Raw genomic sequence first — 71,728 nt, forward strand, 5'->3', positions numbered from 1 at the left:
GGCCCGCTCCTCTGGTCCACGTGCGACGACGACCACCTGCCGGCCAACATCTCCTGCCGCGACCGGCTCTGCAAGCTCGCCAACGCCTACCGCGCGCCGAGCTGCGGCGGCGGCGTCGCGGGCCACCCGTGCTCAAAGCGGTGCAAGGCGTACCCGTACAACCCCGTCACGGGGCGGTGCGCGGCGGCGGACCTCGTCCACACCAGGCTCGTGGCCAACACCACCGACGGGCGGAACCCGCTGAGCCAGGTCCCGGTCCGCGCGGTGGCCGCGTGCGCGCCGCGGACGCTCCTGGACCACCGGCTGCCCAGGGATGCCACGGGCGTCGCGGGGCTGTCGGCCGCCGGCCTCGCGCTGCCCGCGCAGGTCGCGACGTCGCAGCGCGTCGCCAACGCCAACGCGTTCCTGCTCTGCCTCCCCAGGTCCGGCTCCGGCGACGGTGTGGCGGTGTTCGGCGGCCGGGGCCCCTTCTTCCTCAAGCTCTTCGTCACCGGGGAGCCGTCGAGCGGGGACCTCACGCGGACGCTGCAGTTCGCCCCGCTCCGCAGCAGGCCGGGCAACCCTCTGTACTACGTCCCCGTGAGCGGCGTCGCCGTCGGCCGGGCGCCGGTGCCGCTCCCGCCGCGCGCGCTGGCCGCCGGCGGCGTCGTTCTGTGCACCAGGGTGCCGTACACCGCCCTCCGCCCCGACGTGTACCGCCCCGTCGTGGAGGCTTTCGACAGGGGACTGGTACGGAGCGACATGAGGGTGGCCGCCGTGCCGCCCTTCGAGTTCTGCTACAACCGGACCCTGCTGCCGCCCACGCGGCTCGGCTACGGCGTGCCGGAGATAGCCCTGCTGCTGGAGGGCGGCAAGCAGGAGTGGACGTTCGTCGGCAGCAGCTCCATGGTGGACGTGGACGCGCGCACCGCCTGCCTCGCGCTCCTCGAGATGAAGGGGGTCAAGGCCGGGGACCCCAGCGCGGCGGCGGTGGTGGTCGGGGGTTTCCAGATGGAGGACCACCTGCTGCAGTTCGACCTGGATAAGAAGCAGCTAGGGTTTGCCAGGGTGCCCATTCCTTCTGCGTGCAGCAACTTCAATTTCACCAGGGGGCGACAGTAGCAGAATAAAGAAGAGTAGGCAGTGTCGGCGCGCGCGCGCAGGTTCTATATCATAGTCAACTGGACATTGCATGCTAGCGACCTCCCATGGATGTCATCGCCGGTTGCTCGGCCTGTTCAAGTCGTAGCTTGGTTTATAGTAATGATCACGTGCATCTTGATTCTTGACAGATTGCCACTACGACGGTACGACCACATTACGTGCTGGAAACTGTCACGTATTTAGGTGGTGTTTCATTCGCAAAAATTAACGTAAATGAATTACATGGGGTAATGGATATGCTGATATGCATACTTTAGTTTATTTGAGCTCGAAATTATAACTATTAACTATTACCACCAGTAATAGATCCTATTATCATTTCCTTAACAAAGTCTCGACCAAACATATTGTGAGTCCTTTCTCTTATCTTAATAATAGAGATGGGTCGTGCATTTCTTTTTCTTTGGTAAAAAGAATATTTAACTTTGACTAAATGTAAAAAAATGTATTACTTCGTGGAATAAACAAACATATATGGGATGCTCCATCTTCCTTCTTCTTTCTCCAGCCCTCTCTCTTCTATTTGGCTCTCCATCTTTTTTTCTCTTTTTTTTCCATATCCCCTCTCTGCACTCCATGTAATCCAGCGTTCAGGGTGTCTTCGCGCGTGGGCCTATCATAGCCATATGCATATGGTCGAGTTAAACCCTATCTTGTTCCTCGTGACTAATTGTTTGCTAGTGGCTAAGAACCTATTTGATCCTTGTGACAAACAGTTTGCCGACTAATTTTAGCACCTTAACCTTCAAACAGACCGATGAACAAATTGACTAATTGTTAGCTGGAGAGCTGGTAAATTGTTTGACCATAAGCCATTTAGGTCCTGTTTGGATTCTCCTAACTTATTATTTGAGAGTGGCTAATAATTAGCCGGCAAATAATTAGCTAGCAAAAATTAGCCGGGGTATGTTTGGAGACTTGACTAATAGATGTCTTTTTCTCTTTATACGATCAATTAGCACCTATTAGCAAGGTCAAATAGCTAGTGGATAAACAGTTTGCCAGTCCTCCGGCTAACAATAGCCAACTTGTCAGCCGGCTTGTTTGGAGGTTGAGGTGCTAAAATTAGCCAGCAAATTGTTTGCCACAAGGATTCGAACAGATCCTTTACCTTGCCAATAGGTGCTAATAAATCGTATAAAGAGACAAAGACATCTATTAGCTAAGTCTCCAAACATATCTTGACAAATTTTTGCTAGCTAATTATATATTAGTCAATGGCAAACAATAAGCTACGAGGATTCAAACAAGACCTAACAATTAGCTAGCTAATAAGTAGCTACCAATAATTAGCCAGTGTATGTTTATAGCCTTAGCTCATAGATGTCTTTTCTTTTTACACGATCTATTAACATTTATTAGCAAGGTCAAATGGTTAATGGACAAACACTTTGCCAATTTTTTGGCTAACAATTAACCAATTTATTAACCAATCTGTTTTAGAGGCTAAGGTGCTAAAATTAGTCGGCAAAATGTTTGCCACACGGATCCAAACATGGCCTTACTCCTTAGGTTGGTTCAAGCCTAGAGTCCATCAGGGCGGGCCGACTAGACTCATAGAAGCAAAAAAGGGTCTTTTGGTGCGCTCTTGTACATCTATGTTCTTATTGATTTTATCATACATAATAAGGTGATATGGGTGAGCAGGGTCTTATGGTGCGCTCTTGCACATCTATATTCTTATTGATTTTATCATACATAATAAGGTGATATGGGTAAGCGACAAAATATGTCACATCAGATATATATATGATGATATGGAAGAAAGGAAAACAAAGAGACAATAGAAGAAGTGTGCCGGATGCTTTGTAAGAGAAATATGTGAATCAAGTATTAGATGTAAGGGACCCTAAATGTAATGTACTGTTTAAGTCATGAGAAAGATATTATATAATTATTTTTAGTTACTGAAGATTACATGGTCATTTATTATAGAGACGACAACTGGCTGATAGATTATTATTGATGTTGTTTGACTAGAGACCTAGAACGAGGCAGATCAGATCCGATGTGTAGGCTGCTCGAACCCCGTCGTCGTAGTCGTCGTGGTCAGCAGCAGTGCTAGCTCAGACCTCGTTCAGAGTTGTGCGTGCAGAGATTCAGGCCACGTTCGAGAGAAGGAGGAAGTGTCTGCATGCAGCTTCTGTGTTGGGCATGCCAGCTGTGACCTGGGAATGGATGCAATGCAAACACCCCTGGACGGCTGGACCTGGAGTACACATGCATGAGAGTGAGGGTACCAACGAATGCACATGCGATTAAGCGAGATATACAACTGATGCTTTCAATCCTGCTCTCCAAATAACAAACTCTGCGCGAGTTGACGAAGTGCAGAATCGAGGCCGCCTCCATCAAGTCCCCTCCTGCTCTCCTACTTGACGTAAAAATTGATGGCGATGAAGTAGATAACAATCTTCATCATATGGCTAGCTTCACATTTAGAGCTAGTTTTAAAACTTCAATCTCCTTCTGTATACCGGGTAATTGGGGGGAAAATTAAACTAATTTTCTTCTTAATCACCGTAAATAATTTAAGTTTTCAAACTAGCTCTTATAGTAGGTATAAAAATCTTGATGTAGATCTACACCAGCAATATGTGGATATGGGTATATGTAGATAGACTTACAGACTCTTTAGATTGTCTACAACAACTATTTTCAAACTTCATTCTTAAAATAATATAATCTACGGTGCAAGATCTGCTGCGGACCGTGGCAGCGATTTGCGAGCCTCGTCGCAGCAGGAGAGACCGAGAGGCCCAACGACCAGAAAATGCGCAGCAGGCCCACGCAAGCAAAGATGGCAAGCCAGAAAAGCCTTTCACTACACATCCCATTTCCCTCCTCCTGGAGCAAATGGTACATTATTCCAGCAGCAAATACTAGGATTGGGAGATGATTATTTATGTGGCTATCAGAAACACCGTGCACGCTGAGAACGAAAATGGCACCATGTAGCACATCACTACTACTGGATGAAAATGACTACTCAAAATCAGTTTTAAGGAATATCTAAATAATTAGTGGGATAGATTTTAATCCTTTCTCCAACAAATCCCGTAAAGCGGCATATTGTTTCTGGGGAGCTCAAAAAACCTCTTATTTGTAGCTACAGATGAGTGAGTTTTAAGAGCTATGAAAAATTTAGGAGCACTTTAGGTAAACTGTTGAAGACACATTTTGTGTTTTTTTTTAGAAAAAACTGGATTTAGAGAAGATTTCTGGAGAGTTTTTGGAGATGCTCTAACTCTAGAGGTTCCAAACATGGCCTTAGCTCATATTAACTGATTTATTAGCTGACGATCTTAATAGGATCTCACAGCAGGTAATTTTTATTAGCTAATTGTTAGTAGCATATGAGATCTAGACATATCTTGAGTGGTTGCACATCTGGCGTTTTCCTTTTCTAATTTCTTTATTAGCTGAACTGAAAGTGTCGGAGCTGTATGTACTCTTTTTTAAATATATACTCCTCTTATACATACCGTAAAGTCCGAAAGCATTTGTGGAGCTTTTTTTTTTAAAAAAAATGTGGAATATAGTATGGGCAGTTGAGAACACATGCGAGTTCCAAAAAAAGGGTCCTACTACCCCGGCCCTCCCCTACACTGCATATAACAACTGTTTACATGCAAAGGCGATCGAAGCAACAATCATATCTACTACTGGCTTTTGGAAAAAGAAACGCTTTACTGCAACTTAAACAACTTCTGATCATGAGTACATGGCATTACGTGGTTGTTTGGTTCTATATCTAAGGTGCAAAAAATTGCCACATAATTTTATGTTACACTTGTCTATGCTGGCTAAGGAAACAAGGGAGCTTTGCCACATTTTTACAAGTCAATTGACGGCTGGACCTATGTATACCTGGAGAAAAATCTTACTACAATTATAGCTTCAAACCAAACATATGCCTAACTTAATCAAACTTAATTACCTAACCTTTGGCGTGACAAACTGTGTCAAATAAGACAACAAACCAAACAACCTCTATGACATTGAATTAGCGAGATAGAAAAGTTATGTTGATTATGCTCGAGGCTAAATACAATATACTTCCTCTGTCTCAAAATAGTATTCGTTTTAGCGCTTGTTTTTTTATATGTATACTCAAATGGATGTCGGCATCGAGTGTTGTATAAATCTATTAATTATTTAGAACAAATTTTATTTTAAAACAGAGGGAGTATATGTTTCTTATGTCTACTACAACTTGCTCCTTGTCTAGAAAGACGATGGTCATGGTTACAACACTCTGTTTCTTACGAGCACCTGTTAGAATAATCTTATGTAGCTAGACCACGAACGAGTCTAAGCCACTTATGCGTCCTCCTCGAGGGCGCCCAACCAACTATGATTGTGGACCAGTATAACACGTCACAAAATAAAAAGGGAAAGTCTTCCGACCATAAAAAACATTTTTTTTTTCACGAAGCAGGGAGCGTTGTAAGCAATGATAAGGCCGACATAGGTCTACAATAGCGTCTAAAATGAGGAGGAATGCACTAGCCAACATGCTAACACTCAACGTGGTCTACATCAACACACAAGTCACAAGGGTTATTGGGTTCGTCTTCAAATGAAGGTACGGAGAGAGAAAAAAAATCCAAATCATAAGAACTAGGTGTTGGCTAATCTAGGGGTTAAAGAGCCCAACACGTCTCCATAATTTGTAACATATGTGCTAACTCAAACGTGTCCCAAACATTAAAGTATACTAGTCGGTTGCTCGTGCGTTGCGACGGCTTACAATAATACCTATGTAAATTATCCAAAAAAAATTTAAGATTTTTTATTGATTGTCTCCGCTCTTTTTATAATATTTTTTTGATTTGACTAACTGATGTTATTATTTACTCCATCCAACATATCTTGGTACAACACAGCCAATGAAGTGGGCGATTAGAAGCACAATGGATAAAAATGACATAATTCCACCATAAAGAGACCAAATAAGAGAGTTTATGAGCTCAAGTTTCTAAAATAAGTCACATGAACTCAAACTTATAAAAAAAATAGATCAAAATATGTGGTGATTGCTAAAGCCAGGCATAAATAAAAACTGGATGTGCTCTATATAAATTATACTACTTCGTAGCAATTCCTAACGTTTAAAACCAACAAATAATCTTTCATTTTACTGTTAGTGTGACAAATCATTGTTACCCATCCAATTCAGCAACCTCAGACACCATGGAGTCCATTGCGCCAATGTGGTCTCAGAAACGACCTAATGCTTGCAAGAGCCAAGAACGCCGTGTCATGCTTGGACTGTAACCTCGGCCTGTAGTGCTGGTCCGGCCCGACACGATTATATTTTTTTATTTTACAAAAAAAGTATATACATATATATAATTTATATTCAGTATTAAAAACATATGAGCATGATGTTCTATTGGTTAGATAGCTTTACTTAGTGCCTCTCGTCCTTCTTCTATCAGGGCATGGATTTGAACCCCACCTCCTGCACTTTTTATAACATTTTACGCTGATTTAATCAAATGGGCTGACGGGCTAACAGGGTTGGCTCGACACAGTCAGCAGACCTTCATGACGTGTCTGGGCTAGAGTTGTGGTCCGCGGGCGTCTGACCCGTGTCGGGCCGCCGTTTGGCCATTTATAAGCATGATTTAATCAAATGGGCCGACGGGCTAACGGGCTGGCTCGACACAGTCAGCAGTCCTGCATGACGTGCCTCGGCCAGAGTTGTGGTCCGCGGGCGTCTGGCCCATGATGGGCCGCCGTTTGGCCATTTATAGGCGTGCAGCGGATTAATTTGAGATAGCTGTAATGGGTTATTTGTAAAAAGATGACGCAGGATGACCGTTGAAACTGGTGCTTTAAGTATAGTATAGATAAGTTAGCCTTTGTCAATCCTGTTTAAGGTGAAACTTCACAGCTTCACCGGGTCTAATACGTATTACCAAAATAGATATCTACGTACTTCTTTGATTTTGTATGATCGATGGCACTTAATGGCACGCAAATAACCATAGATATCTATTTTGGTCAAAATAGATACCAAAACTTTTGATTTTCCATCTTTATACTATAGATACTTATCTTGAATTCGATCACACATTTCCATTACGTCTTAATTTGCAAAATAAAATGATTCAACTTATATCTTTAACTTGAATCCTTGCCTTTTACATTTTACTCGTGCCTTGACGCTTTATCTTTTGCATTTTACATTTTACTTTCTTTTTTTTCTCTTTTTGATGGACAGACGGTGATGGTATGCGCCCTGCAGGCACGTTGGCCACTGTCATGCTGTCTCCGCTCTCGACAGGCCAGCCCTGATTGGCACAGTACGTATGGCCCGAGTCCTGACGTGCAGGTGCGCCCACAGCATCCGGGGGGCTGACGGTGACCCGGCGCGCGCATCCAGCCCCAGGTGGCGCCGCCCCACTGGACCCACCGTACCGTTTGCGTTTGATGCTTCCTGCATCCTGCTCCGCGCTGATGATGCTCCAGCCGACACGGCACGGCAGGGAAGGCGGCGGGCCGGCGGGGCCCGCCTGGCAGCTTCCGCCTCTGGAAACCACGACCCTGCGTCGCGTTCGCGTCTCACGCTATCGCTGGTTTTTGGGCAAGGCCCCCTATATCGACGATTTACGAAAGAGGGACACTTTCGTCGTGAACCAGGAGGTGTTGTTCGTACTGGTAGGGACCAATCTGCAAAAAAAAGGTCTGCCGGCTGGACCCCGCAACCGCGGAAAGGCGACCCCACACGCGCCCCGCCTCGGAGACTTCGCCGCCCGCTCCGCGTCCCCCGACCCCGAGGCTGCCTCCGCTACCGCTACTCTGCTGGCTGCTGCACCTGCACCACCCCAAAATCAGCGGTGGGGCCGAGAGCGACCGCCTTCCCTCTTTATCCTCCCCGTCTCCCGCCGTCGTCTTCACTGATTCACTCCGACGCCTCCCCTGCCGCTGCCGCAACTGGGAGGCGGTCCCTGTCGCGCGCGACGACGAGCCTTCATGACGGGGACACGCTGCTGATTCATAGCGCACCACCCGCCGGTTCGCCCTCGGGCTCTCTCGCGCCCCTCCAACGGATTACTGGTGCCCAACGCTTGTGCTTGCTGTGTAGCCTGGCGCGTCTGCTCGCGGCCGATACCTCCGCGGCCGGCGGCGATGGGCCAGGACCTCGTCGAGATCCATCCGAGCGAGCTCCAGTTCACCTGTAAGTCCCCCGCGCCGCGCTTGTTTGTCGGGGCGTGCTTGTCTGCTTCGATCCCGTCTTCTGTTGCCGTAGCTCACGTTTTCTCCCCCACATTGCGGATCGTGTGTCTGTCGTGCCAACTGCCATGGTTTATGCATGACGCTGTATGATTGATTCGAGTTAATCTTTTTTTTGCCGATTTCCTGCGCGTGGAACTGATCATAGGCGCACCCGTGAACTGCTTCCGAACCTGCGATGTACTCGATGGAGTAGGAGCCAAGCTAAACCCCTCCCACCTTGCTTTCTCCACCTCGCAGAATCTCCTCCTCGGTAGATTAGAGAGAGGACCCATTTCCAATCGAGGCAATAAGCCTAGCCTTTTTCGACCTCTACTTTGTCAGTAATGTGTGGTAGCGTAGACTGTAGAGCCTCTAACTTTTCTTCCAGCCTACTACTACTTTATTAGTTGGTTGCTTCCATTCTGTTCGTTTGGTCACAGACAGGTAGATTTCGTGGTGCGAGTGGTTGTAAAGTCCGGCGGCTGGTCGTCTAGCGTGTGTGTCAGCGTGTTAAGGGAGCAGGGAGAGGGACGGAGGGAAGTAGGAAGTATCTGCTTGGCTGTTGCCTGTTGGCTCTTGTTAACATGAATAAACGTGCACTAATGGCTCACACCCCGCACCTGATATTAATTGTATTGAGAGAGGAGGACATTGATGAGAGGGAAAGGAGTTAAAGTTAAGCTTTATGAACATGATATATATTTTTGGCATCCATAACCTGCAAATGTGTTGCGGAGCGCTTGGGCCGGACCTGGATCGAGTACAATCAGAGCCATAACTGATTTTGGTCCTATGGGTCATGAGTGTTCTCGGGAAGAAAAGAAAAGACACAATGAGAAAGGTAATAGTTGGGGCTTTCTGTAAGAAAGTGCACTTGAGTTTTTCCCATCACTATTTTTGCCCTGGTCTCTGCGTGAATGCAGGTAACACACTAGTCAAATATCTGTGTTATCATAGAGACTTTGTAATTTTCACTGGAAAAATCTAGCTGCCTCACAGATACCTAATCTGCTATGTTGAAACCTTAAATTGTTCGGCTGGTCAGCTTGCATTGTACTGAACTCAGCAGTTTTTTTTTCCGGTTTTTTAAGGTGGTGCCCTTAGTTTTGCTGGTGTCCAACACTTCTACATTGCTACATCTTTGTTCTGGACTTCTAATCATGCTTTAAAATGCATTATTTTGTTTTCACTAGTTTTATCATTTCATTTCATACCCTGGCCTCTCTTATCTGTTCTTCTTTATTTTTAAATGTAAATTTGATCCCCTTTTCTGTTTCTCTGTTGTTTTCAGTTGAGGTGAAGAAACAAAGTTCATGTGTCGTCCACCTAATCAACAAGTCCAACGACTATGTTGCTTTCAAGGTTTGTCAACAACTTTGAGTTAGCATCTTAAACAAGTCCTATGTTCTACTCAAATCTTTCTCCAATCATGCTAATGGCTGATATGTGATGTCTACACACTGAACTATCGAGTATCCAATTATCCATTACTTGATATAATGTTGAGGAGATAACTACAAGCTATTATCTCTAGTCATCTAATTAAATAATTAGTTTCTGATGATGCTCTAGCTAGAACAAGATGTTTTGCTAAATTGTTTATTGTGTATTTTGCTCTTGTTTTTATGGGAAATTTGATGGTAACTTCGAATGAGTATTTTGAACATCCAGAAAACCGCAGATTCTGATCTTGTCTTCCTTTTTCCTCAAATTGGCTAGGTTAAAACAACATCTCCTAAAAGATACTGTGTTCGACCAAATACTGGGGTTATCCTTCCAAGGAAAACATGTGAATTCACAGGTATGCGTCTATGCTCACTGTTATTGATAATGGTTATGTTTGTTGAAGTAGAACAATGTTGATAGTACTCTGACATCATATGAACCTACTTCTAAAAATTGTGCTTACTTGGGGGGTTAGAAGTTAAAGGAGATATATGTCATAGCCATCTTGTCGTACAATGGCCATTTTAACGAGTCAATTTGGGTTTTCAAGGCAACATTTCCACCAAATTTCACTATATAATATTGTCAAGTAACTGTAAGCACCAAATAACAACAAAAGCATCCTGTCGCCCCCCACGTGGGCGACTCGGGCGGTGGAAACCCTAGCCGCGACCGCCCCACTCCCCCCTTATGTCACACCCGGTTTTAGAAGGCAAACCGAATGCGAACCATGTACGTGCCAGGATCAGTTATTCACGTACACAGCAGTTACATAATATGGACATCATCACACAGTGCTCAAAATAGTATTAATAAGGGAAATAGTCGATTACATCATACGTCTGAGACGTCCATATAGTTCTTACAATAAATCAAAGTGCGGAAAAGAAACGTAGATAACACGGCCTTCACAGGCAGCCGACTGGGGGTTGCCGCTAACCCACACCTAGAACTCGTCGTAATCTTGGAACTCCTGGAAATCTCCTTCCACAGCTTCATCTTCGCCTGAGCAGTGGTTGCAATGCTGACAACCTGGGGGGGGTTTGGTGTGTAGAGCAAGGGTGAGTACACATCAACATACTCAGCAAGTATCCTGTTTGGCTGTAGTGGACTAGCTTTATGTGGGGATAAGTCAAGCAGTTGCTTTTAGTTGGTCAGATTATTATTTACTAGTAGAAAGCCAAGTTTTAGCATTACCCAAGTTATTAACCCGATGTACCCTTTCCAAACGGAAAGAATACCACTTACCAGCACCATAGTCATAACCAAAACCATCAATCTCATAACCACCTGTACCACAATGTCTCTGATCAAGTACCACTAATCACTGGAGCTCCCTTGGCCGCTCATAACCGCGAGCACGGCTGATATATCAGTTTCATAACACTCTGCAGAGGTTGTGCACTTTACCCACAAGCCGTGATTCCCTCTTGCCTCGGGCCGATCAAACCCTTAAACACTACCAAGGTGAATAGGCAGGGTTTCACTACGTAGCCTTTACAAAGATTCCCCGGGGCTGTAGCCACCCGTTAGGTTTCCTAAATGCACCGCACTCCTCCCCAAGGGGCGAACCCAAACTTGGCAGAGCGAGCCGCATACACCGAGCCCCATTGACGGCACGACGGCTAAGTGAACTACATCCCGGATCCTCTAATTATTCAGCTAAGGGCACCCCATTCCACCCTCATGGTTGCACTGTTTTCCCGGGCGGTCATCCATAGAACAGGTCCTTACGGAGAGGCACTCGAGAAACCGCTCGAGCCCCCTTGAAGACCACAAGTATAATCATAAATAAGAACGGGAAAACAGCGTATCATAGATAATCACATCATGTTCATTGATTAGAGTTGTGCAATAGCATCAGACTAAGTAGTAATAATCCGGCCCAAATAGGTAAACAAGGACATGGATAACAAAAGCTAGTCAATCCTTAGGTATAAATGTGTAATGCGGGAGGTGAATTAAAGAATGAATAGGACATAGTTAGGTCAAAGGACACTTGCCTCCACCAACCGACTGCTGCTCAGGGGCTTCTCCTGCGAATTCCTCGGGCTCTTCGACCGGATCGTTCTCTATGCGAGCGCAAACATACATACATCCATCCACATATTTAATACAAAAGAACAGTACACCATACAAGATAACAAATAAAGTGAATATGCATCAAGTATGACATTCGGTAACGCATTTGTTATGGTTAGAAAGAAACGGGAAAGGTCTCGCAGGGGGTTAAATCTTATGCACTAATGACACAATTGGTTTTTAACAAAATAATTCTGTTATATATATTTATATATACTGATGGAAACCTAATCACTTTTAGTTGATCAACATTGCACAGGGTAAACAATTAACTACGTGAATCAATAACATAACGGAATTTTAAATTAAACTTCCTATTTTCCCATAGCATGAACAGTGATTAGCCTACTTAAAATACAGTAATTACGATCACAGAAAGTAAATAAAATAAAATAAAAAAAATAAAAAAAAACAGAGGGGGGGGGGGGCGGTTGAACCGGCCCTAGGGCGGTTGAACCGGCCCTAGGCGGGGCGCGGGCGCGGGCGCGGGCGGGGCTGGCCGGGCGGCTGAGCCGCTGAGCCGGCCGGTTGAACCGGCGGCCAGGCGGGCGCGGGGGGGGGGGGGTCGGGCTGGGCGGCCGAGCGGGCGGCCACAGGCTGGCCGGGGGCCAGGCGCGCGGGCTGGGGGGCGGCTGGGGGCCGGCTGGGCGCGGCCGAGGGCCGGCCAGCGGCCACGGCGGGGCGGGGGACGGCCGGCGCGGACAGGGGGCGGCCGGGCCTTGGCCGGGCAGGGAGGGGGAGGGGAGGGGAGAGAGGGAGGAGGGAGAGAGGGAGGAGGGGGGGGCTCACCGGTGTCGGGGATCGACGGCGAGGGGCGGCCGGCGGCAGGGGGCGGCGCGGCGACCTAGGGCAGGGGGCGGGTAGGGGGTAGGGGCGGCGGCTTAGGTGGGGAGGGAGAAAATGAGGGGGAGAGGGAGAGGGTTAGGGAATAAGGGAAAGAGGGGGGGGGCGGCTGGGCCTTCCAGGCCCAAGAGGGGGGCGCGCAGGGGCCTGGGTCGGCCGGGGTCGGCCCACGGCGCGGGAGAGAGAAAAAGAGAAGAGAAGAGAGAAAAAGAGAGAAAGAAAAAAGAAAAGATTACTTCCCTGTTTTCGAAATCCGATCTTCTAGATGAATGCGATTGCACTTTCAAAAAAATGCAAGGGCGGCATGGTGCATCAAACAACATAAAGTATTTAGGGTTTTTATACGTACGGGAATTCCAAACCGAATCCCGCTAGAACTTTGGAAAAGGTCAAGGTTTAGCGAGGGGAAAAAGAAGAGGAAAAGGTAACGCCCGAATTTTGGCGAGTAAAGAAAAGAAAAAAATTCACTGCAAAATTCGGGGCGTTACAAACCTATCCCCCTTAAAAGAATCTCGCCCTCGAGATTCAGGGCTGGCTAGCAAAGAGCTCCGGGTACTTGGCCATCAGATCATCTTCACGCTCCCAGGTTGCTTCTTCCTCAGAGTGGTGACTCCATCTGACTTTGCACATTCTGACGGTCTTCCTTCGGGTGACTCTATCTGCAACCTCAAGGATCTGAGCTGGCTTCTCAATATAGGTCAAGTCCTCCTGGACTTCCAGACCTTCCACTGGCAACTGCTCTTCCGGCACACGCAAGCACTTCTTCAACTGAGACACATGAAAGACATTATGCACAGCAGACAAATTCTCTGGCAAACTGAGCTGATAAGCCACTTCTCCTCGTCTTGCAAGAATCTGATACGGACCAATGTAGCGGGGTGCTAGCTTGCCTTTCACTCCGAACCTTCTGACTCCTCTGATCGGTGACACTTTCAGATAAACAAAGTCTCCGACTTCGAAACTCAGCTCTCTTCTTCTTGTGTCTGCATAGCTTCGCTGCCTTGATTGCGCTATCTTCAGATTCTCTCGGACCATCTTGATGTTCTCTTCGGCTTCAAGCAAAATATCTGGCCCAAACACCTGCTTCTCTCCAGGCTGATCCCATTGCAACGGAGTTCTGCAACTCCTTCCATACAGCGCTTGAAACGGTGACATCTTCAAACTGGCCTGATAACTGTTGTTATAGGAAAACTCTGCATAAGGCAATCGCTTGTCCCATCCGGACTGATCTTGCAACGCACAGGCTCTCAACATATCTTCAAGGATTTGATTGGTTCTTTCAGTCTGACCATCTGTCTGCGGGTGATAAGCTGAACTGAAATTCAGATGCGTGCCCAAGGCTTCATGCAACTGCTGCCAGAAATGAGAGGTGAACTGCGTTCCTCTGTCTGACACTATCTTCTTTGGCACACCATGAAGACAAACGATCCGAGACATGTACAACTCTGCCAATACTGCACTGTTGTAGTTGGTCTTGACAGGTATGAAGTGGGCTGACTTGGTCAAGCGGTCCACTACTACCCAAATGGAATCGTAGCCGGCTCGAGTGCGAGGCAATCCGACTATGAAATCCATACCAATTTCATCCCATTTCCACTGAGGGATCTGCAACGGTTGCAACAATCCAGCTGGTCTCTGGTGTTCTGCCTTAATTCTTCGACAACTATCGCACATAGCCACATGCTCTGCGATTTCTCTTTTCATTCCGTACCACCAGAATTTCTTCTTCAGATCCTGATACATCTTCTCACTGCCAGGGTGAATCGAATAAGCTGTCTCATGAGCTTCCTTAAGAATCAACTCCCGAATAGACTGGACATTGGGAACACATAAGCGGTCTTTGAACCATACCACACCTTCTGCATCTTCTCGAAAGTCTTTGCCTCTGCCATCTAGAATCAATCGCCGAATCTCACTGATCTTCTCATCATTTTTCTGCGCTTCTTTGATTTCGCGCTCCAAGGTAGGTTCCAATTCAACTGTGACTCCTCGCGAATTGTTCAGAAACCCGAGACTCAACCTGTCAAACTCTTTGGCCAACTCATACGGCATCGGACGAGCGACCATCAGATTGACTTGACTCTTTCTGCTCAAAGCATCTGCCACTACGTTTGCTTTGCCTGGATGGTAATGAATCTCCAACTCATAGTCTTTGATCAATTCTAACCATCTTTGTTGCCTCATGTTCAATTCTGACTGAGTGAATATGTACTTCAGACTCTTGTGGTCTGTGTAAACATCGCATTTCTGTCCATACAGATAGTGCCTCCATGTCTTCAGTGCGTGAACCACTGCTGCCAACTCTAGATCATGGATTGGGTAATTCTTCTCATGAACCTTCAGCTGTCGGGACGAGTAAGCCACAACTCTTCCCTCTTGCATCAACACACATCCCAAACCTGTGTAACAAGCATCGCAATACACCGAGAAGGGCTTGTGCACATCAGGCAAGACTAGGACAGGCGCTGTTGTCAACTTCTCTTTCAGCGCTTCAAAGGCCTCTTGGCATTTCTGGGTCCACTTGAACTCAACCTTGTTGCCTAGCAACGCTGTCATTGGCTTCGCAATCTTCGAAAACCCTTCAATGAATCGCCGATAATATCCGGCCATTCCAATGAAACTCTTGATTCCTCTAGCATCTGTTGGCGCTTTCCAGTTCAAGATGTCTGCCACTTTCTTCGGATCCACAGCCAATCCTTCCTTGTTGATTATGTGACCCAAGAACAGGACTTCACTGATCCAGAACTCACACTTGCTCAACTTTGCATACAACTGGTGCTCTCGCAATCTCTGCAATACCATCTTCAAATGATCTGCATGCTCTTCTTCGCTATGAGAGTAAACTAGAATATCATCAATGAATACCACCACAAACTTATCAAGATAATCCATGAATACACTGTTCATCAAGTTCATGAAGAATGCTGGCGCATTGGTCAAACCAAAAGACATCACTGTGAACTCATATAAACCATACTTGGTAATGAATGCCGTCTTCGGAATGTCCGAAGGTCGGATCCTGAGCTGATGATAACCTGACCTCAGATCGATCTTGGAGAACACACTGGCTCCTCTCAACTGGTCGAACAGATCTTCTATTCTGGGCAAAGGATACTTGTTCTTGATCGTGACCTCATTCAAAGCTCGGTAATCGATACACATCCTTTTAGTGCCATCTTTCTTCTCCACAAACAAGACAGGGGCGGCCCAAGGCGAGGTGCTTGGCCGGATGTAACCTTTCTCTGACAGCTCATCAATCTGCTTCTTAAGCTCAACCAACTCTGGTCCAGATATTCTGTAAGCTCTCTTAGAGATGGGGGCGGTTCCAGGAAGAAGCTCTATAGCAAATTCAACTTTCCGCTCTGGTGGCATACCCGGTAAATCCTTTGGAAACACATCTGGGAATTCAGACACAACCTTGATACTCTCAATTGGGTCTGCTTCACTGCTATCGACAGCCATCTGATAACAACTTCCTTTCTTTGGCTCAGGCGGGACTAACTCGGTCACCACTTCCTCTCCTAGTGGGGACACCAACTTGATTGTCCTTTTATCACAACTGATAACTGCCTGATACTTATCTAGCCAATTCATCCCTAGGATGACATCTATTCCCTGAGTACCCATTACTATAAGGTTGGCGGGAAACGCTATCCCCCTTATTTCCACACTTACATTTAAACAAATGCTATCAGCTCGAATTCTACCACCGGCTGAGTCAATTTGAATGGGGGTTAACATGGTAGTAGTTGGAAGATTATGTGCTTCTACCCATGATGCAGTAATGAAAGAATGTGTTGCTCCAGTATCAAATAACACTTCTGCAATATGGGAATCGACTGGGAACATACCTACTGTCATGTCGGGGGTCTCCTGAACTGCTTCAGCCTCCAAGTGATTCAATCTTCCATGATTATAGCGCTGCTGAGAGCGATTGCCTGCTCCAGGCTGAGGCACATTCTGCTTTGCTGGGGCATTGGGGCCTGACTGCTGCTGGGCTGCCTTCTTCGGACATTGCATCACCCAATGGCCTTGCTCTCCACAGTGGAAACATGCCCTATTTCCAACCTGAGCTGGTGCTGCCTGACTGTTCTGCTGATTTGCTGGGGCAGGAAGACGAGGTGCTTGCTGATTCTGCTTCTGAAACTGACCTCCTGACTGATTGCTCTGACGGTTCTGGTACTGATTCTGAGGGTACTGTCTTTGGAACTGCTGATACTGCTGACGCTGCTGATGCTGCTGAGGTGGACGCTGGTTCTGCCTGAACTGCTGAGGTTGATTGCCTGAGAAACGGAGACGGCTGCTGCTTCCAGGCTGGGGTCCACTGATCTTGCGCTTACGATCTTCCATCTCCTTGCGCTTTCTCTCTGTCATGATTGCTCTGTCAATCAGGTGCTGGAATGTCGGGAAGGTGTGGTTCATCAGCTGATACTGCAGAGGGTCAACCAAGCCTCTCAGGAAACGGTACTGTCGCTTGGCATCGGTGTTGACATCTTCAGGAGCATAGCGAGACAATTGCAGAAACCTGTCCCGATACTCACTGACAGACGATGACCCTTGCTTAAGGGCCAGGAACTCCTCCTTCTTCACTGTCATCAGACCTGCAGGGACATGGTACTGACGAAAGCTACCTCTGAATTCTTCCCAGGTGATGGTGTCGGGGTTGGCATGGGTGGCGAGGTAAGACTCCCACCATGACTGGGCTGCTCCTCTCAACAGACGGGGACCATACAGAACTTTCTCCCTGTCATCACACTGAGCGGTATGCAACTCCCGCTCCACAGTGCGCAGCCAATCTTCAGCATCCATAGGGTCAGAAGAGTGAGCGAACGTTGGTGGATGACCTCTCATGAATTCAGCACGCTTGTCTCTAGGCATCTGAGGCATCTGAGGCTGGGGTGGTGCTTGCTGCTGTTGCTGTTGCTGCTGCTGCTGAATGGCGGCCAGAGTCTGACCGATGGCTTGAACTGCCTGAGTCTGCATCAGAAACATCTGCTCAATCGACATCGGGGGCGGGGGCGGCAGGTGCTGCTGCTGGGGCACCTCATCCTGCGGAGCGGCTCGCTCCTGCTGAGCACGCCTTCCTCCTCTACGCCTGTTCTCTGACATCTGCAGAACGCAACCACACATCAGAACTGATCTGGCAAAGCTTGCAGCATAAGAAAAGAGTATAGAATTCTCCAACAGCACTGAACAGATGAGCATCTTCACTGATCTCCAACACAGACCACACAGCTTCTCAGATAAAGAGGAAAGGAGAATAATGGGTTTCCCAACTATATAACTAACTTTATTGACATAGTATGTAAACCAAAATGCAGGGGATACCCACACTCTGGTGACAATCATTACAAAGATCCAAACCAAACATAGTTCATCATGACAAACATAAATGCACAGGATATAGCAAACTACCCCGTCTAACTAAAACTAACTAAGACCGAGACTAACGCTAAGACTGAGGCTTCCATGTATATATTTATTTCGTATTAATTACAAGATCCAACTCTAACGATCTATGGTTCTAGGTTTATCTTGGTCTTGCAGGCGGGATTGCCATAAGACTGGTGTCCACGCTGAGGTGAGCGGTACGGGTGCTGAGTCCCAACGGGAGCGGGGGAACCACCGTCCAGATAACGACGTTCCGCGCGCTCAGCCCGCAGCAGGGCGATCTCAGCACGAGCCCTACTCAGCTCGTCTAATGCATGGTCCAGCTCCGTGTTTAGCACGGCGGCTAGGTTGACTGTGCTGCTCAACCTAGGATTGCCCTCACCGACAGGTGAGACAATCACGCCTCCTGTGCTGCCAGATGGACGGCGGGGGTAATACTTCAGGTCAAGACCGTCAGCTGCCCCACCGAAAACCGAGCAGTAGTGCGAAAGCGCACGCCGTGCAGCATCTTGCATGGCTGCCTCAGCTGAGTCCCGCTCAGAGATAGAATAGTGCTCTGAACAGGCCTCTGCACCCTGGAGACTGTCCTCCGGGCAGCGCACCAAGCAAGTTGCCTCCCAGCGGTCCGGGTAGACCCCGCGACTATGCTGGTAGACCACACAGCGATACTCGACGGACCAAGTATGTCGGTCAAATGCCCGACGTAGCAGGGTGTCGAGCGCATCGTGGAAGTGACACCCGCGAGCAGCGTCGCGAGTGATGGGTCGAGCAACCCATCCTTCCGGCTCAGGGTTAGCGGAGAAGTCGGTGTCGTGGCTCGAGCTGTCGTCGCCTCCTCCGTCGTCTGGGTCTCCTCCAGCAGCTACTCCAGAGGCTGGGGCGCCCAGTGGTGGTGCAGGGGGCGGCTCCAGAGGAAGCACAGGGGAGCAGCTCCTCACAGACTCTATCTCCTGGTGGAGCGAGAGGGAAGAGCTCTGCTGCTCCTGTCGTCGACGTTCCTGCTCCTCACGCAGGCGGTGGTGTAGTCTCTCCAAGTGGCTGGACTGTCCGGCCACGGGACGACGAAGCGGACGCTCAGCAAGGCGGGAGGGTAAGAAGGGGATGACTGACTTTCGTGCAGTGTGTCTAAGTCGAGCCATCTACAAAAGACATCGCAAGCAAAAGGGTGAGAACAGAATTAATATGACCAGCAAGTAATGAATCATAAGTAAATGAAGGATCAGAATAAAACATAATTTTCAGCAAGGTATAATATGTAGTAGAACATAGGTTTGGTCAGTAGGACCAACTTTTGAAGGGATATCAAAGTCAAGGAAGAGACAGAGGTCTATAATCCTTAGAACGACCATTCTACTCTAGGTTAGCGGTCCTACAGTCAGCACGGCTTTGATACCACTTATGTCACACCCGGTTTTAGAAGGCAAACCGAATGCGAACCATGTACGTGCCAGGATCAGTTATTCACGTACACAGCAGTTACATAATATGGACATCATCACACAGTGCTCAAAATAGTATTAATAAGGGAAATAGTCGATTACATCATACGTCTGAGACGTCCATATAGTTCTTACAATAAATCAAAGTGCGGAAAAGAAACGTAGATAACACGGCCTTCACAGGCAGCCGACTGGGGGTTGCCGCTAACCCACACCTAGAACTCGTCGTAATCTTGGAACTCCTGGAAATCTCCTTCCACAGCTTCATCTTCGCCTGAGCAGTGGTTGCAATGCTGACAACCTGGGGGGGGGTTTGGTGTGTAGAGCAAGGGTGAGTACACATCAACATACTCAGCAAGTATCCTGTTTGGCTGTAGTGGACTAGCTTTATGTGGGGATAAGTCAAGCAGTTGCTTTTAGTTGGTCAGATTATTATTTACTAGTAGAAAGCCAAGTTTTAGCATTACCCAAGTTATTAACCCGATGTACCCTTTCCAAACGGAAAGAATACCACTTACCAGCACCATAGTCATAACCAAAACCATCAATCTCATAACCACCTGTACCACAATGTCTCTGATCAAGTACCACTAATCACTGGAGCTCCCTTGGCCGCTCATAACCGCGAGCACGGCTGATATATCAGTTTCATAACACTCTGCAGAGGTTGTGCACTTTACCCACAAGCCGTGATTCCCTCTTGCCTCGGGCCGATCAAACCCTTAAACACTACCAAGGTGAATAGGCAGGGTTTCACTACGTAGCCTTTACAAAGATTCCCCGGGGCTGTAGCCACCCGTTAGGTTTCCTAAATGCACCGCACTCCTCCCCAAGGGGCGAACCCAAACTTGGCAGAGCGAGCCGCATACACCGAGCCCCATTGACGGCACGACGGCTAAGTGAACTACATCCCGGATCCTCTAATTATTCAGCTAAGGGCACCCCATTCCACCCTCATGGTTGCACTGTTTTCCCGGGCGGTCATCCATAGAACAGGTCCTTACGGAGAGGCACTCGAGAAACCGCTCGAGCCCCCTTGAAGACCACAAGTATAATCATAAATAAGAACGGGAAAACAGCGTATCATAGATAATCACATCATGTTCATTGATTAGAGTTGTGCAATAGCATCAGACTAAGTAGTAATAATCCGGCCCAAATAGGTAAACAAGGACATGGATAACAAAAGCTAGTCAATCCTTAGGTATAAATGTGTAATGCGGGAGGTGAATTAAAGAATGAATAGGACATAGATAGGTCAAAGGACACTTGCCTCCACCAACCGACTGCTGCTCAGGGGCTTCTCCTGCGAATTCCTCGGGCTCTTCGACCGGATCGTTCTCTATGCGAGCGCAAACATACATACATCCATCCACATATTTAATACAAAAGAACAGTACACCATACAAGATAACAAATAAAGTGAATATGCATCAAGTATGACATTCGGTAACGCATTTGTTATGGTTAGAAAGAAACGGGAAAGGTCTCGCAGGGGGTTAAATCTTATGCACTAATGACACAATTGGTTTTTAACAAAATAATTCTGTTATATATATTTATATATACTGATGGAAACCTAATCACTTTTAGTTGATCAACATTGCACAGGGTAAACAATTAACTACGTGAATCAATAACATAACGGAATTTTAAATTAAACTTCCTATTTTCCCATAGCATGAACAGTGATTAGCCTACTTAAAATACAGTAATTACGATCACAGAAAGTAAATAAAATAAAATAAAAAAAATAAAAAAAAACAGAGGGGGGGGGGGGCGGTTGAACCGGCCCTAGGGCGGTTGAACCGGCCCTAGGCGGGGCGCGGGCGCGGGCGCGGGCGGGGCTGGCCGGGCGGCTGAGCCGCTGAGCCGGCCGGTTGAACCGGCGGCCAGGCGGGCGCGGGGGGGGGGGGGGGGGGTCGGGCTGGGCGGCCGAGCGGGCGGCCACAGGCTGGCCGGGGGCCAGGCGCGCGGGCTGGGGGGCGGCTGGGGGCCGGCTGGGCGCGGCCGAGGGCCGGCCAGCGGCCACGGCGGGGCGGGGGACGACCGGCGCGGACAGGGGGCGGCCGGGCCTTGGCCGGGCAGGGAGGGGGAGGGGAGGGGAGAGAGGGAGGAGGGAGAGAGGGAGGAGGGGGGGGCTCACCGGTGTCGGGGATCGACGGCGAGGGGCGGCCGGCGGCAGGGGGCGGCGCGGCGACCTAGGGCAGGGGGCGGGTAGGGGGTAGGGGCGGCGGCTTAGGTGGGGAGGGAGAAAATGAGGGGGAGAGGGAGAGGGTTAGGGAATAAGGGAAAGAGGGGGGGGCGGCTGGGCCTTCCAGGCCCAAGAGGGGGGCGCGCAGGGGCCTGGGTCGGCCGGGGTCGGCCCACGGCGCGGGAGAGAGAAAAAGAGAAGAGAAGAGAGAAAAAGAGAGAAAGAAAAAAGAAAAGATTACTTCCCTGTTTTCGAAATCCGATCTTCTAGATGAATGCGATTGCACTTTCAAAAAAATGCAAGGGCGGCATGGTGCATCAAACAACATAAAGTATTTAGGGTTTTTATACGTACGGGAATTCCAAACCGAATCCCGCTAGAACTTTGGAAAAGGTCAAGGTTTAGCGAGGGGAAAAAGAAGAGGAAAAGGTAACGCCCGAATTTTGGCGAGTAAAGAAAAGAAAAAAATTCACTGCAAAATTCGGGGCGTTACACCTTCTCTCCGTCTCGCCGCCGCCAGAGGGGCTGGACCATAATCGCAAAGTTCCAGGGTCGATAGGGTCGAGGAACGGGATCGAGATTCGAGAAACGTGGTACGCTACTTATGAGAGGTTTTACACGGTGGGAACGAAAATGACCCTACATATCTAGGTTGGGGACGACTTTTCTAGGTCGAGGGTCGCTACCACTGCACCTGTTTCTTGTGACTATGGGCTGGCCGGGATGTCCCCGCGGACCCCTAGGACGGCGGCGGCAAGGCATCTTGACGTCACGTGAGCTCTCTGATTCTTGGCGTGTGGGCTCACCATGGAAGGAGCTCGGTGTGGCTGTGGTCGTCGCGGTCGTGGCGTGGCATTGGCTCTGGCTCTGCGGCAACGACGCTGACAACATCCGTGCCACCGCAGTTGGCGTGGAGCTTGTCGTCGACCGTAGTGTGGGGCGGCGAGATGTGGTGCTGCCCGTCGTGCCTGAGCTCGGGGGAGTTGAGCCTGGCGGGGTCGCCGTGGTGGTGGGTCGCGGCTCCATCGTAGGCGAGCGCGGTATCCTCGACGGCGTCGAAGGCCGGGCCAAGGGCAGGTGCGGGTGCGTGTCAGGCAGATCTCTGCCACCCACTTGCCCCTTTGCCTCTACCGTACGCTGCGGTTCAGCTTGGCGCCGCTAGTGGCGGCGAGGGGGCAGGGGCTCACCAACCCGCTGGCGGCGTGCGCACATCTGCCGGGGTTATCGTGCTTGCTCGTCGGTCGTCCGTGTCCTGCACGTCCGATGGTTGCTCTGCGCTATCTACTAGGGTGCATGTTGGCGCGGCGGCAGGGCGGGGGCGTGTGCATCGGTGTTGGCGTCGGCTGGCAGGGCCAGCGGCTTGCCGATTGGTTGGCCCCTTCGGTGGCTTTTGTGGGCCTCTTGCACGGTGCTCTGCCTGCTCACGATTGCCTTGTTGTCGGCGTGGGGTGCAGGCGTGCAGCGACCCGGGCCTGCGGCAGTGGGACGCTCGCCGCATGGCTCCGTGAGCCCGACCGGAGGGGGTGGTGTCCGTCGTGGCTCTGCGGCTGCTGTGGTAGCCGGCCGGCGTGTCGATGCCCTTCTGGGAGGGTTTGTGCGGGATGTCAGGGCACTGACGATGGCGGAGGTAGCCTGTGGTGTCCCGGGGCCTTGGCCTGGCGTTTGTGCTGGGGGCTTCTTGGACGAAAGCCTCGGCGACAGTGACGCCCATGGGCGCCGCTTTACCCGTTGAGGGCGTCACTCTCCTCAACACTGGTTTCCTTGGGTGAAAGCCCGGTCCTTCACGGACATGGGACGGTGGTGTCCCCGATGTCACTACCTTCCTGAAGGTGTCGCTTTTGAAATTTGTCTCGGCCACGACGTCGCCCTTCGGTTGTTGCTTTCGCTCCTCGGCGTCCTATATGCGGGTGGAGGTGCGGTCTTGCAGCTGAAATCGGAGCTGCTACGTCAGGGATGTGGCTCGACAACGATGACGCGTGGTGAGCCCCCCTCCTTCGTGGCTGGATTGCTTCGGAGTCTTGGCGTTTGTCGGGGCAGGACAGAGGATCAAGTTTGGAAGTCTCGTTGGTGAAGAATCGGAGCTGCCTCGCGTGGGGTGTATCGAGGCTTGACAATGACGGCACACTGCGGTCTTCCTCACGTGCCGGTATTTGTGTGTTGATGTCATCGGTTTTTCTGTTTTGCCATTATGTCGCCCATCTTGGGGAGTCAGAGCTACTCGTCTTTTATGTTGAGCTGGCAACGATGACCCTTGATGGTGTTTGTGTGGGGCTACCATTGTTTGGTTTGCTTGTGCACCCTGTGTATGTTTCGGGCCTGATTTTCCTTAAAACTTGATCAATTCCTTTTCTTCTTCTTAATTGAGAGGCAGAGCTTCTGCCAAAGTTCAAAAAAAAAAATTGTCATGTAAAGAAAAAAAAAGTCAATTCAGTAATTGTTAACATCTGCTTCAAGTCCTGGTGCGGTATCGGTGGTGGCAAGATAAGTTTTACACTAGAGGTAGTAATTCTGACTCATATTTGTTGTGGATTCCTTCTTTACGTTCACGGCCTATTAAATAAACAGCTGTGCTTGCTATTGGTACAAGGGCAATAATTACATCTGCTACATTATTGTTTCCTCTTATTCTACCTGTGTGCTTGTTTTTTACTCATATATGTAGTTACCATGCAAGCGCTCCGAACTGCTCCGCCAGACATGCAACTAAAGGACAAGTTTTTGGTACAGACCACAATTGTTCCTTATGGTACATCTGACGAGGAACTCGTTCCTGCCTTTGTAAGCACCTAGCTATAACCTTTAGTTGCAGTGTTCTTTTCATGTCATTTACTGTAACTGTAAATATCACTATTTTCTGTCTTATCAGTTCTCCAAAGAAACTGGCAGATACATTGAGGAAAGCAAATTGAGAGTTGTTCTTGTTAGTGCATACCAATCCCTTGAAGAGCAACCGACTAATAAAATTCATGACACTGAGCCAGTTGTTGAAGTTCCTGTACTGAAAGAGGTGCCAAATATAGAGAACGAAGTGCCAGATGCTGCAAAAGAAGTTCCTGCCCCTCTGGTACAAGCTCCAGCGATTGTGACTGGAATACCTTCACCTGTCGAAGAGACTCCTGGCCTGAGAGAATTCCGTGTGCCGCTGAATGAAGCACCAGCTGTATTGGCAGAATCTCCTTCCGCTCAAAAAGACCCTTCTGTTATTACAGTTGAACATGCCTCTACTGTTATAATTGAACATTCCCCTGCTATTTCCATTGAATCCCCTCCTTTGAAACAAAGTGTCACAGTTTTTAAGGAATCTCCTCCTTCGAAACAAAGCATTGCAGCTTTCAAGGAATATCCTCCTCCTTCGAAACAAAGCATTGCAGTTTTTAAGGAATCTCCTCCACTGGAGGAAACTAGTCCTAAAGAAGCTGTTGTGCTAAGTGACCGAGGACTCTTCAGTGTGCAGAACCATCAATTATCTCATGTAAGCTTCCATTATCTAGTACACTATATGCCAATTTTTCCTATGTTTAGCTTAATCTATGAGAATGGTCAGTAAGGCTGTTAAACATGTTTTTGATACACTAGTCACAAGCCAGCTTCTATACCAGCAGAGTTGCATACACCGAAAGCAGAACCCAGACTGGCTAGATTTTGGCAAAAGGCCAGCTGTTTTCTACAAAACCTTTATTAAAAAAATCACCTCTAACGTAATGGTTAAGGCTTCCGAGTAGCACCTCCAGTTCCCGGGTTCGATCCCCCTCGGGGGCGAATTTCGGGCTTGGTTAAAAAAATCTCCCGTTGTGCCCCGCCCGCTTTCGGAGATCGATATCCTGTGCGCCACCCTCTGGCTGGGCCGTTGCAGAGGGGGCAGTTGATCGGACCGTTAGTGATAGGAGGCTAGGGTTCGGAGGTTTTCTAGCCGAGACCATGTTTCGGTCTTTTCTTAATATAATACTGGGAGAGAGGTCTTTCCCTCATCGGCCGAGTTTATGAAATACAATGGTGAAGAGCTACATAGAAACTGGATTGAACTTTAAATTGTGGCCCTCATCTTGGCCAGAGAAAATTTAATTGGACAATTGTGTAGTATGTGTCTTCCATAATACAGTTCTGACTTAATTCTTTCACAGAATCACAGCCTTCAAGTCAACATATACATAAAGCTCCTGTTCTTGTTGCTCTTGTTGGGTTTCATCTCTGGCCTACCCAATTTGCATGGGGATATATTTTGTTGTTTTCCTTTTTTGTACAGCATTGTGTTGACTTCTCCTTGTACATATGTACCAGGTAACAGAAGATGTTCAGAATCTGAAATCAAAGCTCAACAATCTCGAATCAAAATTGGAAGAGGTAAGCTGAACACCATGGGATATTTTCCATTACTTGAACAAGCATCAGGATTATAATTTCATTAAGGGCTAGTTTGGTAACACCATTTTCCCAAGGGAAAACTGTGTTCCCAAACTAGCCCTAAATGGAGAACATACTTTAATACGTTTTTTTTTGGTAGGCTGGAAAGATGATAATAAGGCTAAAAGAAGAGAGCAGAAGTACCACCCAGGAGCGGGATAAGCTACAGCAAGAAATGGTATGTCTTGAACATCATCAATACTTATATCGCCATCTGGAAAATGTAGAACAACTATACATACTGTTGCTTAAATCAAAGAGCATTGAAACATAGGGTTTTTAACTTGACTGATAATAAGAAGCATGAATAAACTAAACGCCTTTCAGCCATAACCCCCTTCCCATCCTGTTACTTTTTGGCCTGAAATCTAACACATTTATAGCCACAAGCCCACAATGAATGAATGAAAGGGGCTGCATTTTGTGGCCAGATCCGTGTGCATCAATGCCCGTGAACCAGTTCTGGTAGATTCTTTGTGCCATGTTTTCTGCATGAGGCATTTGTAATTGTACCAGATGCTAGAGGAGGAGGCACCCATCCGGAATTTCATGCACTAAATGGTCCCCAGATATCCAAATAAAAAGTCCCCTCATAGAATCTGACAAGCAATATTTATTGATGCATTCATTTCCCTATTTATGCGATTAGATCTGGAGGGTCGATTGATAATCACCTCATATATCTTATCCATGTATGAAACTGAGCACTGAAGATACTATCGTATTAACTTTGCTTTGGTCTAGGCCTTAGCTATTACATGCTGGTCTTTTGATACGGTGCATGGGTTGTCCAGGTATTCCTAAGAAAGAAGGGAACCCCAAGGAGCCAAGTGGGTTTCCCCTTGCTGTTTGTTGTCTACGTCGCGCTTCTTGGTACCTTACTCGGTTACCTGCTCCGTCTATGAATTCAGAACTCTAAGAAAACAAAAAAGTTCAGCAGCTGGGATGCCTCATATGCGGCAAGAGAACTGAATTGAACGGCAGTTGCACTCTAAAATGTTGGAGAGGTGAATTTATTTGCATTATTAGTTCAGGACTTCGTATGGTTTTTTGCACATAACAGCAGTACCAAACTACCAGCAGTTGCGTGCATATATAGAACAGTTTTTTTTTTTTTTTGGCGTTGTATAGAATAGAACCGACCCAAAAGATGCCTGCTGTCTTGTAGACTAATTATGGGGATTCTTCCTATGCCTAAGCTTTCTCTTTTCTTCTGTCTCTTTTACAGTTTGCTGGATTCGCTTGTCCTGAATCGGTATTGAACTGTCGTGTGACTATTTACACCTAGTTTCCTTCCAGTTATTGATTTTATGCAGTTAATTAACTAGAGCAAAATATCCTGGCATATAGAGGCACGAAACAGTGTATCGAAAATCCAACAGGACCGTTCAAGGTACCAAGATGAAACAAGAGATCACTGCTCATGCAACGAGAAGTACAAAGGATGGGCACGCACAGCGACCTTCAAACAGAAATCCATTCGACCTGGTGGGCTCTGCAGAGAGGCAACATTATTTCACGTGGTCCTGCAGCAAGCAGCAGAACGTAGAATACTTCCCTTCTTTCTTGGATCAGCAACGGACCGGCCAGCCAAGTTCAATCAACTACGGCTAACTACGGCTGTCAGTCGTGCATTTATATAGTGAATTTTGAAATAAGACATACAGCCTTCACACATCATGCAAGCATGAGTTTTCCCGAGGGGCCTTGGTCCATTCATGCATGCACGTGGCATTTAAGACCATAATCTCCTGATACAGGTGTCTGTTAACTAAAAAGTACAAATGATGCCTGTACAGAATTCAAGTTGACGTTGATGGCCTCACGGCCCACAATATAGATCAAAATTGAGGAATAAAAGCCTTGCAGGTCAATATAACCAAATCAACACTTGACAAGGATAGTGCAGGTCTCGGGAGGAGATGAATTTGACCAGGATGTACTGAAAGGGGGGGGGGGGGGGGGGGGGGGGGGGAGAGCAAGAAAATGATGCCAGTCAAATCATTCCTACCGATGTGGCTGTAACAAACTTCATCCTAGTTGCGTTGCTGGTATTGGTACTAGCTGGTGTGCAAATTGATTTGGTTGAGTGAGTTGTCTCGTCTCCAACCAAAAGGACAAAGAAGAAAAAATGAACCGCAAGCAACATGGAAGGGAAAGCGGATAGCGACGCTTGAACAACTAGCCCCACGCAGCCACGAAACAAAAAGGCCGAAAGCGAAGAAGATCTACATCAGACAGACACAGACAGATACCGTAGAACAGAAAGAAAGGCCTCCCGTCCAGAGTCGTGTCAGCGTAAAGAAATTCCACAGCCAACAAGAAGCCTTCTCGCCTCCTTGACTCCTTCCTCCATCCTATCGAGAACCATGGGCAAGCTGTGCTGCAGCCAGGAAGATGACGAGCCGGCGTTCAACCTTCTGGGGCTGCTCGTCACCGTCGTCCTCGCCTTGCTGCTGCTCATGCTGTGCACACCTCCCCGGCGCAGGCGCTGCGTCGCATACTACCCTCCTTGCTGCTAGGAACATTCGATTTCAAGGTAGGGACTAGCTAGGGAGGGCGTGGTCTTCTGGTGGGTGGGGGCGGGGAGGTGAATAGGAAGGAGATGGGCACCGAGCTAGGCTTCGAATGCGGAGCTTAGCTAAAGTCCCAAGTTACTATGAAATAAATTGCGCTGAGTTTGTAAAGCGTTCTGTTAGGCCCCGTTTGGTTCATTTAGTCACTAGACTAAATTTTAGTGACTAAAGTTTAGTCGCTAAAGTACCTTGTTTGGTTCCAGTGACTAAATCGGACTAAAGAGCATTAATTGCTGTGAATAATGACTGTTTTACCCCTATTAATTAATAGATGTTTGCTATAAGAAGAAAGTTGAGAGTGCAAATAAGGTAAAAATACTACTTTAGTCCCTTTTAGTCACCCCTTGGTGACTAAAGAACTAAAATTTAGTCACCCCATTTTAGTCATCATGTTTGCTTCTTTAGGGACTAAAAGTGACTAAAATTTAGTCACTAAACTTTAGTCACCTCTAACCAAACGGGGCCTTAGTACTGTCAAATGTGCCTGATCTGCAATGCAACCTGCCTGTTCCGAATGTTTATTGATAGATTGACCACGTACTGAAACCTGTCGGTCTGGTATTCCAGTCGCCTTCCGCGCGCGAGATCTATCCGTCCGTCCGTGTCGAATTTTCTGTCAGGTCAGGAAAGAGAGATAATCTGATGAGGCACCGAATTCCGTCGCGTCTTTCAGAAAACTTCCCAAGCTAGCCATGCAACCGGAGCCTAGGATTTTGTGTGAAGTTTCGAAGGGACCGCCCGAGGACCTGTTTAGAAGTGTAGTATTTTTACAGTTTTGAAAGAGTACTATGTTATTTATGTTATTTGATAATACTATATTATTGGAACATAAAAGGTGTTTGGTTTGTACGGGCAAAACACAGTTTTAAATATCATGGTTTACCTAAAATCATGATATTTTTGGAGTTTTCGAAACTCCACTCAGGGCCTCAGTTTTCATCTCTTCTCTCTACATATATTTTGTTTTTCCAATAGAACCAAACATATCTCAGTTTTGAACAATACTATGGTTTTACTGTAGTAAAATAATAACGTAGTATCTATGTCATATACAATTATAAACTATAGTATCTTAAAACTACATCATTTCAAAACTAACTGCATTTACAAACGGTGCCGGAGTGTGCGTAGCTCGTACGTCCCGGTCGATCGGTTCATGAATTGCATGCATGACCAGTCTGTGCTGCATTCTCTTTTCAAGGTTTCAGTCTGTGCTACTTTAGTGTCAAAGGAAAGGAAAACAAAACTGACACGGCATGATTCCATCGATCATACAAGATTTCAACTCAACAACTACTTATCTGCGGAGATTATTAACACGGACCTAGGGAACAAAGATGTTGGAGCAGGAAATTGAGGTGCGTGGGCGTGGGGACGACAGTTCAACGCAGCCAAACATAGCATCTAATCCTTCTCATCGTGACCCCTCCAATCCGCAGCAGTCCAGACGACCACACTTCCATCCTCCTTGTTTACCTTGCGTTGCCCTCTCCCCTTTCTCTCAGGTGGTAGCGCCGTGGCGGGTTAGCCACCTTGATAATATGATGATATTGTAAGATAATCCTTGCATGTACTTCGTTTTCTTTCTCCGTTGTGTTGTGATCCTGACGCTGCGACGCACACATTCAGTTCGTGCGGGGGAGCGTCGTCCGGCATGCACTACAACTACCGAGTAAACCTAATCTAATCAAAGCAACGGGTGATACGGGCCATACACATAGTAATCCACGGGCCACGTGTAGTGTAGACCATGATTTCGACCTAAAGTCCGGCTCATTCTGAAAAAAAAAACATTCAAACTAAAAAAAGTTGTTGCATTGCACGTCACCATATTCAATTCCGTTGTCAACCATCTTGACAAACTTGGCCGCCTTTGTCAATATTGTTATCAATCAATACGACACAAAGTAGATCAAACACAGATTTAACGTGAAAAACCGCGCGTGCTATCCACAGGCCAGCAGCAATCTCACTATTTTCATATGATTACATATCATAGGAGAATTACAATGAGATAATTACGCTACGACCTAAACCTCACGGCGATGGCCCTCCGCTTGGCTTACAAACTTGACCGTCTTCCTCAGAAAATATATGTCACACACGGGCTGCTATCAGGTACTGAGTGGCTGAGCCGCCGCCTTGAGAAGAATATCTTCAATGCCTCGAAGGAGGCACCGGGCATCACGGATAGGCCGTTGCCGGCACCATCCTCTCCTCTATCGTATTTGTATTGGCCTCTTCGTCGTCGTCTTCGTTCACAATTATTCAGATGCCGATCCAGTATGGTCAGCGCTGAATCACCGCCGCCGTAAGGTTCGGGGACGGCGCGACGCCGGCAGCTCGAGCAAACCATGCCGCCATCAATGCCAATATGCCGCCGCACCGGGCGGCTCCAAGCGTGTGCAGAGCAGTCGTCTGCACGGATTGGCGCGCTGCCGAGCAGTGGAGCACAGCATGGTCATACTAATATATATATATATATATATATATATATATATATATATATATATATATATATATATATATATATATATATATATATATATATATATATATATATATATATATATATATATACTAGGTATATGCCCGTGCGTTGCAACGGGGACGTTTGTGCATGTATAAGTCTTTATTTAGTGATGCTATCAAGACTCAACTCAACAAAATTAACAAATGTTGAAATCTGACATTTCGAACAACCAAAATTTGGCTCAATATCATTATTAATTGAATTAGGCAAATCCTAAAAGTTGATAATACATGATATGGTGATGTACCATGGCCTCCTTAGAACAATTTTGCATTGCAGGGTGAAAAGTATAAAAAAGGAGATGGCGAGTTGTGGCTATCAAAATTATTTTATCTCACAAATATGACCCTCTTATCTATCAAAATTATTTTAGCTCACAAATATGGCGCTCTTATCTTATATGTTGTGGGGAATATGTTATGGCATGATTTCTACATTACTTACATATGGACATATATTATGACAATATTCAACCCATCTAAATATGATTCCTCTAAAAACAGGTAGAGCAATTAAAGTTGTGCGCATTCAGGTTCAAGGTTTCCTTACATAGACCATGAGGCAACCATGTAATGCGTATTGGAGAGCAGCTGCCAACATTTAGAGAAATGAAAATAGAATGTGTTGGACATAGCTAGTCAAATGGTTAGGATGACATTTCAGTATTAAAACCAACAACCAGTGTCATCTTTTGCATAGAACAAACATCTGCATCAGTTTGTTCAAGCACACAGTTAACTACTGTGAATCTACCTATGAGTTATGTGCACGTGCTTTGCAACGGCACACAAAATATTCAGCAAAATATTAGTGCACAACGATTACATAGAAACGAAGAACACTTATATTATCACCGACTTTAATATCTTAAAAATTGTTTCCTAACAAATACAATGTTATCCTTATATGATTAGTGGCAGCGGCATGAACATATCTAAGAGTAGCTATGAAGTGAAACTATTTTGGTACTTCTCTCGCAAAGACAAATATTTGAAGTTGCGTAATATGACATAACAGTTAACATGACCTATGAAAAAAGATGAACCGAAATATGGTCTCCCGCAAGCCAAGCATGCTCTCTCTCTACTTCAGCACGAGCAGAGTCCATCCATCCCATCCACACCCAGTCGAGCCTGATGACACCATCCAACTCCATCGGTGCTACAGTGCCATCCTGTAAAATTTTATCATACCATCATTAGCCTCTTCTGTTTAGATCACCAAATGGCTAAAAGTAGCTAAAAAAGCTGCTAAAGTTTATCTCTTGAGAGTGAAACATGACCTTATTTATTTAAATTTTGAAGTGTCAACAGAGAAGACCAAATGATAAGAAGTCACCCAAATATTACATAAACCAATTTACTTAGCGTAAATCTAACAGCTAAAAATAGAGTATCTAAAGTTTTTTACGACAAATTTAATTACGCATGCTTCGAGATATATCTCATAACCGATCTTGTCTAGGTAATAATAAATTGGCAAGATTATTACGAAAGTTGTTCATGTCTTCATTTTCATCTCTGTGGTCACTATTGGTTGAGATGAACACTCAACCGAAATTGGCGTGTAGTTTCCATCACGATCACACAAGTCAAATTCTACATGTGGCATTGCACTTTCACAAAAAGTCAAACTCTACATCTGACGGTGAAGACGGGGGCACATATTTCTTTCCATGGGGTCCATGAAAAATTAGCCCACTTTAGCACAGATTTGTGGACTAATTGTTAGTCCATAGATAAGCTAACAATTTACAGGCTAAACTTTAGTGATTAATAATTAGCCCTTACAATCTAAACAGACATATAGCAATCGATTAGCTCTCCTGGGCTCTGGTTCAGAAGGTGGATTGGTGGCCTCTCCCAAGTCAAATTAAAACGCAAGCTGTACAGAACACTCACTCTGCGACCTGACATACAGCGACTTGCTGGTGCACAGCACGAAGATCCACTTGGACTCCTCGTTCGTGTTCACCAGATCGCCGCTCTGCTTGTACAGCACCCGGCCTTCCTCCACGACGACTTCGTATGCCGCCCTCTCTTCTGCTCAGCAGTCAGTCAGTCGGATACATACGTACAATTATCTAGGGTCACGCCGCACGTACTGGTCCGAGGTACATGATGAGCTGTGAGTTGAGCTTGCTTCGTGGGCATTTCTGGTGATGCAAGTCTCTGCCTTTGCCGACATCCAACCAGTAGAAGAAGGGCTCGCAGCTGGAGCTCGCGCACCAGATGTCGTAGTAGAGGTGCAGGTTGTGGCCGTAGCGGTGGCGCAGGTCAATCTGAACAAGCAAACAGATGATGAGACAAACAATCCGTCCAATAAAAAAGGCATTTATATATATATGAAATGGATGAAAATGCTTACAACTTCGAGCTAGTGCTGGAGCGCGAGCTTCTGTGCCTTGTCGTCCTTGGAGAGTCCCTTGCCGACCTTGGCAACCCTCCATGAAATGAATGAAGATGCTTACAGCTTCAGGAACTTGTAGGCCTTCTGCAGCGTGGTGGCCGCCTGGTCGAGCTCCACACGGGGGCGAGGGGAGATGTACTCGATCTTGGCCTGTGCCTGCGGGTGCGGGGACACGGACACCACCCGCCATGGGCTATGCTGCTGCTGCGCCAGGGTCCCTGGGCGCGCGCTGTTAATCAAAGGATGCACATTGAGGTCCAGTGATAGACCTGTATAATCCTCTAGCACAAACCCCTGGAAGGACCACAAGAAACATAAAGTAATTGGACAAGTAGGCCAAATATCAAGAACCTCAACTGTCCCGAATCACTAATTTCTGGGGTGACTATTGGGTCATGCAGATTACAATTCTCAGAATAGAGCAAACAACCCTAATACATAATCACTCTAGAAACCAACATCAGAAGTCCAAAACTACTAAATAAAGTAACACGCTCGTACCTTGCCAGCTAGCTCAAGGAGTTCCTTTGCAGTCCCACCACATGAATCAGCAATGGTAGTCCATATAATCACAGAAGAAACAATAAGCATAGTTCGGGCTCTTAATAAGTGAGCAGCCAAGACGCAGCAACAAAGAGTGAGCAGCCAAGAGTTCTATGTTGAACTCTGTGTATCATCTCAATCTGCAATACAAATTTGAGAAAAAAATCTACTGTAATGCTTACAGTCAAACAAAGAGTTCTATGTTGAACTCTATGTTCAGGTTGCTTACGACATAAGCTACTGGCCAACTCTATGTTCAGGTTGCTTTAAAATATAATAATTCCACAAATTATACTGATCAATTATCATAATCTGTAGAAGTCCATGTATTAGCTGCTATATCATTATATTACGGTGTTCAACGGTGAGTAGAGACCATTTAGTAACAACAAATTACATCTAGTCTGGTAAAGAACATGTCACTGCCTAACTGATCTATAGTAAGCTCAGTCGACTATTTCTTGACATGGAGCTTACTAAGCTCCATGTCAAGAAATAGTCGACATCGGGGCATCGCCATCATCCCGGCATAGCTCCTCCAATTCAGTCATGAAATCACCCCCATCGGTGCCAGCTGAATCAGCCAGCATCCTGTCCTGCATCACCTGTCCAAACATTAACCAGCACAAACAGTGTTAGAATGGTCACTACTCAAGCTTCCTCAAACCATGGTTTGAAAAAAGGGTGACTAATATGTTAGGGAGGACCTGGGACTCTCGTAGGCTGTTAACACAGGCTTGCAGCCTGCGGTACTGGTCTCTTGCTTCAGGATACTGATTCATGGAACGCACACGAGCCAGTGCTCTATCCAACCTGCCTGTAGCCTGTTTCCTGCCATCCTTCAAGAAGTCATATTCATCCTCAGCCTCAGCCTTTGCAGGTTGGATCTGCCATGATGGACCTTCAAGTTGTTTCTCAGGTTGGAAACCTCGCAGCTCAGTATGACTTTCTCCACGATGCCAACAGACCAGACTACCTTCCGATAGTTTTTCCTTACCTGATGTCCACGTACATGGGCCTAACAAACAAAAGAGTATTCTTAGATACTGGAAAGAAACAAGGGATGGGAATTTTACCGCTACAGCTGTACTTGACAGCCTAATTTAATGTGATGGCTTTAAATCATCATCAAATAAATGTAACGTCTGAAACTGAAACGTTAAGAACTTTGCAGGTAAGTGATAGGCCCAATATCCAAAAGAAGTGCGCCTCAAATAACTACGACAACCACCACCACATACTTTGATTTTCGCCTGTTGTTTCATCAAATACAAAATTATAATTGCCAGTGGCTGGAAAACCTTGCTTCACCATGGAAGTGGAGCTTGGAAAGATTTCCGTAACAAAGAAAAAACGACAGGAGTAGGTCATTAGTTTGATGTAAATGACTACAAGCAGTGATTTCTCAAATTAACTATGTGAAAAATGGTAGACAGAGTACCAATGTAACCAAACTATTATAGGTTATATGAGATTTCAGACCCAAAAAAGTAGACATGCAAATAGAAATTACCGGTATCTTCACAATTTTCTGCCGGATAAGCATAAACTCTTTTCTTCCTTTCCATCCTCTGAACTTGTTTTGGATACGAACCCAGCTGCGGTATACTCTGGGGGTCGAGGAACTCCACATCTGAGAAGGACCCTCGGAAGAAAAGCTCTACGATTTGCTTCGCGGCCAAACAAATGGCGCTGAAGTTGATGTGCTCAGCTGATCCGCTCGAGAATCCCACAAGCGGATAGAAATTCCGAGTAATCAGTCACGAAGGAGCAGGTCGCGCGGCCCAGCAGCAGCCCGGGGTGAATCGGGCGGGGTCAACGCCGCTGGTGCTAAGATCGGCGCCGGCAGCGAAACCGTGCGGCCCCTTGGGACCCGAACCCAGCGACATGGACCAGGAGGAGGAGGAGGAGGAGGGAGGTTTTACCGTTTCCATCTGGAGCCGGCGGTGGTGGCAGGCGGGCCTAAGATTCGGTCCGAGTTGCGCCGGGGACAGTGACGGGATGAGTGGCCATCGCGCATGGAGCGGGCGCGGTTTGGTGGCGGGCTGGCTCGGGGTCGGGGTTGGTGGGGGCGCGTCCGCGGATCCCGCCATCAGAGAGGGCAGCGCCATCGAGGGCGAGGGCAGGGGGCGCGCGTTTGGTGTGGGGATGTCGGATCCGGGGAGGGAGCAGTTCGCGGGGGAGGGAGCAGTTCGCGGGCGGAATGCGGGGAGGAAGGAGGAAGACGCGCGCGGCAGCGGACATCACGGCGCCGCAGGAGAGGGGGCGTAGCATCGCGGGAGGGGGCGTGGTGAGGCTGGTGGACGCCCTCCATCCACCCTTAAGGATTAGTATATATATATATATATATATATATATATATATATATATATATATATATATATATATATATATATATATAGTATATGTATTTAGAGCCCTAGGCTCTATTTAACTATAGGAAGCCCCGACCACGTACCGACCAGGTGCGCGACCGCACCGGACCCTTTTTGGCTTATTGTACCTAACTGCTTACGCCAAAATATAATACGAGTTATGCTGATGTGTGTATCAGTTTATGCAAATATAGTCTGCGCATATTACGTGCATCGGGCCCACGATCCGGCCCACGCCACCACTATAAAAACACCCCCACGCCGCCAGAAATTAGGTTTTAGCGGCGGCGGCGGTTCTCTAGGGCGTGCGAGCGGCGGTGATCCTGGGGCCAGCAGCGGTGTCACCTCGAGGCAGGCGACCGACGGCGGCGCTCCACCAGGAACGAGCGACAACGACGCTCCGAGGCAGGCAAGCAAGCGGTGACGGCGCTCTTGAAGCGGACGGACGACGGCAGCGCACCCTAGGCCCGGTGACAACGGCGGTTGTCCCGTCCGTCTCTGCGATGGCCACCGCCACCGCCGCTCCAGCATCTGTGGCGCGACGACGGATCTGGGGACACGCTCGCGACGGCGGATCCCTGAGGCGCGACGGCGGATCTGGGGACACGCTCGCGATGGCGGATTCCTGTGGCGCGACGGCGAATCTAGGGACACGCTGCGGCATCGGATCCCGAGGGCACGCACGCTGCGGCGGCCCCATGAGGTGCGCACGACGGCGATGTGCCAGCGGTCGCGACGGCGGATTTCCCTAGGCGCTAGCGACGACGGCATCCTCCCTAGGCACGAAGTGGTGGCGCATCCCAGATGCGAGGCGCTGGTTCCGCAGGACGGCGATCCTATTTTATGCTATTTTGTATACATATTTATGCCAATGTCAATAGGATTTTATGACCTATATTTCAGTTCATGGATCCGCTTCCATCTATTTGTCTGTTTCTGATATTTCTATTCATTTACGCTAAAATTTATACTCATTTACGCTGTTTTGGTTCACGATTTACACTTAAATCCGCTCGAGCCAGAACCCGTCATTTACGCTGTTTTGGTTCACGATTTACACTTAAATCCGCTCGAGCCAGAACCCGCGCACGATTTTTACGCCGTAATTTGTCCCCATTTGTCGTTACGAAATCAATCGATGATTTACACTAAAATTCATACTCATTTACGCTGTTTTGGTTCACGTTTTATGCCGAAATCCGCCCGAGACAGCGCCTGTGGCGATTTTCATGCCGTAATTCGAGACCCATTTGTCGTTACGAAACAGATCGATAATTTACGCTAAAATTTGTACTCATTTACGCTGTTTTGGTTCACGTTTTACGCTAAAATCCACCCGATCCAGAACCCGCGCACGATCGGGTGCACACGATTTTTACGCCGTAATTTTAGGCTCCGTTTGCTGTTACAAAACAGATATAGGAATTACGCTAAATTTCGTACTCATTTACGCTGTTTTAGCTCACGTTTTACGCTGGAATCCGCCCGAGCCAGAACCCGCGCACGATCGGCTGCATGCGATTTTTACGCCGTAATTTTAGGTCTCGTTTGCTGTTACAAAACAGATATAAGATTTACGCTAAATTACGTACTCATTTACGCTGTTTTAGGTCACGTTTTACGCTGCAATCCGCTCGAGCCAGAACCAGAACCAGATCGAGCGCGCGTAGATATACCTGACTGGGGCTTCCCATACTAATGGAAGCCCAGGGCTCCCATTACCATCACCCTATATATATATATATATATATATATATATATATATATATATATATATATATAGGGACGAGGTAATGGAAGCCCTGGGCTTCCATTAGTACCAGGAAGCCCCAGCCAGGTATAGCCACGTCCCGTACCAGCGGGCGTCCCATCGGGCACGGGTTCTGACTCGGACAGATTTTAGCGTAAAACGTAAACAAAAATAGCGTAAATGATTACGAATTTTAGCGTAAATCGTAGATCTGTTTTGAAACTGCGAATGCGGCCCGAAAATTACGGCGTAAAAATCTCGCGCGTCCCATCGTGATCGGGTTCTGACTCAGAAAGATTTTAGCGTAAAACATGAACCAAAACAGCGTAAACGAGTACGAAATTTAGCGTAAATCGTATATCTGTTTCAAAACCGTAAATGGGTCCCGAAAATTACGGCGTAATAATCGCGTGCGTCCGATCGTGCGCGGGTTTTGGCTCAAATAGATTTTAGCGTAAAACGTGAGCTAAAACAGTGTAAATGAGTACACAATTTAGCGTAAATCGTATACATGTTTCGTAACAGCAAATGAGGCCTGAATTACGGCGTGAAAATCGCGTGCGGCCGATTGAGCGCGGGTTCTGGCTCGAATGGATTTCAGCGTAAAACGTGAACCAAAACATTGTAAATTAGCACATATTTTACCATAAATCGTATATCTGTTTCGTAATGGCGAATGAAGCCCAAATTTACGGCTCCAAAATCGTGCGCCACCGGTCGTGTGCGGGTTCTGGCTCGGACGGATTTAAGCGTAAATCGTGAACCAAAACAACGTAAATGAGTATGAATTTTAGCGTAAATCGTCCATCTGTTTCATAATAACGAATGTAGATCGAATGTATCTCTCAGCGCATGAGATTGTCATAAAATGCATCAAGAAATTTCATAAATTGGTGTAAGATACAACAAGAAGTGATCTGAGGTAATTGTAGCGTAAAATGCAAGCTAACCATCTACAGGAGAACTGTTTCAGATTTTACAATAAGATATAAAAGATAATTATTCCTGTACTCAGCTATGATAATGTCGTGTTTACATTTTAGCTGTTGGTACATACACACAAAACTCGGTTTCACCATAACACCACTGTTAGCAAAAAACTGAGTTCAAAAGGCTCTTCCAGCTTTCCTAATGTGGAGAAAACCACTGAGGTCCATATCTGCAAACGTAACATGAACTGTTAAAATGATCTTTCCTTGTTAATATGTCTTTTCAAGCTTGTTATGACTAACATAACCTAAAGTCTAAACTGAATGCAAACTTGAGTTAGAAGATCATATTACCTATAGCACAAATGTCATGTTATTCTGACTATTTTAGGACCAACAAACCATTTGGAAGCCAAACAAATCCCTGTTCAATTTGCCTCAAAGCAACATACAAGAAATTACATAGTCAGCTTCTGAATACGTGCACTGCTCTTAAATGAAGAAAACTGGAGCCAGGCAAAAAAATAAGTGAAACTATACCCACAAATAACCCAGTGAAATCATAAAGCTAAGGGTGCACATGGATCGGACACAATCGTATATCACTAATATTACATTTGTTTCCAGATTTCTATTCGGATTTGAATATGGATAGTATCAACTAGCTATGTCGGATAGGATACAAATGGATATCGACATCATAAACAGATTTATTTGTTCTGATATGGATGCGGTATCGGATGTTAAACATCTAGACTCAAATACGAACGGATCTGAACTCCTCTAAACAAATTCTATGGTTAGAAAATATATTCCAGCAGAAACCCACAACCTCGGAACCCCAAACAGCCCTTGCGGATGGAAATCCACAAACCAGATCCGAAGCTCCCGAACCCCGCCAGCTGCCTTAAGCGCAGAAAACCCCCAAATCGTAACCCCATCAATCGTAGATTCCACAAAATCCACACCCGTCACTAGAGAGACAAGAAAGAGGAATCACAGAGAATTGCCAATGGACCTCGATGCAGACGGCGGTCGGCATCTGGCCAATGGAGCTCGGTGCAGGCGGTGACGCAGGGATGCCCGGAGCTGGATTCTTGGTCGGTGATGGCGCGGGAGCAGGAGAGGGTGTCGGAGATGGCATCGCGGAGGAGATATTGGGGCTGGCGCTGGGGTCGGACGAGGAGGCAGAGTAACCGGGGGGCACTGCCGCGTCGAGCCAACGCCGGAGAGCCCCCATGGTGGCGAGCAGCAGAGCAGGAGATCCGGACGCCGGTGGCCGGTGCCTAGGCAGCTGGCCGAGTCTGCGAATCACCGAGTCTGGAGAGGGCGAGGGGCGAACAGATCTGGGCTAGGAGGCACCTCTGGAACGATGACAGGGAGGCGATCGCCATGGATCTCGTCTATGGGATGCTTGTCCGCCGTGCTCGCTCGTGTCGCGCAACAGCCGCCACTGAAACCCTAGTCTCAGTGAAAGTCGCCTAGAGGGGGGGTGAATAGGGCGAAACTGAAATTTACAAATATAAACACAACTACAAGCCGGGTTAGCGTTAGTAATAAAGAAACGAGTCCGCGTGAGAGAACGCAAAACAAATCCCAAGCGAATAAGCAAGTGAGACACGGAGATTTGTTTTACCGAGGTTCGGTTCTTGCAAACCTACTCCCCGTTGAGGAGGCCACAAAGGCCGGGTCTCTTTCAACCCTTCCCTCTCTCAAACGATCCCACGGACCGAGTGAGCTTTCTCTTCTCAATCACTTGGAACACAAAGTTCCCACAAGGACCACCACAAGTTTGGTGTCTCTTGTCTCAATTACAAGTGAGTTTGATCGCTATGAAAGAATCAAGAACGAAGAAAGCAATCCAAGCGCAAGAGCTCGAAAGAACACAAGCAAATCACTCTCTCTAGTCACTATTGTGTTGTGTGGAATTTGGAGAGGATTTGATCTCTTTGGTGTGTCTAGAATTGAATGCTAGAGCTCTTGTAGTAGTTGGGAAGTGGAAAACTTGGATGCAATGAATGGTGGGGTGGTTGGGGTATTTATAGCCCCAACCACCAAACTTGACCGTTGGCTGGGTTGTCTGTTCGATGGCGCACCGGACAGTCCGGTGCACACCGGACAGTCCGGTGCCCCCTGCCACGTCATCACTGCCGTTGGATTCTGACCGTTGGAGCTTCTGACTTGTGGGCCCGCCTGGGTGTCCGGTGCACACCGGACAGGTACTGTTTGCTGTCCGGTGTGCCAGCATGGGCGTGCCTGCCATCTGCGCACGCAGAGCCCGCATTAAATGCGCGGCAGAGAGCCGTTGGCGCGAAGATAGCCGTTGCTCTGGAGTCGCACCGGACAGTCCGGTGCACACCGGACAGTCCGGTGAATTATAGTGGACGAGCCGTTGGCTTTTCCCGAAGCTGGCGAGTTCCTGAGGCCGACCTCCCTTGGCGCACCGGACACTGTCCGGTGTACACCGGACAGTCCGGTGAATTATAGCCGAGTTGCCTCCGGAAATTCCCGAAGGTGGCGAGTTCGAGTCTGAGTCCCCCTGGTGCACCGGACATGTCCGGTGGCACACCGGACAGTCCGGTGCGCCACACCAGGGGTGCCTTCGGTTGCCCCTTTTTCTCCTTTGTTGAATCCAAAGCTTGGTCTTTTTATTTGCTGAGTGTGAACCTTTTACACCTGTATCATCTATACACTTGGGCAAACAAGTTAGTCCAAAGATTTGTGTTGGGCAATTCAACCACCAAAATTATATAGGAACTAGGTGTAAGCCTAATTCCCTTTCAATCTCCCCCTTTTTGGTGATTGATGCCAACACAAACCAAAGCAAATATAGAAGTGCATAATTGAACTAGTTTGCATGATGTAAGTGTAAAGGTTGCTTGGAATTTAGCCAATATTATTACTTACAAGATATGCATGGATTGTTTCTTATTTATAACATTTTGGACCACGCTTGCACCACATGTTTTGTTTTTGCAAACTCTTTTGTAAATCATTTTCAAAGTTCTTTTGCAAATAGTCAAAGGTAAATGAATAAGATTTTTGCAAAGCATTTTCAAGATTTGAAATCTCCCCCTGTTTCAAATGCTTTTCTTTTGACTAAACAAAACTCCCCTTAAAGGAGATCCTCCTCTTAGTGTTCAAGAGGGTTTTGATATATCATTTTGAAATACTACTTTCTCCCCTTTTTGAACACAATAGGAAAATCAATTGATAAATATTCAACACTAAGTTTTTGAAATTGGTGGTGGTGCGGTCCTTTTGCTTTGGGCTCCTTTCTCCCCCTTTTTGGCATGAATCGCCAAAAACGGAACCATTAGAGCCCTCATAGTAGTTTCTTCCCTTTTGGTCATAAACAAATGAGTTAAGATTATACCAAAGACGAAGTCCTTTTGCTTTCTCCCCCAAGGATGGAGAGTGGTATGTAGCGACGGCGAAGGTTGAGTTACGGAGTGGAAGCCTTTTTGTCTTCGCCGAAGACTCCAATTCCCTTTCAATATACCTATGACTTGGTTTGAAATAGACTTGAAAACACATTAGTCACAGCATAGGAAGGGAATACGATCAAAGATATATAAATGAGCTATGTGTGCAATCTAACAAAAGAAATTGCGCGAATCAAGAATATTGAGCTCATGCCTAAGTTTGTTAAAAGATTGTTCATCAAGAGGCTTGGTAAAGATATCGGCTAATTGATCTTTAGTGTTAATGTAAGAAATCTCGATATCTCCCTTTTGTTGGTGATCCCTAAGAAAATGATACCGAATGGCTATGTGTTTAGTGCGGCTATGCTCGACGGGATTGTCGGCCATTTTGATTGCACTCTCATTATCACATAGCAAAGGGACTTTGGTTAATTTGTAACCGTAGTCCCGCAGGGTTTGCCTCATCCAAAGTAATTGCGCGCAACAATGACCTGCGGCAATGTACTCGGCTTCGGCGGTGGAAAGAGCGACTGAATTTTGCTTCTTTGAAGCCCAAGACACCAAGGATCTTCCCAAGAACTGGCAAGTCCCTGATGTGCTCTTTCTATTGATTTTGCACCCCGCCCAATCGGCATCGGAATAACCAATTAAATCAAATGTGGATCCCTTAGGATACCAAAGCCCAAACTTAGGAGTATAAGCCAAATATCTCAAGATTCGTTTTACGGCCGTAAGGTGAGCTTCCTTAGGGTCGGCTTGGAATCTTGCACACATGCATACGGAAAGCATAATATCCGGTCGAGATGCACATAAATAGAGTAAAGAACCTATCATCGACCGGTATACCTTTTGATCTACGGACTTACCTCCCGTGTCGAGGTCGAGATGCCCATTAGTTCCCATGGGTGTCTTGATGGGTTTGGCATCCTTCATCCCAAACTTGGTTAGAATGTCTTGAGTGTACTTTGTTTGGCTGATGAAGGTGCCCTCTTGGAGTTGCTTCACTTGGAATCCTAGAAAATACTTCAACTCCCCCATCATAGACATCTCAAACTTCTGTGTCATGATCCTACTAAACTCTTCACATGTAGACTCGTTAGTAGACCCAAATATAATATCATCAACATAAATTTGGCATACAAACAAGTCATTTTCAAGAGTTTTAGTAAAGAGTGTAGGATCGGCCTTTCCAACTTTGAAGCCATTAGCAATAAGGAAATCTCTAAGGCATTCATACCATGCTCTTGGGGCTTGCTTGAGCCCATAAAGCGCCTTAGAGAGCTTATAGACATGGTTAGGATACTTACTGTCTTCAAAGCCGGGAGGTTGCTCAACATAGACCTCTTCCTTGATTGGTTCATTGAGGAAGGCACTTTTCACGTCCATTTGATAAAGCTTAAAGCCATGGTAAGTAGCATAGGCTAATAATATGCGAATTGACTCAAGCCTAGCTACGGGTGCATAGGTTTCACCGAAATCCAAACCTTCGACTTGGGAGTATCCCTTGGCCACAAGTTGAGCTTTGTTCCTTGTCACCACACCATGCTCATCTTGCTTGTTGCGGAAGACCCATTTGGTTCCTACAACATTTTGGTTAGGACGTGGAACTAAATGCCATACCTCATTCCTAGTGAAGTTGTTGAGCTCCTCTTGCATTGCCACCACCCAATCCGAATCTTGGAGTGCTTCCTCCACCCTGTGAGGCTCAATAGAGGAAACAAACGAGTAATGTTCACAAAAATGTGCAACCCGAGATCTTGTAGTTACCCCCTTATGAATGTCGCCGAGGATGGTGTCGACGGGGTGATCTCGTTGGATTGCTTGGTGGACTCTTGGGTGTGGCGGCCTTTGCTCTTCATCCTCCTTGTCTTCCTCATTTGTATCTCCCCCTTGATCATTGCTATCATCTTGAGGTGGCTCATTTGCTTGATCTTCTACTTCATCAACTTGAGCTTCATCCTCATTTTCAGTCGGTGGAGATGCTTGCATGGAGGAGGATGGTTGATCTTGTGTATTTGGAGACTCTTCGGATTCCTTAGGACACACATCCCCAATGGACATGTTCCTTAGCGCTGTGCATGGAGCCTCTTCATCACCTATCTCATCAAGATCAACTTGCTCTACTTGAGAGCCGTTAGTTTCATCAAACACAACGTCACATGAGACTTCAACTAGTCCAGTGGACTTGTTAAAGACCCTATATGCCCTTGTGTTTGAGTCATAACCAAGTAAAAAGCCTTCTACAGTCTTAGGAGCAAATTTAGATTTTCTACCTCTTTTAACAAGAATAAAGCATTTGCTACCAAAGACTCTAAAATATGAGATGTTGGGCGTTTTACCGATTAGGAGTTCATATGATGTCTTCTTGAGGATTCGGTGTAGATATAATCGGTTGATGGCGTAGCAGGCGGTGTTGACTGCCTCGGCCCAAAACCGATCCGAAGTCTTATATTCATCAAGCATGGTCCTTGCCATGTCCAATAGAGTTCGATTCTTCCTCTCCACTACACCATTTTGTTGAGGTGTGTAGGGAGAAGAGAACTCATGCTTGATGCCCTCTTCCTCAAGAAAACCTTCGATTTGAGAGTTCTTGAACTCCGTCCCGTTGTCGCTTCTTATTTTCTTGATCCTTAAGCCAAACTCATTTTGAGCCCGTCTCAAGAATCCCTTTAAGGTCTCTTGGGTTTGAGATTTTTCCTGTAAAAAGAATACCCAAGTGAAGCGAGAATAATCATCCACAATAACTAGACAGTACTTACTCCCGCCGATGCTTATGTAAGCAATCGGGCCGAATAGATCCATGTGGAGTAGCTCAAGTGGCCTGTCGGTCGTCATGATGTTCTTGTGTGGATGTTGGGTTCCAACTTGCTTTCCCGCCTGGCATGCGCTACAAACCCTGTCTTTCTCAAAATGAACATTTGTTAATCCTAAAATGTGTTCTCCCTTTAGAAGCTTGTGAAGATTCTTCATCCCAACATGTGCTAGTCGGCGATGCCAGAGCCAGCCCATGTTAGTCTTAGCAATTAAGCAAGTGTCGAGTTCAGCTCTATCAAAATCTACCAAGTATAGCTGACCCTCTAACACTCCCTTAAATACTATTGAATCATCACTTCTTCTAAAGACAGTGACACCTACATCAGTGAATAGACAGTTGTAGCCCATTTGACATAATTGAGATACAGAAAGCAAATTGTAATCTAATGAATCTACAAGAAAAACATTGGAAATAGAATGGTCGGGTGATATAGCAATTTTACCAAGACCTTTGACCAAACCTTGATTTCCATCCCCGAATGTGATAGCTCGTTGGGGATCTTGGTTTTTCTCGTAGGAGGAGAACATCCTTTTCTCCCCTGTCATGTGGTTTGTGCACCCGCTGTCGAGTATCCAACTTGAGCCCCCGGATGCATAAACCTACAAAACAATTTTAGTTCTTGACTTTAGGTACCCAAATGGTTTTGGGTCCTTTGGCATTAGACACAAGAACTTTGGGTACCCAAACACAAGTCTTGGAGCCCTTGTGCTTGCCCCCAACATATTTGGCAACTACTTTGCCGGATTTGTTAGTCAACACATAAGATGCATCAAAAGTTTTAAATGAAATGTTATGATCATTTGATGCACTAGGAGTTTTCTTAGGCAACTTAGCACGGGTTGGTTGCCTAGAACTAGATGTCTCACCCTTATACATGAAAGCATGATTAGGGCCAGAGTGAGACTTCCTAGAATGAATTCTCCTAATTTTGCTCTCGGGATAACCGGCAGGGTATAAAATGTAACCCTCGTTATCCTGAGGCATGGGAGCCTTGCCCTTAACAAAGTTGGACAATCTTTTAGGAGGGGCACTAATTTTGACATTGTCTCCCCTTTGGAAGCCAATGCCATCCTTAATGCCCGGGCGTCTCCCATTATAAAGCATGCTACGAGCAAATTTAAATTTTTCATTTTCCAAGTTGTGCTCGGCAATTTTAGCATCTAGTTTTGCTATATGATCATTTTGTTGTTTAATTAAAGCCATATGATCATGAATAGCATCAATATCAATATTTCTACATCTAGTACAAATAGTGACATGCTCAATGGTAGATGTAGATGGTTTGCAAGAATTAAGTTCTACAATCTTAGCACGAAGTATATCATTCTTATCTCTAAGATCGGCAATTGTAACTTTGCAAACATCAAAATCTTTAGCCTTAGCAATCAAATTTTCATTCTCTAATCTAAGGCTAGTAAGAGAAATGTTTAATTCTTCAATCCTAGCAAGCAAATCATCATTATTATCTCTAGGATTGGGAATTGAAACATTACAAACATGAGAATCAACCTTAGCATTTAAACTAGCATTTTCATTTCTAAGGTTGTCAATCATCTCACGGCAAGTGCTTAGCTCACTAGACAATTTTTCACATTTTTCAACTTGTAGAGCGTAAGCATTTTTAACCTTAACATGTTTTTTATTTTCCTTGATTACGAAATCCTCTTGGGAGTCCAAGAGATCATCCTTCTCATGGATGGCACTTATTAGTTCATTTAATTTCTCCTTTTGTTCCATGTTAAGGTTGGCAAAAAGAGTACGCAAATTATCTTCCTCACCACTAGCATTATCATCACTGGAAGACTCATATTTAGTGGAGGAGTTGGATTTGACCTTCTTCTTTTTGCCGTCCTTTGCCATGAGACACTTGTGGCCAACGTTGGGGAAGAGGAGTCCCTTGGTGACGGCGATGTTGGCGGCGTCCTCGTCGTCGGAGGAGTAGCTTGAGCTTTCGTCGGAGTCCCACTCCCGACAAACATGGGCATCACCGCCCTTCTTCTTGTAGTACCTTTTCTTCTCCTTTCGCCTCCCCTTCTTGTCGTCGCCTCGGTCACTGTCACTAGATATAGGACATTTAGCAATAAAATGACCGGGCTTACCACACTTGTAGCAAACCTTCTTGGAGCGGGACTTGTAATCCTTCCCCCTCCTTTGCTTGAGGATTTGGCGGAAGCTCTTGATGACGAGCGCCATTTCCTCATTGTCGAGCTTGGAGGCGTCTATTGGTTGTCGACTTGGTGTAGACTCCTCCTTCTTTTCTTCCGTCGCCTTGAATGCGACGGGTTGAGCCTCGGATATAGATGGATCATCAAGCTCGTTGATCTTCCTCGAGCCTTCGATCATGCACTCAAAACTTACAAAATGCCCGATTACTTCCTCGGGGGTCATTTTAGTATATCTACGATTACCACGAATTAATTGAACTTGAGTAGGGTTAAGGAAAATAAGAGATCTTAGAATAACCTTAACCACTTCGTGGTCATCCCACTTTACGCTCCCGAGGTTGCGCACTTGGTTCACCAAGGTCTTGAGCCGGTTGTACATGTGTTGCGGCTCTTCCCCTTTGCGAAGCCGGAACCGACCGAGCTCCCCCTCGATCGTTTCCCGCTTGGTGATCTTGGTGAGCTCATCTCCTTCGTGCGCGGTTTTGAGCACATCCCAAACCTCCTTGGCGCTCTTCAACCCTTGTACTTTGTTATACTCCTCTCTACTTAAAGAGGCGAGGAGTATTGTTGTTGCTTGAGAGTTGAAGTGCTCGATTTGGGCCACCTCATCCTCATCATAGTTCTCATCCCCTACCGACGGTACCTGTGCACCAAACTCAACAACATCCCATATACTTTTGTGGAGCGAGGTTAGATGAAATCGCATTAAATCGCTCCACCTAGCGTAATCTTCACCATCAAAAGTTGGTGGTTTGCCTAATGGGACGGAAAGTAAAGGTGTATGTTTGGAAGTGCGAGGGTATCGTAGGGGGATCTTACTATACTTCTTGCGCTCTTGGCGCTTAGAAGTGACGGAGGGCGCATCGGAGTCGGAGGTCGATGTTGATGAAGTGTCGGTCTCGTAGTAGACCACTTTCCTCATCCTCTTGTGCTTGTCGCCTTTCCGATGCGGCTTGTAGGAAGAAGATTTTTCCTTCTTCTCTTTGTGGTGAGAAGAGGAAGACTTTTTCTCCTTTCGTTTGGAGGAGTCCTTCTTCTTCTCCTTCCTCTTGGTGCGGGACTCTTCCGATGAAGTGCTCCCGTGGCTTGTAGTGGGCTTTTCGCCGGTCTCCATCTCCTTCTTGGCGTGATCTCCCGACATCACTTCGAGCGGTTAGGCTCTAATGAAGCACCGGGTTCTGATACCAATTGAAAGTCGCCTAGAGGGGGGGTGAATAGGGCGAAACTGAAATTTACAAATATAAACACAACTACAAGCCGGGTTAGCGTTAGTAATAAAGAAACGAGTCCGCGTGAGAGAACGCAAAACAAATCCCAAGCGAATAAGCAAGTGAGACACGGAGATTTGTTTTACCGAGGTTCGGTTCTTGCAAACCTACTCCCCGTTGAGGAGGCCACAAAGGCCGGGTCTCTTTCAACCCTTCCCTCTCTCAAACGATCCCACGGACCGAGTGAGCTTTCTCTTCTCAATCACTTGGAACACAAAGTTCCCACAATGACCACCACAAGTTTGGTGTCTCTTGTCTCAATTACAAGTGAGTTTGATCGCTATGAAAGAATCAAGAACGAAGAAAGCAATCCAAGCGCAAGAGCTCGAAAGAACACAAGCAAATCACTCTCTCTAGTCACTATTGTGTTGTGTGGAATTTGGAGAGGATTTGATCTCTTTGGTGTGTCTAGAATTGAATGCTAGAGCTCTTGTAGTAGTTGGGAAGTGGAAAACTTGGATGCAATGAATGGTGGGGTGGTTGGGGTATTTATAGCCCCAACCACCAAACTTGACCGTTGGCTGGGTTGTCTGTTCGATGGCGCACCGGACAGTCCGGTGCACACCGGACAGTCCGGTGCCCCCTGCCACGTCATCACTGCCGTTGGATTCTGACTGTTGGAGCTTCTGACTTGTGGGCCCGCCTGGGTGTCCGGTGCACACCGGACAGGTACTGTTTGCTGTCCGGTGTGCCAGCATGGGCGTGCCTGCCATCTGCGCACGCAGAGCCCGCATTAAATGCGCGGCAGAGAGCCGTTGGCGCGAAGATAGCCGTTGCTCTGGAGTCGCACCGGACAGTCCGGTGCACACCGGACAGTCCGGTGAATTATAGTGGACGAGCCGTTGGCTTTTCCCGAAGCTGGCGAGTTCCTGAGGCCGACCTCCCTTGGCGCACCGGACACTGTCCGGTGTACACCGGACAGTCCGGTGAATTATAGCCGAGTTGCCTCCGGAAATTCCCGAAGGTGGCGAGTTCGAGTCTGAGTCCCCCTGGTGCACCGGACATGTCCGGTGGCACACCGGACAGTCCGGTGCGCCACACCAGGGGTGCCTTCGGTTGCCCCTTTTTCTCCTTTGTTGAATCCAAAGCTTGGTCTTTTTATTTGCTGAGTGTGAACCTTTTACACCTGTATCATCTATACACTTGGGAAAACAAGTTAGTCCAAAGATTTGTGTTGGGCAATTCAACCACCAAAATTATATAGGAACTAGGTGTAAGCCTAATTCCCTTTCACTCAGCCATCGCGCGGAAGGCCAGGTAGAGCGGTTGGTTTTATACAATGGTACATGAGCGTAAACTTGTGTATAACTAAGCGTAAACATTATAGTGGGTGGACCGGATGGTCGCCTGGTCAACCGAGCGGGTGGTTGGGGCTTCCTGTAGTTAAAAAGAGCCCAGGGCTCTAAATACTATATCTATATATATATATATATATATATATATATATATATATATATATATATATATATATATATATATATATATATATGCAAACTGTTCCAACATGGAAGGGTGTAAAACAGTTGCTGTACTCAACATCATCGCCTATCCTACCTACATTCCAGCTCTGAACTCCCAAAAGGGGGGAGGAAGAAGCAGAAGCAGCAGCAACAGCAGCTGGCTAGCTTCAAAGGTCTCTCAGGTAGCCAAACCTGACACGGTTGCTCTTACCCATACACAAAAAAAGGATACATGCAGCTGAACATACTCAGCTCTAGCCACCAAAAACACACACTCGCCAATGTGACTCTAACTAATGGAAGCCCTGACCAGGTGCGCTGACCGCACCGTACCGACCAGGCGCGCACGCTTTTTTGGCTGACTGTACCACCTAGTTACGTCAATTATAACTACGCGTTATGCTCAATCTTGTTACGTTTTACACACTTTTGGTGTGCGCATGTTTCGCGGCATCCGGGCCCACGAAAAGATCGTGTCCCCGCAACCTGGGCAGCTTACGTCTATCGGGCCCACGAATCAAGGAACCGAGCACTCATTTTTTCAGCTCATCTCTCCCGTAACTCTCGCGGCGGCCGAACCCTAGCGTCTGCGTCCTTGCCCAGCCGCCGGCCACCACCTCCATCCTCGCTCAGATCCGTCTGCGTCCTCGCCCCCTCTGAACTCGCCCAGCCGACGGGCACCGGTGATGCGTCCGCGTCCTTGCCCCCTCCGGGCTTGCCCAGCCGCCGGGCACCGGCGACCCGTTCGCACCCTCGCCCCCTCCGGACTCGCCCGGCCAGCCGCCGACAACCAGCGATCCATCCACGCCCTCGCCCGCTCCGGACCACGCCCGCGCCGCCTCCGCGCCCTACGAACTTCCCGTCACGGGCTCGTACACCGTTTCTGTCTTCCTCGAGAAGGGCTTCCTCTCCATCCCCGGGTTCATCCTCGCCGGCGACAACCTCATCGCCAAGTGCCCCTCCTGGTTCTGGTGCATTCTTTACTCATCTCGCCCTGCTCTTGTGATTTTTATTCCTAAATACGTCTTTTATGCTAATTTGAATGTGTTATTATGCTCAATTACCAGATCTCGTGTACGCTCCGCATTATAAACACGTAGACCACCAGTTCTATATCATTTTTATGTTCTTTTGGTAAATACGTAGATCCAAGTTATATTTCCCCTAAATAAACTGGACAAACCTTGGAGCAACTACATGATTTATATAAATAAGATATAGGCACCCCAATTCTGTATCGGCTATAACTCTGATTTGGGTAGTCTGTGTGTACATCCACACTTTCAATCAGCTCAGTTGTCGCGACCCTCTATCAGTTATGATAATGTGTTTTGAAGATGCTTGAATGGTTTCTTGGTTTTCTGGAATCGGAATAATTGTTCAAACTTTTATTAGCATGGTGTAACCTAATTTGATCAATTTTGAGGAATTATTGCCTCTCCTAATAGACTTTTGCATCTTTCATGTATGTGTACAGGTTCAATTATCAATACTATTTTTAGTTGTGATCGTCAGTGCCGTATGCTATAGTAGATAGACTTTTACTAATTACTACTATTTATGATCACTGCCTGATTCTAATTTTCTAAACATTTCTTTGCTGGAATTTGAGAGGGCCTTCATTGATTTCTATAACTCAATATTGCATAAAAATGAAACCGTTTTTCAAGTAATTGGATGGAGAGGGGCTTATAGCCATATGCATCTGTTTGTTTGCATAGTCTAAAACTGAAGTGAACTTAGGTAAGCAGGAGATTCAGTGTAGCATGGCTTTAGATTAAGGATTCAGATGAAAAGAGAGCTGAGTTTTAATGTAGCAGGGTGTGTATATTTGCACCTTTTCGTCGTAATCTGATCTTCTAACTCAAGAGATTTTTCTTTTGGTAATCTGATCTTCTAACTCATGTGTGCATTCAGTTTAGACTGTAGGTTATGTTAGTCATAACAAGCTAGAAAAGATGATCATATTAACAAGAAAAGATCATATTAACAGTTCATGTTACGTTTGCAGATATGGACCTCGATGGTTTTCTCCACATTAGGAAAGCTAGAAGAGCCTTTTGAACTCACTTTTTTGCTAACAATGGTGTTACGGTGGAACATAGTTTTGCGTGTATGTACCAACAACTAAAATGTAAACACGACATTATCATAGTTGAGTACAGGAATAATTATCTCTTATATCTTATTGTAAAATCTAAAACAGTTCTCCTGTAGATGGTTAGCTTGCATTTTACGCCACAATTACCTCAGATCACTTCTTGTTGTATTTACTCCAATTTACGATATTTCTTGATGCATTTTATGACAACCTCGTGCGCAGAGAGGTATATTCGGTCTACATTCGTTATTATGAAACATATGAATGATTTACGCTAAAATTCGTACTCATTTACGTTGTTTTGGTTCACGTTTTACGCATAAATCCGTCCGAGCCAAACCCCGCGTACGTCCGGTGACGCGTGATTTTCGCGCCGTAAATTTCGGCTCCATTCGCCATTACGAAACAGATATACGATTTACGCTAACATTCGTACTAATTTATGATGTTTAGGTTCACGTTCACTCTAAAATCCATTCGAGCCAGAACCTGCGCACTCGGCCGCACATAATTTTCACGCCGTAATCTCGGGACCTATTTGTTGTTACGAAACAGATAAATGATTTACGCTAAATTTCGTATTAATTTACGTTGTTTTAGCTCACGTTTTACGCTGGAATCCGCCCGAGCCAGAACCCGCGCACGATCGGCTGCACACAATTTTCACGCCGTAATTTTAGGCTTCATTTGCTGTTACAAAACATATATAAGATTTACGCTAAATTCTGTACTCATTTACGCTGTTTTAGCTCACGGTTTACGCTGGAATCGGCCCGAGCAAGGACCCGCGCACGATCGGTTGCACGCGATTTTCACGCCGTAATTTTAGGCCCCGTTTGCTGTTACAAAACAGAAATAGGATTTACGCTAAATTTCGAACTCATTTACGCTGTTTTAGCTCACGGTTTACGCTGGAATCCGCCCGAGCCAGAACCAGAACCACATACTGCATGATTTATGCTGTCAAGTACATGTCATTATGCAGTCGTAAACGTTGTCCACAGTGTCATATTCATTCCACGTGTTTCGGGCGTCAAAAGATTCCTTTATGCATGGTTTACGCATCTTTATCCATATATATATGCATTCGTATATTGCCTTACGCGCTTATCGTTCAGGATTCCTGGCTGTTGACTGCATGGCTGCGCGGGTGCTGAGTTGACCGCGTCCTGGCTGGGGCTTCCATTAGTAGGGGAAGCCCAGGGCTTCCATTACCTCTTCCCTATATATATATATAGTATATGTATTTAGAGCCCTAGGCTCTATTTAACTATAGGAAGCCCCGACCACGTACCGACCAGGTGCGCGACCGCACCGGACCCTTTTTGGCTTATTGTACCTAACTGCTTACGCCAAAATATAATACGAGTTATGCTGATGTGTGTATCAGTTTATGCAAATATAGTCTGCGCATATTACGTGCATCGGGCCCACGATCCGGCCCACGCCACCACTATAAAAACACCCCCACGCCGCCAGAAATTAGGTTTTAGCGGCGGCGGCGGTTCTCTAGGGCGTGCGAGCGGCGGTGATCCTGGGGCCAGCAGCGGTGTCACCTCGAGGCAGGCGACCGACGGCGGCGCTCCACCAGGAACGAGCGACAACGACGCTCCGAGGCAGGCAAGCAAGCGGTGACGGCGCTCTTGAAGCGGACGGACGACGGCAGCGCACCCTAGGCCCGGTGACAACGGCGGTTGTCCCGTCCGTCTCTGCGATGGCCACCGCCACCGCCGCTCCAGCATCTGTGGCGCGACGACGGATCTGGGGACACGCTCGCGACGGCGGATCCCTGAGGCGCGACGGCGGATCTGGGGACACGCTCGCGATGGCGGATTCCTGTGGCGCGACGGCGAATCTAGGGACACGCTGCGGCATCGGATCCCGAGGGCACGCACGCTGCGGCGGCCCCATGAGGTGCGCACGACGGCGATGTGCCAGCGGTCGCGACGGCGGATTTCCCTAGGCGCTAGCGACGACGGCATCCTCCCTAGGCACGAAGTGGTGGCGCATCCCAGATGCGAGGCGCTGGTTCCGCAGGACGGCGATCCTATTTTATGCTATTTTGTATACATATTTATGCCAATGTCAATAGGATTATATGACCTATATTTCAGTTCATGGATCCGCTTCCATCTATTTGTCTGTTTCTGATATTTCTATTCATTTACGCTAAAATTTATACTCATTTACGCTGTTTTGGTTCACGATTTACACTTAAATCCGCTCGAGCCAGAACCCGTCATTTACGATGTTTTGGTTCACGATTTACACTTAAATCCGCTCGAGCCAGAACCCGCGCACGATTTTTACGCCGTAATTTGTCCCCATTTGTCGTTACGAAATCAATCGATGATTTACGCTAAAATTCATACTCATTTACGCTGTTTTGGTTCACGTTTTATGCCGAAATCCGCCCGAGACAGCGCCTGTGGCGATTTTCATGCCGTAATTCGAGACCCATTTGTCGTTACGAAACAGATCGATAATTTACGCTAAAATTTGTACTCATTTACGCTGTTTTGGTTCACGTTTTACGCTAAAATCCACCCGATCCAGAACCCGCGCACGATCGGGTGCACACGATTTTTACGCCGTAATTTTAGGCTCCGTTTGCTGTTACAAAACAGATATAGGAATTACGCTAAATTTCGTACTCATTTACGCTGTTTTAGCTCACGTTTTACGCTGGAATCCGCCCGAGCCAGAACCCGCGCACGATCGGCTGCATGCGATTTTTACGCCGTAATTTTAGGCCTCGTTTGCTGTTACAAAACAAATATAAGATTTACGCTAAATTACGTACTCATTTACGCTGTTTTAGGTCACGTTTTACGCTGCAATCCGCTCGAGCCAGAACCAGATCGAGCGCGCGTAGATATACCTGACTGGGGCTTCCCATACTAATGGAAGCCCAGGGCTCCCATTACCATCACCCTATATATATATATATTGGTGTAAGATACAACAAGAAGTGATCTGAGGTAATTGTAGCGTAAAATGCAAGCTAACCATCTACAGGAGAACTGTTTCAGATTTTACAATAAGATATAAAAGATAATTATTCCTGTACTCAGCTATGATAATGTCGTGTTTACATTTTAGCTGTTGGTACATACACACAAAACTCGGTTTCACCATAACACCACTGTTAGCAAAAAAACTGAGTTCAAAAGGCTCTTCCAGCTTTCCTAATGTGGAGAAAACCACTGAGGTCCATATCTGCAAACGTAACATGAACTGTTAAAATGATCTTTCCTTGTTAATATGTCTTTTCAAGCTTGTTATGACTAACATAACCTAAAGTCTAAACTGAATGCAAACTTGAGTTAGAAGATCATATTACCTATAGCACAAATGTCATGTTATTCTGACTATTTTAGGACCAACAAACCATTTGGAAGCCAAACAAATCCCTGTTCAATTTGCCTCAAAGCAACATACAAGAAATTACATAGTCAGCTTCTGAATACGTGCACTGCTCTTAAATGAAGAAAACTGGAGCCAGGCAAAAAAATAAGTGAAACTATACCCACAAATAACCCAGTGAAATCATAAAGCTAAGGGTGCACATGGATCGGACACAATCGTATATCACTAATATTACATTTGTTTCCAGATTTCTATTCGGATTTGAATATGGATAGTATCAACTAGCTATGTCGGATAGGATACAAATGGATATCGACATCATAAACAGATTTATTTGTTCTGATATGGATGCGGTATCGGATGTTAAACATCTAGACTCAAATACGAACGGATCTGAACTCCTCTAAACAAATTCTATGGTTAGAAAATATATTCCAGCAGAAACCCACAACCTCGGAACCCCAAACAGCCCTTGCGGATGGAAATCCACAAACCAGATCCGAAGCTCCCGAACCCCGCCAGCTGCCTTAAGCGCAGAAAACCCCCAAATCGTAACCCCATCAAACGTAGATTCCACAAAATCCACACCCGTCACTAGAGAGACAAGAAAGAGGAATCACAGAGAATTGCCAATGGACCTCGATGCAGACGGCGGTCGGCATCTGGCCAATGGAGCTCGGTGCAGGCGGTGACGCAGGGATGCCCGGAGCTGGATTCTTGGTCGGTGATGGCGCGGGAGCAGGAGAGGGTGTCGGAGATGGCATCGCGGAGGAGATATTGGGGCTGGCGCTGGGGTCGGACGAGGAGGCAGAGTAACCGGGGGGCACTGCCGCGTCGAGCCAACGCCGGAGAGCCCCCGTGGTGGCGAGCAGCAGAGCAGGAGATCCGGACGCCGGTGGCCGGTGCCTAGGCAGCTGGCCGAGTCTGCGAATCACCGAGTCTGGAGAGGGCGAGGGGCGAACAGATCTGGGCTAGGAGGCACCTCTGGAACGATGACAGGGAGGCGATCGCCATGGATCTCGTCTATGGGATGCTTGTCCGCCGTGCTCGCTCGTGTCGCGCAACAGCCGCCACTGAAACCCTAGTCTCAGCCATCGCGCGGAAGGCCAGGTAGAGCGGTTGGTTTTATACAATGGTACATGAGCGTAAACTTGTGTATAACTAAGCGTAAACATTATAGTGGGTGGACCGGATGGTCGCCTGGTCAACCGAGCGGGTGGTTGGAGCTTCCTGTAGTTAAAAAGAGCCCAGGGCTCTAAATACTATATATATATATATATATATATATATATATATATATATATATATATATATATATATATATATATATATACATATATATATATATATGCAAACTGTTCCAACATGGAAGGGTGTAAAACAGTTGCTGTACTCAACATCATCGCCTATCCTACCTACATTCCAGCTCTGAACTCCCAAAAGGGGGGAGGAAGAAGCAGAAGCAGCAGCAACAGCAGCTGGCTAGCTTCAAAGGTCTCTCAGGTAGCCAAACCTGACACGGTTGCTCTTACCCATACACAAAAAAGGATACATGCAGCTGAAAATACTCAGCTCTAGCCACCAAAAACACACACTCGCCAATGTGACTCCGCGCATCCTTTTTCTTCACTGACCTGTCTACCTCTGACTGAATCCTACAGGAGGCTCCTCAGGCTCCCCGTCGCCGGAAGCATCGCCTTCGGAAGGGATGGACATGAGGAGAATTGCATTCGCCACATGAGGGCAAGAGAGAGAGCCTTATTCACAGACACCCGGACCGGGCGGCACCACGCCATGTCCCAAGATCAGATCCGACCGGTGCCGATGAGTGGGCTCAAACCCATCGTTCGTCTGAAATGATGCCTGGAGTGGAACCTGACGGCTTCACTCATGCGTGCTGTCGAAGCTACCATGGCCATTCGTTCGCTCCCTTGAGTTCTCCCCCCACATCCTGGCCTCTCCGACAGCGCGCTGTCTGTCGGTGGCCCTTGGAGCTTCTCTTCTTCTTCCGGTTTGAGCTGGGCTTCCCACTTGCGACCCGGTCGGGTCCATGTCATCCAGACCTGACCGCCGGCCAGAATCGCTGGCAGAGCTAGTCCTGCTAACCTCTGCTCCATACTTGGATGCCCTGGCAGGGTCCCTCCGCCGCGGGTCTGGAGAATGGTGATGATTAGGCGAGCGCACACTGCGCTGATCACCGTTCCATGCAGCAGGGTTTCTGGACCTGGGGGTAGATGCGTTGCTCCGGCTGTGTTGAACAGGGGCGTTTGGGTCATAAGCCTGAGAAGCGAGATATGAGAGAGCAGTGACAACATCCCCGATGTGAGGGCGTGTAGCAGCTTGCTCTTGCAAGCACATGGCAGCAACAGCTAAGGCCTGATATAGACCCCTCATAGGGAAGCGGCCCTGAAGCATTGGATCAGCCATTTTAGGGAATTTCCTGCGGTCCTTGAACAGTGGACGAGCCTGCAGATTAGATGAACCGTATTAGTTCTACAGATGAAACTGTCTACCAACAGATGTTGCTGTTTTAAAGGCTGCTGCAGTATCAGTCTATCAGACAGCAGTTTCAGATGAGTTGAAGAACTACGAGGCATTCATTTATAAGCACACATAGGTGTTTCACTGACATAAAAGAAAATGCTACATGCGATGAAATAGGATAGAAACATACCCATGCCACTAGGTTTTGCTCCCCTTGGGTCTTGGTGTTGTCAATTGCTTTGCGCCCTGTGATAAGTTCAAGGAACACGACTCCAAAGCTATACACATCGGATTTAACTGTGAGCTGCCCAGTCATTGCATATTCTGGGGCACAGTAGCCATATGTACCCATCACACGTGTTGAAACATGGGTCTTGTCACCAACCGGGCCAAGTTTTGCAAGGCCAAAGTCTGATAGCTTCGGATGAAATCCTTCTCCAAGAAGAATGTTTGACGACTTAAAATCCCGGTAAATAACAGGAGGACTCGTCTTGTCGTGAAGGTACTCTAAGCCCTTAGCTGCACCTGCAGCTATCTTCATCCGTGTGTTCCAGTCTAGAGGTTCTTTATCTGGTGGCAGATCTACACAAATAAATACTTTTCAGTTACAAGACCCGTGAACTGAATGCAAAGAAATGGAAGAGAGAGAAAACATCAACATATTCATTTTAGCCTATGAAAAGCCAACTTCTCCCGAGTTACACTAGTTAGCCGTTGAAGTCTGGGGGTTGATGAAACCCCCCATCACCAGTTCAGGTTTGAAGGGTGGCACAAACTTCTTAAAAACAAAATCATAGGGGCATCTCTCCCTCTGGTCGAGGTTTTTTTTAATATAGATAGTGCATGCAAATTTACATGGCCAGGCACACAATACAAAAAAATAGCACCCTACCTATACGATAGATCCAACAGTAGTACAACATGCATGCCGATCATTTTAAGCTGAACCAACAATTACGATCTATCAACCTAAGCGCGCAGTTACAGTCATGCTATATACAAAATAGATTTAACAGTCAGATGAAGCACGCCACTCCTATAGAATAACACAATGCTTCATTACAGCTACAGGCACTCATGGAATATTCCGGAGACTAGATGACAAAGAGGAGATACACAAACCATGCAGATGATCTTCTAGTGACCCCAATGGCATAAACTCATAAACAAGAAGGCGTTGGTCACCGTCAGCACAGTAGCCAATTAGATTGACCAGGTTAGTGTGATGTAAGAGACTGAGCATGAGAACCTCAACCAGAAATTCCCTATTTCCTTGGAGGCCATTACGATCAAGTTGCTTCACAGCAACAGCCTGGGAAGTAAAACTCTGTTAGTATCCAGGGCTAATCCAGGGCGCAAGTATAATCGTTATGTTAGCATTTCCCACCAACATTTTACTTAATGTTTCAACTCAGAAGCCAAATTTGAGAGGATTTAGCTTTACAATCAAAATGTCAATGCGTCATGTTTCAGATATGCTTACCTGTCCATTCTCCAAGCGTCCTTTATATACACGACCAAAACCTCCCTCCCCTAAAAGGCAATCTTGCCTGAAATTCTTAGTGGCTGCAGCAAGTTCACGAAAAGTGAAAGTATGTGCTGCAATATTTTGACTATTCCCATCCCTATGTATAATCAGGTCCTTCTTAGATTCTGGTCCACCCTGTGATCTTGATTTGTCTAAGCAGGAAGAAAGAAATTATACATTGGATCAGCAGCAGTTACTTTCAAGAATTCAACATTTAAAAACGAACATAACTCAGAAAAGTAGAACTATATCAATAGAAATGCGGAACCATGGTTATCAAGGTGGTAAAGCGAGGCATGGAGTCTCAATACAACTTCGGTAAGTGAGGCATGAGGTACCAACGTAAGGAAATGCAACACACCAGCGTGAAGGAGAAAGAATAGGAAAAAAGAAAAGAAAAAAGAAGGAAGGGGTAAGAAGTGGGCTGGCTCGGTCCACCTGGAAACCCATGTGCCCCTAGCCTGCATACACATCATGATCCAGAGACATCCCTCCCTCACTAATAATAGTTATTTTTATCCTAGTATGTTCCTCATCCCCGCAGCTGTGGAGCAACAATAAAGCTGTGTAAGAAGCTATGCAGCCAGCCCGAGAAAGTTCGGTTGAGGCATCACAAGGATGTAACGGGCAAGCAAGTACTACCTATGAGTCTATGACTATAAAACCCCCATCACTGATCTTCTTTGTACAGTGCTGAAGGACACCATAACCCATCCAACATTTTACAATATCGAACCACCAAATCACTGCGGACAAATTGCACATCACACACGTTGAGAGCTGTCCATGTGAAAAAAAATAATTTTGGTTTACGTTAAAACACATTTCCTACGACTCTAGATGGTCCATTGCACATTTAAGGATACATCTAGTTGTATAAATAAACACATAAAAATAGGTGTTTCATCCTAGTATATCTCTCCCCCGTAGCAGCAAAAAAAGTTGTGTAAGAAGATACACTGCCAGGGCAAGCAAAAAAAAAAGAACTTCAGTTCATGAATCAATATCCCATCTCTGATCTTTTATCTACCCTGGAAAAAGCTACCACCATAACCCATCCGTCATTTCTAAATATGAAACCACCAAATCACTCCATACAGATTGCATAACACACATTGCTAGGGGGGGAGCTGCCTAGGTGGAAAAATTTAATACTCTGGTGTAGGGTCCAAACACATCCCGATGAGTTTGTACCAGGTCACCGTTGTTTATCCCACCCAGAAAAGAGGGATACTCCTACTACTTCGGATACCGTATACGAAGTATGTCTTTATCCAGCTACCCCAACGCGGTTTCACATAGTCCCCAGTCCCCACGGACGCGCACTGGTAACGCAGTAACGCTGGAGGTAGAGTTAAATGTCAGAGGCACAAATGAAGTGAGAGCCCAACACCAACACCGCTTCCCGTCGTTTCGCCGACCAAACAAACGAAGCGCAAGGCAGGGTTCCACCGATCCACACTTCCACAGTCGCCACTTGTGGCTCGCCGGAACGATCGCAGCTGATTCTACCCGCGGAGCTCGTGGCACGGTGTATTCGCACGCGCGGGTAGCCTAGCCTAGCAAGCAACAGGGAGCAAGCCTAGACTAGCGGAAAGAGCAGAGCGAAGCGAGGGAGGGAGGGACAGCTCCGAGATCCAGCTCCAGGACCAGCCGCCGTACCGTACCTGATCCGACGCGGACCACCGCGCGATCCGGCGGGACGTCTTTGCCGGCGCCCGCGGCGGGGGGCTTCCTGGACTCCCCGTCGTGCGCCGCCGACCCGAAGCAGACGAAGCAGCTCATCGGCGACGCTGGCGCCTCCGGGAGGGACCGGCGGCGGGGAAGCGGCCGAGCTGACGAGGCGGGGGCGGGGGGGAGCGCCTCCCCCGATCTGCGGGACTGGAGCAAGGCCTCTTCCCGACCGACGCCGCAGCTGCAAGCGGGCTACTGGCCTAATTGTGGAGGGAGCGGGGGAGGGGGAAGCGCCGCGGTAGCGGGGGATTAGGGAAAGGGAGGGAGGCGCGGCGCCCTGGAGGGAGAGGGACTATGGGAGTGGGGTGAAAGCTACAGCTACAGGAAGGAGGAGGAGAATATGAGGCTGGGGCAAGGCCAGCGGGCAAGCGGAGCAAAAGTCAGCTCTGCTCAGCACCGGGCAGGGATCCTCGGTGACAGGGCAGGGCACTTCCGTTTTCACCGTCTCTCTTGCCTGCGAGATCTCCTTGCCTGCCACTATAGACGGTGAGATGGACAAGGCCCACTGGATGGACCGGAGTACGGCCCAGATAAATCTGGTATTAGCTCGGTCCGGCCTATAGGTCATTGTGCCCATGCTGTCCTGGTCCTACACGTCGGGACGTCGGGTCATGCTTGGGCCTCCACTTCAGCCGATAATGTCGGCCCGGGTTGACATGATATTTATGAGTGATTGAATGTACTGAATTGATAAAATTGCAGTAAAATACCTATCTATTTGTTAGCTAATTTGCTAAAAATGTTAATCTCTACTATTATAATGACCTACTAGGTGAGTGCCCGTGCGTTGCAACGGTAACATATAATATCATAATGAATTATGTACAAATGTGTGTTTCATTGTTATAGTACTATGTCCGTGCTTTGCACATAATCATATTTGATACCCATAAAAAATATATGTTCTATACACATTTGGATCTTCTATACACATTTAGATCTCGAGATGTCCCATTCCCTCCAACGAAATAAGTCCAAGAAATTATGTTTGAGGCCTAAATGACCTCAGAACAAATGTTTACATTCTGACAAATCTTTTTAAGATGCTAGAACATATTCGATCTTTAAAAAGAACCATAGATTCCAATCTGAAAAATCAGCTTGCTGACATTGCCTTGGCTCCACGGTGTCGTTGTCACCGCCACACAGGAACATCGGTTCCTCGTAGCCGCCACAATATGCCCTCCCTACAACCGCGTGCACAACATCGCAACAAAACGGTACACAAATTATTCAATAAAATGTCACAACATAAATTATTCGATAAAATGTTTATGCACAACAGTTACATAAAAATGAATAACATATATTATCACTAATTTTAATAACTCGCAAATTTAATTTGCAGATTAATTCATTCCGCTATTACTATTTCTCTATTTAAAACTGAGCACTAATAGTGCCTCAATTTCCAACATAGCCTAAATGTGTTCGATGTGATCATGCATGGTTGCTCAGAATAGGTCCATGACTATATATTGCTGGCTACAGCCTCAGCATCGTCCGCGCGAACGACTGCGACCTCAGCTGCCGACCGCCTTTCACCGGGAGGACACTAATATGGACATGTGATAACAAGTAAATGGAGAACATTACATTTGAACCAGACTTTGGATGAATCACATCCCACATAGCTTTCAAAATAACTCTGTTTCGACCAGATCAGTTGCTCCAACAAATATGGTGACAGCCGAACAATCAAGTGCCTACAAAAGGTCAGTTCAGATTCACTTCAAGAAATAGAATCCTCAGCAAACAGTCAAACTAAAAGTCCCAATTTAAACCACATTTGAGTAGCAAGAGAATCCACCTATGCCATCGCGGTCTTGTAGTTTTCTTTTCTATGTAATCATATCAGGTCTTGTAGGGTCATGTGTTGTTGTCTGAGGTTTTATTAGACCCCTTCTATGTATTCAGGTTGGTGTGGTGGAGTGCAGTTGTATGAAGTTTCTTTAGACCCCTTTCTATGTATTCAGGTTTGGTGTGGTGGAGTGCAGTTGTATGAAGTTTCTTTAGACCTCTTTTTTTCTTCTTTTTAATATAATGATACACACGTATATGTGAAAAAACCATGCTGATACTAAATCTTCTAACTCAGGAATCGGTTGGTCAAAAAATATTCACATGATTTATTACACCTACTTCTGGTGAAAACAACCACCAGTGTTGGCCTGTTGTTGATAGTGCAAAGACTGATTTCAAATGGAAACGAATTGCTTTCATGCAGGCTCGTTCGTGGCCCATGTCGCAGCATGGCAGCACAGCTGAGTGAAAATTCGGTTCACTGCTGAGATAAGCAATGCAGATATACAAAAACGTCATTTTTCAGAATTAACAACACTAACACAGTTGCCACACATTATTTTTACACAAGTTCAAAGGAATATAAACATACTGCTTGTCACTTGTCAGTATCAGTTCATCACTGAGAAGGTTCTTTTTTGACGTGGTTATCAATCATCATCTTCCTCATAGTCAAATTCCTCCTCCTCTTCATCGCTCAGCTCTTCCGCAGGCTCGTCATCCTCGTCGTTAACTAAAAAACCTCCCAGAGTCTCATCTTGCTCATCCTCAGTGTCGTCATCTTCGTCGATACTTCTGTCACTTCCAGTCTTCGAGTTTTCCCTACTATCTGAGCTTTTAGATCTTGTCGCATACTTTGGTCTCTTCACACTGGTAACTCTTCCCGTGGACTCTTTTTCATCCTCACTCACCAGTCCAGTCTTCATCTTCATCTTCTCCATCTTTCTTCTTCTCGTTATTGTGTAAGATCAAGAACATGAAGGTCCTCAGCGGATAAGCCAGCAGGACCAATTCCACCCTAAAAGAAACAAAATGCGAAGGGATAGGTGATATTCGCTATTGCATCAGCACTGACCTGACAACAAAATTGACACATCTAAGCTAGGTACCTGAATGACCACCATGGTTCCAACAGCAGTTGCTACATGTGCAGCTCTTGGTGAAGGAGGTTCGCCAAGAGGAGTAAGCCTGGCAATATTAATGTCGTGGTCAATAAGTGGTACATGATATCCAGAGATGAACATAGGATCCAATAAATTTAGGAAAAGAAAACAGAAAAACATAGTGTCTAAGCAACACATTCATAGAAGTCAGGCAATTTCCGAAACATTGTACCTGGTCCACTTATTTGATAACACGTCATAACAGTGGACATCTGCAGTGGCACTAGCAAGACTTGTGATAGATCAATACAAAAACAAGGCTATGGTAAGATTTTTCCAATTTTTGCATCTAAAAGAGATAAAATTCCATTTCAACTCTAAGGCATTGAACCATTTCGAGTATTGATTTGACTGATTTATAGTGGTTCAATAAAAAGTCGGTAGTCGGTACAATAAAAAGTGTAACACTCTAATGTTAAGCACTTAAGCCTCCGAGAACTTGGAAGACATCTGACTTCAGTTCAGGTTTAGCTTTTGAAGCAGTACAGTTCAAGCTAGTTTGTAACTGCCTCAAGACACCCTAGAGTGTTCAATGGAGAATGGAGCTCCATAATGTCTGCCTACAGTGAAATTCCATAGAAACATTCCAATATGGAGCCGTTGAATATTTCTTTTACCACACAATCATAATGCAAAAGCAAAAGGATGGCAGAAAAAATAAGCATAAAACAGAACCATAATGTCCTAATTGTTCTCTACAAGAATGTCCCACAGCTGTAATAAGAATCCCACTTTGATAAGTAACTGGCTAACTGCAATTAAAAAGTAATAGAATATTATTGTTCATGGTTCATTAACTAAGCTTGGCAACTCAAACCATATAAAAGCACTATACTTGACCCCTAATAGCATGCAGTTACAAAACGACAGTGTGCCTTGGCATCTCACTAATAATTACTGTCCAAATCAGACACTGGTTCAAATTCCCAGCCAGTTATTGTTTTTATCCTAATCCAACCTACAAGTGCAAACACGTCCAATAGCCAATACACTGAATGGGCAAGGATGTGTGGTAAAGATAATAATGTGTTGCTCGTACCTTCCTCTGGGTGGGGTTCTGCTGCGGTGGGTTTCGCAGCTTCTCCATGCCAATGTCGATCTCCATCTCCACTGCATCTCCACAGGCTTGGACATGTCCCAGCAGTATCTGCCTCCTCCCGGACTCTCTCTCGGTGCTTGTTCATCCTCCAAAATGGCTGCAATTACAGAAAATGCTCTTAGAACATTCTTGATTCAGATATCGCATCCATTCAACTACATAAAATGGTCTAAGAACAACTGCAGTTACAGAACTGCTTAATAATGAAGAAGTTGTCTCAGTTGTGGTGCTGGTGGCTAATGTGCTAGCAGTGATCATTCGATCAGCCACTCAGCCAAGTAATTCTAAGGGGCAACTGGAGTGATGTCTCCCAAAATTGCAGATTCACTAATAAAGCATTAAAGGGAGCCTATGTGCGAAATTAATTTTCGAAGAACATTGGCAGGAGGGTGGTTAGTGAAAAATACAAGGAACACTTAATAGTTCAGAACTTCTGATTGCACAAGTAGAAGCAGGATCAAACTCGCCTCCAACCCATCCATCCATATAATCGAGTTGCTGGAGAAAAGCACCACCCCAATAAAAGAAATTTAAATTGTTGCGGATAGAAATTTAAGAAACTAAAGCGCGATAGGTAATTATACCCAAATGATTCTCGCCAATACTACAAACTGCAGTCCAGTCAACGCTTCAATCTACTTCCAAAACTTTATTTCCCCTGCAGATCCAGGTATCAGCATTTCCAATCAAGCTTAGAGAAAGACAATCTACACGCTACACCAAAAACTGAAAAAATAACTTAGAGAATCTGTTTATTAGCTATGAGAAGTTATGAATTTCTACCATCCATAAATTGCAAATTGCAAATATGATAGAAAATGCAGATTGCAACTAATATGTACACTCTTAATCCCACAAATGTTGCTTAATTTTCATCAAGATGCAGTATGCGCATCTAAAGGTTTAGTTGCTTAATTTCCTTGATTGATCAATTGTGTCTCAAGTATAAAGTTCCATTATTTTTTCTAAGAGAAAAAGAACTGCATATATCAGGACACACGTTCTCTAGCCTCCAGCATGTTGCCGATAAAAAAAAGTAATTGCCAAAGTGAAAATCAGCTCACTACAATATAAATAGTTAAGGCTTAAGAGAGGTACCTCCTCAATGATTTTGCCAATAATTTCTGATGGTAGCTTAGGTGCTTGGGATGCTGCTGGAGTGATAGATGTAGTAGTTGGACTGCATAAAGAAAATTTAAAAACCCAGTTCAAAAAACAAGAATTAGTAGTAGAAATAGGTCTCGGAAACTTGTACAACCCTATGTGCTAGCAGTTGTCTGAGTTGTGGTGCTAGTGGCTAATGTGCTAGCAGTGATAATTCGATCAGCCACTCAGCCTAGTAGTGATCATTCTAGGGGGCAACTGGAGTGATGTCTCCCAAAATTGCAGATTCACTAATAAAGCATTAAAGGGAGCCTATGTGCAAAATTAATTTTCGAAGAACATTGGCAGGAGGGTGGTTAGTGAAAAAATATAAGGAACTCTGAATAGTTCAGAACTTCTGATTGCACAAGCAGAAGCAGGATCAAACTCGCCTCCAACACATCCATCCATATAATCGAGTTGCTGGAGAAAAGCACCACCCCAATAAAAGAAATTTAAATTGTTGCGGATAGAAATTTAAGAAACTAAAGAGTGATAGGTAATTATACCCAAATTATTCTCGCCAATACTACAAACTGCAGTCCAGTCAACGCTTCAATCTGCTTCGAGAACTTTATTTCCCCTGCAGATCCAGGCATCAGCATTTCCAATCAAGCTTAGAGCAAGTCCAGTGCCAATCTTCGAACCAATATGATGATATCAGAACAAAAAACGACGAATAAACCATAAACAAACATCCACCCTTCAATATTCACATGAACTTGCAATAATAGCAGCAATAAGCCAGGCTATCCGTAAAGCTTGTCTCCTAAAACTGCAAATTCACTAATAAAGCATCAAAGTGAGCCTATGTGTGAAGTTAATTTTCGCAGAGCGTTGACAGGAGGGTGGTTAGTGAACAAATATAAGGAACTCTGAACAATACAGAACTTCTAATTGCACAAGCAGAAGCAGGATCAACTCGCCTCCAACCCATCCATCCATATAATCAAGTTGCTGGAGGAAAGCACCACCCCAATATAAGGAATTAAAATTGTTGCGGATAGAAATTTAAGAATATAAAGAGCGATAGGTAATTATATCCAAACGATTCTCGACAATACTACAAACTCTAGTCCAGTCAACGCTTCAATCTACTTCCAAAACTCTATTGCCCCGCAGATCCAGGCATCAGCATTTCCAATCAATCTTAAAGCAAGTCCAGTGCCAATCTTCGCACCAATATGATGATATCATATTAATCAGAACAAAAAAAACGACGAATAAACCAAAGCATCAAGCGAGGAGGCGACGCGAACATGGTTCTTGCCTTGGACACAATCGAAGGGAACAAATCCATCCACTTGTTCTGCCAAATCAGAATTCATAAGTTATAGTAGTTTTTGGAAAAGTTTATTCCTTTGAATACGCAAAACAAAATCAGTAGGTTTTTCCAAATCTAAACTCCCATGTTATTCATTTTCCATCCTCCTTGTTTCCATCACCCTAATGTATCAATTCTAGTACATAACTGTGAGTGACATACATAAACTGAAACAGTCATGGCAACCTACTGTATTCGTCGATCGACGCATTAGCCGGTGGCGATGAACGAGCCACCAGAGGTCATGTCCAAGTTGGTGACTCCATGGTACTGAAGAAACAAAACACATATTAAACATCACTATCCTTTCATTAGAAATCAAGAATCATACTCATGTGAATTGACTAACCCATATGGCAGCTCCGCTGGAGCTAGCTAGTGAATTGCTATTGTTGTAGCCCTTTGGGCATTTCATCGAGCACCTGGAGTGCAGCATGTAGCACTTGGACAGAGATCGATCAAGTATTTTAAACGCACACCAGTAGCAACCAGTAGCAGGATAACGATGAAACTCAATGAGGAACAGTTGAAGCTGGGGCTAAGGAACAGTCTCGCAGCAATGAATCTGAAGCTCCTTGCCGCCAAGACGCATCGTCGTCTCAGCCTTTACGACTCTCTTCCTGATATCCTCGTCCTTACAGATCAGAAGGGGCAAAAAGAAGGGGGGAGGAAAAACCTAGCGCGCGTCAGCGGCGGCGGAGAGATGTCCTTCCCCAAATCAAATCGCAAAGAGGAACAACAACCCGCAGACTGGGACCGAATCATTCTGTACCTTCTGGAGGCGGGCCTGGGAGATCTCGCGCTTGTGGAAGCGACTCTGTAGAAGCTAGAGCTCATCACAACCTGCAGAGGAGGCTATGGTATTGGGCGTGGCGACCGAGCCCGCAGTGGATGGCAGCAGCGATGTGGAGACTCATGGTGAGTTCGAGCTTGATGCCCTCACCGCGTCGCTCGAGCTTGGCGCCCTCTCGGCGAACTCAAGCATGCGCGGCACCGACGCCCTCGCCCAATACCATGGCGCCATGCGCCTGCATCAGGAGGAAGGTCCCCAGATCCGGTTGTCGAGCCAGTCGTCGGCGGTGAAGGACGCGAGACAGTAGTGAGCGGCACGGGAGCCCAGAAGACCTCCTTTGAGGCAGTTCCTGCTCTGCTGTAGTGCGGGCCCTGCGCCATGATTCTTGCTGGAGGACGGCCCATCCGCCCTGTTCTTGTTGCCCTTCTTCTTGAGGGACTCGAGCGTCGTGAACATGTTGTCGATGTTGAGCTTCACCTCCTCCTCTGCTCCTCCCTGTCTTCCCCACCCACCATGCTCCCTGACTGCGCGTGGTGGGGACCTTGCGAGGCGAGGCAACCTGAGCGAACCCCGGATCCAAGGATGGCGCGGAGACGACGGGGGCAGGGGAAGGGGCGCCCTTGCGAGACGACAGGCCCTTGCGCGGAGACGACGGGGGCAGGGGAAGGGGCGCCCTTGCGAGACGACAAGCCCTTACGCGGAGACGACGGACCCTTGCGAGACGACGGGGGCAAGGGAAGGGCGCGCGGGGTGTGCGGGCGCGCGCGGGGCAAGGATGGCGCGGAGGGGAGAGGAGCGGGGGCATGGTATCGCCCTTGTGGATGGTGGGGGCGGGTGGGGGCGAGGATGGCGGGGCTGCCGCATAGGTAATCCCTGGAATGGCGCCCTTCCTTCGATGAGCGGGGCGAGGGCGAGGATGGCGGGCCGACCGGGGAGACATCCTAGAATTTCGTCCTCCCACGAGCAGCGGCAGAGACGCGAATCACGGAGGCGGGGTATGGCAGAACCGTGCACCAAGAGGGTAGTGGACGCCTACACTAATGTCTTAAGAGTAGTAGAGACTAGTTTCAGATAGAATCATGCACGGAACTGTTTCCATTGTCGCCTCTCTCCCCGCGTGCTTCAGCTCGCCCTGCGGCTTCTCCCCACCGGCTTCCACGCCAGCCGCACGCCACGTCGTTGTCGTACAACCGTCTCGGCGTACGTCATGCCACTAGTGAGATTCTTAGTCTTCTACATGTCATGATGGTTCCTAGTCTTCTACAAGGTTGATTGTATTCCCGGTGGGGACTCCGGCGCTGGCACAGTGGAAGGTGGTGCCTATGTCTTCGATTGTGTTTCTTATGCAGAAGCTAGTGCTCAACATCTCTGCCGAAGATAGTGGGGATCGCCTCACCTGCGCCCAGTGCTGGGAATATGGGCCGGACTTTTCGTGCCAGCACGAGCACGGCCCAAAAATAGGAGCCCAAAGCACGGTCCGGCACGAAATAATATGGACCGGGCTAGCACGGCCCGAAGGTGGGCTTGGACCGGGCCTCAATTTTCGGCCCGTCGGGCCCCCGACACGACCCGCATAGATGGGCCGGGCTTGGGCCGGCACGACCCAATTAAGCCCAATCTGTTTAATTTCTTTAATTTAGTAAGAAATCGACTTTATATTGTTGTTATATTTGGAGTTTATGTGGTCAAATGATGCTAGAATTGTTTAATATCTTTAATTTAGTTAGTTATGAACTTTATATAGTTGTAATATTTTGATTTTATGTGGTCAAATATATGGGCCGGGCTTGGGCCGGCACGGCCTAAAAAAGGCACGACGTGGTTTAGGGCCGGGCTAGGCCACTGTTTTTACACTTCGGGCTGGCATGGTACAACCCAAAAATCTTTTGGGCTTTGGTGGCCCGAACCCGTTTGGCACGAAGCACGATGGGCTTGGACCGGACTAGCCCGTCCCGGCCCAATTCCCAGCACTGCCTGCGCTGCGCCCCCAAGGTTGGTGCCTGTTCTTGCACGTCATATTTTTGTCAAAAACACTTCATTATTTTTTATCTTTGTTATAGCCATCCAGTTGCCATCGTTGGTAGAATCTCATGCGCCCTTCATAGGTAGCTTCTGCTACTGGTTTAGGGGCGTTTGGTTTCTATGGACTAATTTTTAGTCTCTTTATTTTATTCCATTTCAATTCTTAAATTGGCAAATACGAAAACTAGAAGTCTTTGTAAGCTAACATAGTGGTACATGCCTTAAGTAACAAATTTTGGTATTTATCATTTTTGTAAGCTTTGGTATTTAATGCTCGGACTTGTTGATGTGATGATGCTTTATCTTAAAGCTTGCTTATTTGCTAGGTAAAAAATAACATCAAAGGTTGCAGTGTACATTTGGGTTCAACCCTTTTTCCCACTAGGTGACACTTGATAAAAAGAGAACTATGACAACCGATTTCTCTATTGTTTGGTCCTCCTCAGAGGATGTTGCCTAATATGAAACATACTTTACACTCAAAAAAATGAAACATACTTCAGCTTGCCTGAATTAGTGGAGCTTTCAACTGTGATCAATTGTCTACATGCATATACTTATTTTTATGCTCTGTATAATAATGTTTTCCAAGGTTCATCACATGAAAATCCTCCCCTACTGGTCAGATCTCATTGTAAACAATATAGTGGGATATATTGTTGGTCGGACTTGATGTTGCCATGGAGGTTATCGGTGCGCTGATGTATAGGGCTTCCTCTGCATTTCTCGGTAGGATTGCGAACATGATTGC

At 46.6% G+C, this 71,728-nt stretch overlaps 3 protein-coding genes, 1 long non-coding RNA gene and 2 pseudogenes across 9 annotated transcripts in view; 3 read left to right on the forward strand and 3 right to left on the reverse strand.

The window, feature by feature from the left end:
• Positions 1 to 1,404, forward strand: part of LOC103636310 (chitinase CLP) — a 1,953-nt gene extending 549 nt beyond the window's left edge. Inside the window, exon 1 of the mRNA XM_008658665.4 lies at positions 1 to 1,404. This exon is cut by the window's left edge and continues 549 nt beyond it. Coding sequence (XP_008656887.1) covers positions 1 to 1,101 — 1,101 coding nt within the window. The 3' untranslated portion in view covers positions 1,102 to 1,404.
• A 6,332-nt stretch (positions 1,405 to 7,736) lies between these two features.
• Positions 7,737 to 29,261, forward strand: LOC100382633 (Vesicle-associated protein 2-2). 5 transcript variants are annotated; one of them, XR_004851806.1, is made up of 11 exons: positions 7,916 to 8,169; positions 8,240 to 8,332; positions 9,662 to 9,732; positions 10,090 to 10,171; positions 24,428 to 24,543; positions 24,632 to 25,237; positions 26,044 to 26,106; positions 26,267 to 26,344; positions 26,961 to 27,173; positions 27,395 to 27,421; positions 27,517 to 27,867. XR_004851806.1 is itself a non-coding variant. In NM_001175357.1 (9 exon segments), coding segments are annotated over 8 exon segments (1,176 nt in total). In that variant the 5' UTR covers positions 8,060 to 8,169; positions 8,240 to 8,283; the 3' UTR covers positions 27,072 to 27,375.
• On the forward strand, positions 28,400 to 28,853 carry LOC100275284 (uncharacterized; annotated as a pseudogene). The gene has a single exon (NR_156188.1). The product of NR_156188.1 is annotated as an uncharacterized protein (transcript).
• A 5,449-nt stretch (positions 29,262 to 34,710) lies between the features above and the next one.
• LOC103636311 (calmodulin-binding transcription activator 3-like) lies at positions 34,711 to 36,014 on the reverse strand (annotated as a pseudogene).
• Positions 36,015 to 57,259: 21,245 nt separating this feature from the next.
• On the reverse strand, positions 57,260 to 61,905 carry LOC100382129 (putative protein kinase superfamily protein). Its single transcript, NM_001329463.1, has 5 exons — positions 61,564 to 61,905; positions 59,852 to 60,048; positions 59,491 to 59,680; positions 58,559 to 58,950; positions 57,260 to 58,350 (listed from the first exon to the last, which is right to left on the reverse strand). The coding sequence occupies exons 1-5, from the start codon at positions 61,679 to 61,681 to the stop codon at positions 57,769 to 57,771; spliced, it is 1,479 nt and encodes a 492-aa protein (NP_001316392.1). The 5' UTR covers positions 61,682 to 61,905; the 3' UTR covers positions 57,260 to 57,768.
• A 1,976-nt stretch (positions 61,906 to 63,881) lies between these two features.
• On the reverse strand, positions 63,882 to 64,830 carry LOC103636312 (uncharacterized). The gene is made up of 3 exons (XR_557929.3): positions 64,769 to 64,830; positions 64,543 to 64,621; positions 63,882 to 64,451 (listed from the first exon to the last, which is right to left on the reverse strand). It is a non-coding gene; the product is annotated as an uncharacterized lncRNA (long non-coding RNA).
• Between the last annotated feature and the right edge of the window lie 6,898 nt (positions 64,831 to 71,728).

Source organism: Zea mays, chromosome 8 (genome assembly GCF_902167145.1).
Source record: "Zea mays cultivar B73 chromosome 8, Zm-B73-REFERENCE-NAM-5.0, whole genome shotgun sequence".
NCBI lineage: Eukaryota > Viridiplantae > Streptophyta > Magnoliopsida > Poales > Poaceae > Zea > Zea mays.

Bases quoted from the DNA above. Each gene is read 5' to 3' on its own strand.
- LOC100382633 (XM_023300790.2), top strand. From the start codon at position 9,163: ATGGGTCATGAGTGTTCTCGGGAAGAAAAGAAAAGACACAATGAGAAA. The intron at 26,107-26,266 runs GTAAGCTGAACA...TTTTTTTGGTAG, and splicing joins TCGAATCAAAATTGGAAGAG to GCTGGAAAGATGATAATAAG. The intron at 26,345-26,960 runs GTATGTCTTGAA...TGGGTTGTCCAG, and splicing joins ATAAGCTACAGCAAGAAATG to GTATTCCTAAGAAAGAAGGG.
- LOC100382129 (NM_001329463.1), bottom strand. From the start codon at position 61,681: ATGAGCTGCTTCGTCTGCTTCGGGTCGGCGGCGCACGACGGGGAGTCC. The intron at 60,049-61,563 runs GTACGGTACGGC...CTTCCTGCTTAG, and splicing joins GGTGGTCCGCGTCGGATCAG to ACAAATCAAGATCACAGGGT. The intron at 58,351-58,558 runs GTATGTTTCTAT...TCTAATCTGCAG, and splicing joins AGCAAAACCTAGTGGCATGG to GCTCGTCCACTGTTCAAGGA.